Source organism: Hypanus sabinus, chromosome 30 (genome assembly GCF_030144855.1).
Source record: "Hypanus sabinus isolate sHypSab1 chromosome 30, sHypSab1.hap1, whole genome shotgun sequence".
Classification (NCBI taxonomy): Eukaryota; Metazoa; Chordata; class Chondrichthyes; order Myliobatiformes; family Dasyatidae; genus Hypanus; species Hypanus sabinus.
In genome coordinates this window covers 30,436,550-30,487,578 of record NC_082735.1, presented here as the reverse complement: position 1 = coordinate 30,487,578, position 51,029 = coordinate 30,436,550, and the positions used below count along the sequence as shown (strand labels likewise).

At 44.2% G+C, this 51,029-nt stretch overlaps 1 long non-coding RNA gene and 1 pseudogene across 1 annotated transcript; both read left to right on the top strand.

Moving 5' to 3' along the window:
• Positions 1–7,256: 7,256 nt before the first annotated feature.
• Positions 7,257–11,691, top strand: LOC132383335 (uncharacterized protein K02A2.6-like; annotated as a pseudogene).
• A 735-nt stretch (positions 11,692–12,426) lies between these two features.
• Positions 12,427–36,413, top strand: LOC132383358 (uncharacterized). Its single transcript, XR_009508640.1, has 3 exons — positions 12,427–12,632; positions 12,726–12,809; positions 35,472–36,413. It is a non-coding gene; the product is annotated as an uncharacterized LOC132383358 (long non-coding RNA).
• Positions 36,414–51,029: the final 14,616 nt, after the last annotated feature.

Here is a 51,029-nt window from a genome sequence, read left to right as displayed (position 1 = left end):
TGCCTAAGGGTGACCTGCAGGCTAGGGGAGGGAAGGAGCGACTTACACCTTCCTAGTAAGAGACATATCTCCACTCTGTCACCTCACTAATGCAACTATGAGACTAGAATTATATTGGAAAAAGCAATCAAACCCATTTCAATCCTGATTAAAACAATTGAGTCATGTTCACAGTTAAATTTTAAACCTTCCATTTCAGAACTAATTCTAAAAAGTCAGATTACTTTGCTCTTTATGGAATTCAAATCCACATCACAGACAAGTTGGATCTAGGCCATGTGTCTTACCAAAGTGACTTGGCTTCTATGGATCAGAGTGAGAACTGGGTGAAACCAGTTTAAAAAGTTAAGTTTGACCCCCTTTGACTCACCACTTGCAGACAAAGTCCGAACAGTCCAGATGCAAATTTGAGGTGTCTGTGTAGCAGTTTAGGTTTTATAATCTGTTTACATTAAGGATTAACAAATGCTTAAAACCAAGTCTGAACCAAGACCTAACTGCTAAAAGTGACATTCCCAAACAGAGTTAAGAGTCAAAAGAACACAGTTTGCTATCAAGTTTCTGTTTTGGCAATAAGGAGAAAATGGAATAAAAGTTAGCAGCTCTTTGCTTAATTCTTGTTGAAACTAGTAATATAAGAATGGTTGAGCTGGGACATCCACCACCTGCTCTCATGGCTTCACGTGACCCTGATCGGGGGGGAGGGGCTAAGCAGGTTCTACACCTTGCCCAAGGGTGACCTGCAGTCTAGCGTGGGGAAGGAACGCCTTACACCTCCTTTGGTAGAGACGTATCTCCACAAATAACTTGAAATCTGAAAATCCAGTATGCATACCATAGTAGGTCACCTTTTGGTCACATTTTCCATCCCTTCCCTGGCCTGCATACATCCCATTCTCCGACCTGCTTTCACCCTCTCACCTATCACCTACTAAACTCAGCCTCCCCAACTCTGCCTCCCTCTTCCCACCTAACTCTGTCTAGCATTTTTTCTTACATTTTCAACCAGCCTGTGTCTGAGCAGCACCTTCCCCATCCAGTTCCATCTGCCCATCATTCTCCCCACATCTGGTGCGCCTGTTGCCTGTGAGCCTCTGTCTCACTCCTTCCTCTCACTCCTTGATTGTGGTTATCTTTCATCTACCCTCATAGTCCAAAGCAGGATCAAGGCTTCAAATGTCAAAAGTCTCTTCCTCCACGGATGCTGTTTGACCCTCCAGTACGTTACTCTTTGCTCCATCAGCTGCCACTTCCTATGCCTGCAATATTAACTGAAGATCTGACCAAGCATCTCAGATCTGAAACATTTCCAGTTTTCTCTCCTCACAGATTCTGCTTGACTGGCTGAGTTCTTCCAGATTTTTCTTCATCTAGTTTGTGCATCTCTATCTTGGAAAGGTGCATTTAATTTACTAGAATGTTTGCTTATTGCTCCCTTTACAACCTGATCTCTCCACTTAGTTTCCTCATCGGCAGCACCATCTGATGAATCCTCTGTTTTCATATTTCACAGAATGCTTTCTTGTTCACCTCCCATTCATCCAGCTGGGCTTTGGTCTTTGCATCTACTTTTACAAGCAGCCTTTTGTCTCCCGCTTGAAGTTCATGCAATAACCTCAATGCACGCGGAGCAGATTCTGGTTCCTTGTACTCACAAAAGCTGAATACTTGCAACTTTCCTGAAGCTCCTTGAACTCTCTTCCAGGGTAGAACTAAGCCACACTGGGCAAGTAACTGCCTGATTAACCTATCACATCTCTAAAATGCAATTGTTACAGTGGAGGGCACTGTGAAAAGATATGGACAAGCGGAGAAAACAAGGTTATGACTGGAGATGTAAAATCTTGAGAGAACATATTTTGTCCTTAAAATAAGACTTTCAGTTCACCACAGTCTCAGCCATCATGTGACACTAGCAGTATGGTGGAAGTTCCAGGTGTCAGGGGTCATGAAGTGTGTGAAGTTACTATCACTAGGGAAAAGGTTCTTGGGAAACTGAAAAATCTGATGGTAGATAAGTCACCTGGATCAGATGGTGTACACCCCAGAGTTCAGAGAGAAGTATCTAAAATGAATGTGTAGACGTTAGTAATGATCTTTCAAGGATCACTAGACTCTGGAATGGTTCCAGAAAACTGGAAAATTGAAAGTATCACTTCACTTTTCTAGAAGGGAAAAAGGCTGAAGAAACGTAATTGTAGGCCAGTTAGTCCGACCTCAGTGGTTGGGAAGATGTTGGAGTCGATTGATAAAGATGTTTGATATTTGGGGGCACATGATAAAATAGGCTGTAGTCAGTATTGGTTCCACAAGGGAAAATCTTGCCCGATAAATCTGCTGGAATTCTTCGAAAAAATAACAAGCAGGAAATGAAAACCAGTGGATGTTGTGATTTTCAGAAGGTCTTTGTAGAGGTGCCACACAAAAGACTGCTTGACAAGGAAAGATTGTAGCATGGATAAAGCAGTGGCTGATGGTAGGAGGCAAAGAGTGGGAATAAAGGGAGCCTTTTCTGGTCAGCTGCTAATGACTAGTGGCGATTTACAACTGTCTGCGTTGGGGTCTGATTCTTTTTATGTTATATGCCAATGATTTGGATGATGGAATTGATAGCTTTATTGCAAAGTTTGCCAACTATATGAAGATAGGAGGAGGGGCAGGTAGTTTTGAGGATGTAGAGAGGCTACAGAAAGACTTAGTCGGATTAGGAGAATGGGTAAAGAAGTGGCAGATGGAATACAGGGTCAGGAAGTGTATGGTCATGCACTTTGGTAGAAGAAATGAAAGCGATGACTTTTCTAAATGGAGAGAAAATACAAAATTCTAAGGTGCAAAAAGGTTTGGGAGTTCTTGTGTAGGATTCCCTAAAGGTTAGCTTGCAGATTGAGTCTATGGGGGGGGAAGGCAAATGTGATGTCAACATTCATTTCAAGAGGACTAGAATATAAAAGCAAGGATGTAATGTTGAGACTTTATAAAAAGCACTGCTGTGGCCTCACTTGGGGTATTGTGAGCAGGTTTGGGCCCCTTATCTTAGAAGAGATGTGCTGAAACTAGAGAGGGCTCAAAGGGGGTTCACAAACATCACTTCAGGTTTAAACAGTTTGTCGTATGAAGAGTGTTTGAAGGCTCTCGGCCTGTACTCACTGGAATTCAAAAGAATGAGGGGTGACCTAATAAAAATCTATCAAATGCTGAAAGCCTTGATAGAGTGGATGTGGAGAAGGTGTTTCCTATGGTGGGAGTGTCGAAGACCAGAGGACACAGACTTAGAATACAGGGTCATTCTTTTAGAATGGAGATGAGGAGGAATTTCTTTAGCTAGAGAGTAGTAAATCTGTGGAATTCATTGTCACAGGCAGGTGTGGAGGCCAAGTTTTTAGGTATATTTATTGCAGAGGTTGATAGATTCTTGATTAGTCAGGGCATGAAGGGATACGGGGAGAAGGCAGGAGATTAGGGCTGAGAGGGAAAATGGATCAACCATAATGAAATGGTGAGCAGGCCAAATGGCCTAATTCTGCCCCTATATCTTATGTTCTTATGGTCTTATGATACTCCTGTGACGCCCAAATAGAAGCTAAGTGCCTTTTTAAAGCAGGGTCCTGTACAGACATAACTTAGGTTGAGCAACACACTCAAAATGCTGAAGAAACTCAACAGGGAAGCACCATCTATGGAGAGGAATGAACAATCCATGTTTCAGGCCGAGACACTTCCAGAATCCCTTGTGTGTATATTTTTGCCGCACCAGCTCAATGAGTGTAATTTTTCTCTTGCCTTGGATTCCCTAGAAAATGTCTCCAAGTGATGTAATGACCATACCAAAGGAAGAAGATGAATCATGCCCCAGGATACTGTTTACAGCTCCCCATTTCATTTCATTTGTTTAACAAATGCATTCAGTGCAGAGAATGAACATATAACCACCAAGTTTTCTTCTTGCAAATGCTGCTTTTGTGATACTATGTGCTTGTGATTCTGCTGCAAGCAAGTCTTTTTATAGCATCTGTTCATATTTGTGCATATCACAAAAAATGATATTGACTTTATTGCACATTGACTCAAGCAAAGTTTACAGTTCAAAGTAAATTTATTATCAAAGTACATTTAAGTCACCATAATAAGTAAGTCCTTATGTGTTGGCGCGTGGCGAAGTCGATAAGGCATCGGTCTAGTGATCTGAAGGTCACTGGGTCGAGCCTCAGCAGAGGCAGTGTGTTGTGTCCTTGAGCAAGGCACTTAACAACACATTGCTCTGCAATGTCACCGGTACCAAGCTGCTTGGGTCCTAGTGCCCTTCCCTTGGGCAACATCGGTGGCGTGGAGAGGGGAAGGCTTGCAGCTTGGGCAACTGACAGTCTTCTGTACAACCCTGCCCAGGACTACGCCCTGGAAACCTTCCACGGCACAAATCCATGGTCTCATGGGACTAACGGATGCCTATTAATAAGTCCATAATAGAACAATAATTAATGAACGACACCACTAGCTAGGGCATTCAACCAGTGTGCAAAAGACAACAAACTGTGCAATTATAAAAAGAAAGTAATAGTAATAAATAATAAATAAACAATATATGTCCTGACATTGAAAGTGAATCTATAAGTTGTGGGAACATTTCAGTGATGGGGTAAGTGAAGTTATCCCTCGATAGGTTGAGGGGTAGCAACTGTTCCTGGTGGTGTGAGTCCTGAGGCTCCCTATCCTCTTCCTGATGACAGCAGCAGCAAGAAGAGAACAGCAGTTCTATAGAAACGTCCAGGGGTATTTTCTTGAACTGGATGGTGGGGCGGAGATACGTCTCTACCAAAGGAGGTATATGGCACTGCTTCCTTCCGCTAGGCTGCAGGTCACACCTGCTTAGCTATCCCGAGCAGGGTCACGTGGAGCCATGGGAGTTGGTGGTGGATGGTTGTATGAGCAGCCGGTGCAGATCACAAGTCCCAGTTGTGCGACCACTGAAGCCAGGCAGACAATCTATAGAACGTATTGATAATGACTGGGGTCACCTGCACTCATTTTGTAAAGACACTGCCCAGAAGACGGCAAAGGCAAACCACTTATGTAGAAAAATTTGCCAAGAATTTTGCCAAGATCATGGTCAAAGAGCATGATTGCATACGTCTTACAACATGGCACATAATGCTGATGACTTACATGGATAGGAAATGTAGAGAAGGATATGGATCAAATGGGCCTATCTTAGGTGGACATCTTGATCAAATGGATGTTTGGGCCAAAGGGCCGATATCCATTCTGTAAAGCTCTTTGACTTGACGCTGAAATGGGTCTTTGCCACCTCACAGGTATCGGTCAAAGAAGTTTCCTCCAGAGTTGATTATGTTGTGGCGACCCACTTTCTGTGCAGGCGAACCGGCTCACAAATAGCCCGCGCACGGGGAGAGACTTTGGTAATGCACCTCTGACGTCATTTCCGCCCGGAGAGGGCCGGAACTCGGGATTAAAAGCCAGCGCCGCGAAGTTTGAATAAACTAGAATCGAAGCGACTTACCAACTGCGTGTCATTGTTTCTAGCTCTGTATGTAGTACATCGCTACAACGTCATCCTTGGTTGCAGCAGCTTAATCCCATAAAAGAAAGTCCTTTCCCAGCCGAGCAGTGCCAAAAAAAGTTAAATCACCTGTGTTGGAGGTCAAAAGAAATCACGCTTTTTGGGAAGGTGTGCTTTCTCAGCACTTCTTCCTACTTATTATCTATGACTTTGTTTACTCCCATTCATTTGTCTTGCATATATTTATCCCCCGGCTCTCAATAACCTCTCTGCAATTTACTTCAAGCATACATTGTGCCAGCGAGTTTCTTTTCTTTCAACCAGGTAAAGTTTAAAGGAATTTTCTCTTGGGCTGTCAACATTTTTTTGATAATTTTCTCTTTGAAAATGTGGATTGATAGGATTATTAATGGGGATTAAAAGGTGAATTTTTTAAAATCATCATTTGATTTCCCTAACAGAGAACTCAACATCCAAGATGAATGCTGTGGTAAACCGACTGTGCACCGGGCCAGCCACTAATCTGATAATCAAGAATATTGACCAAACGCTTTAAACCCAGAAACCACAATAAAGTGGAAGCAGGAGCTTAGTGTTTCTTACAAGTTCACCCAAAAGCGCCGCTAGCCAGAAAACTATTAACAATCGCATAATCACATAAAGAAATCCTTTTATTAGCTGGGAAGAAAAATTTAAGATTGGATTTAGATTGCTGCATTTTTCACTTTTAGCTTAAAGTTTTTGAAATTCCACGCATAAAATGATGGAGGAACTCTGCAGGTCAGATAGCATCAATGGAGAGGAATAAACAGCCGATTTTTCGGGCTGAGACCCTTCATCAGGATCCTTCACGAGTCCTGATAAAGAATCAGTGCTTTGAGCTAATACTCTTTGTTGTAATGTGAGTATTATTAAAAGTAAGTTAATACTACCGGGGTTGGCAGGGTCTTTACTTCTGCTGTTTTCACTCCCAGTATGCATTGCATATAGTTCCTCCACCCATGCCGCACGAGGTACCTGGAAGCATCTGTATTGTAAATATTGTTTGCCGTCCCAGATAAAGATGCTCTTTTGGCCATCAAATTGTCGAGTGGTCTTTTTGTAAAGTGGAAGTTACCACATACTTTTGGCGACGAGGTAAACTGGCTTTGTGGACTGGTTGGCCCCGTTTTCAATCAGGAGCTGTGAGCGGGTGGGGAGCCTCGTGTTCGGATGGCTGCGCTCGGAACGGTCGGTGTGTTCGACGAGCAAATCGAGGAGTGGCCGGAGTACGAGGAAAGGTTGGGCCACTTTTTCTGTGCTAATGGAATTACTGAGGAGGCTAAGAAGTGCTCTGTTCTCCTGAGTGTGTGTGGGGCAGAGAAGTACAAGCTGATACGGAACTTAGCTACACCGCAGAAACCGGGAGAAATTTCATACGACACTCTGGTCAAGCTCGCGGGGAACCACCGCAATCCGAAGCCTTCGGTGATAGTTCAACGGTTCAAGTTTCACAGCCATGTCCGGAAGCCAGGTCAGACTGTGGGAGATTGTATGGCCGAGCTTCGGCAGCTGTCAGAGCATTGCGAGTTAGGAGCTGTGTTGGATGACGTGCTCCGTGATAGATTAGTATGCGGCAATAATTACGCCGTACAACACCACTTGTTGGGGGAAACCCCACCGTTGACTTTCAAGTCAACCCTAGAGATTGCTCAAGGCATGGAGTTGGTTGCTAATAATGCCAAGGATTTACAGAAAGGATATGGGGAGGGGGGTCGCAGTCGATGGCAGTGCACAAGTCAGGAGGGAGACTGGTAAACAGGCAAAGCAGGTGGAATGCTTTCGGTGCGGAGGAATGCACTATGCAAATGTTTGCAAATTCGAAGATACTGTCTGCCATGCTTGTAGCAAGAAGGGACATTTAGTTAAGAAGTGCAGGAGCATAAAGGGTGAGGTTAAGCCTGGGCAGGGGAAAGCTCAACAGACTCAGGCAGCCACACACCACCTAGGGGAAGCAGACGGAGAGGCAGTGTGTGCCTACAACATGTTTGTGGTGGAAACGGATGAGGGACCACCTCAACCATATTATGCCAGTCACTGTCAGGGGAAAGGACATTAAGTTCGAGATTGATTCAGGGGCTACTGCATCGGTCATTAGTGAAGAGACCTACAGGAGGACACGGGGATCCAACCTGCCTCCCATCAGACATCTAAACTCCAACTCAGGACCTATACGGGGCAGCCCATACCTCATTTAGGGGTGTTTTATGGGGATATTTCAGCCGGGGGCCAGAAGGCTGAAGCCAGGCTAATGATAGCTAAGGGCAGCGGGCCCAGTCTTTTGGGCTGTGATTGGCTTTGCAAAATCTGGCTCAACTGGCATGAAATTACGTATGCACACAACGGAGGACATTCTGCAGTGGTACAGTGACATTTTCAGGGACAAGCTGGGCACACTGAAGGGTGTGACTGTGAAACTCTATGTCGACCCTGAGGCCACACCATGTTTTTTTAAGCCCAGGTCAGTGCCCTATGCCATGAAAGGCAAAATCGAGGCGGAGCTGGTACGTTTACAGGGGCTGAACATCATTCAGCCAGTCCAGTTTTCAAGGTGGGCGGCTCCTATTGTTCCAGTTTTGAAGGCAGACAAAACGGTGAGGATATGTGGGGACTACAAGCTTACGGTGAATCAGGTCTCTAAGCTGGAGGAGTACCCATTGCCACGGGTGGATGACCTGTTTGCGACCCTGTCAGGGGGTAAGCTGTACACAAAGCTGGGCATGAGCCACGCCTACCAACAGCTACTGCTGGCTGAGGATTCAAAGGAGTACGTCACCATCAATACGCACAATGGATTATTCAGATACAATCGCCTGGTGTTTGGAGTGGCGTCTCGCCCCGCCATTTTCCAAAGGACAATGGACTCTTTGCTGCAGGGGATTCCGCACGTAGCAGTGTATCTTGATGATATTTTGATCACGGAAGCCACAGGGGGAGCATCTGGCTAACTTAGAACAGGTGCTGAAGAGGCTCTCAGATGCAGGTCTGCGGTTGAAATGCGGAAAATGTGTGTTCCTGGCTCCGAGTGTGACCTGCCTGGGACAAGATTACAGCTGAGGGGCTTTGCCCAGTGGAGAACAAAGTGAGATCTATCAAGGAGGCCCCAAGCCCCAGGAGCGTCACTGAACTCAGATCATTTTCGGGCATGGTGAATTATTATGGCAAGTTTCTTCCGGACCTCTCAAAGGTTTTGGCCCCACTGTATAAGCTGCTTCACAATGACACTAAGTGGCGGTGGGGTGAAGAGCAGGAAGAAGCTTCCAAGGAAGTGAAAGAACTCCTGCACTCAGCGAAGCTGCTCGTTCACTATGACCCAGACAAGGAGATCACCATTTCATGCGATGCTTCGCCCTATGGAGTCGGGGCAGTTCTCTCACATGTAATGGAGGACCATTCAGAGAAGCCTATTGGTTTTGCTTCACGTACCCTGACGGCTGCTGAGAAGGGATATTCATAGCTAGTCAAAGAAGGTCTGGCCATTGTTTTTGCGGTCAAACGTTTTCATCAGTACCTCAATGGCTGTGCATTCACAACTTATACGGACCATAAACCACTGGTGAGCCTTTTTAGGGAGACCAGATGCATCCCACAGCTAGCCTCAGCCAGGATACAGCGTTGGGCTCTCATATTGTCAGCCTACCAGTATACTATCGTGTACAGAGTGGGTGGGGATAATGCAAACGCCGATGTGCTGAGTCGACTCCCTTTACCTGAGACGACTCCCTTTACCTGAGACGCCTGTAACTACATATGTGCCTCCAGAGACTGTGTTTTCATTGGAGAGGCTGTCAGAGACACCTGTAAAGGTGAACCAGATCAAGCAATGGACAGAAAGGGTCCCAGTCCTGTCTCAAGTCAAGACTTTTCTTTTACAAAGTTGGCCCAGAGTTGTGGAAGGAGAGGAACTGAGGCCTTAAGCCAAACGCAAGACAGAACTGAGTCTGCAGGATGGCTGCATTTTCTGAGGGGTGAGGGTCATCGTGCCTCCCCTGGCCATTCACAGATTGTGGATGAAGTTCATGAGACTCATCCAGGGGTGTCTCGCATGAAAAGCCTTGCAAGATCCTACGTCTGGTGGCCAAGAATGGATCAGGATCTGGAGAACAAGATTAAATCATGCCCGCAGTGTCAGACCAATCAGAACATGCCACCACCAGCTCCTTTGCACCCATGGGAGTGGCCAGTTTACCCCTGGTCTAAGCTACATTTGGATTTTGCTGGCCCCTTTATGGGGCAGATGTTTCTTGTATGGTAGATGTGCATTCCAAATGGATCGAAGCTCACATCATGAGCAACATCACAGCACCTTCAACCACAGACAAACTCAGGCAAGTGTTTGCAGTCCACGGGTTGCCTGACACTCTGGTCACTGATAATGGCCCGACGTTCACCAGTGAGCTGCTCGGTGAGTTCATGTGGCAGAATGGCATTCATCACATTCGGACGGCCCCTTTCCACCCAGCCTCAAATGGTTTGGCTGAGCGGGCTGTTCAGACAGTGAAGGAAGGCCTGAAGCGGATGACAGGGGACTCTGTTAGTACCCGGCTTTCACGTTTCCTGTTTAAATACCTCCTCACTCCACAGACTATGAATGCACGCTCTCCAGCAGAGATGCTGATGGGGTGCAGGCCTAAGTCAAGATTGGACCTGCTGCGCTCGGACATGAAGGCAAAAGTGGAGAGAAAGCAGGAAAAGCAGAAGGAGGGACATGATCAACATGCCAGAGACAGACAGTTAGAACCAGATGACAATGTCTATGTGAGAAACAATCAGCAATGGCTACCTGGTGTTATTCTTAAGCAGAGTGGTCAAGTCTCCTATGTTGTTAAGCTGACCGATGGGCGTGTTTTCCGCAGACATCAGGACCACGTGCACCTGCGTCATGATTCCGGCTCAGAGGTAAACAGTTCCATGGAGTTTCCAATTGTGAGACGGACTACTGGGGAAGCATGTCCACCACTGACTTTGCCAGAGAGAGAGAGAGACGTTGGCAGAGGGGGCAGAGTCCCCTGAAGAGGATGGACATTCTCACGTGGATACACAGACCCTTCTCATGTCCCCAAAACCAGATCCACCCAAAACATCCTCACCAGCGGTGCCTGCTGGGTCACCGGCGGTAGTGCGTAGATCACAGCGCCCTCGCAAACCTCCTGACAGACTGAATCTTTGATTGGATAGTTTCTTTTGTTGTTAGATTGAATGTTGAATTTGCCATGTTTTTTTTTAGGTGTTTTTGTATTGGTAACCTGTTGCTAATGATACCACTGTTTTTATTTCCCAGTTCTTCCATATTTGGGGAATGTTGGATTTTAAAGGGGGGAAAGTATTGTAATGTGAGTATTATTAAAAGTAAGTTAATACTACTGGGGTTGGTGGGGTCTTTACTTCCGGTCTTTTTACTCCCAGTATGCATCATATATAGTTCCTCCACCCATGCCGCACGAGGTACCTGGAATCCTCTGTGTTGTAAGTATCATTTGCCGTCCCAGATAAAGATGCTCTTTTGGCCATCAAGTTGTCTAGTGGTCTTTTTGTAAAGTAGAAGTTACCATACTCTTCATCAGGACCCTTCATAAGTCCTGATGAAGGTTATTAGCTCAAAACTTTGACTCATTATTCCCGTCCGTAGATGCTGCCTAACCTGCTGAATTCTGCTAGTATTTTGTGCATGTTATTCTGGATTTGCAGCATCTGTAGTGTCATTTGTGTTTTTAAAGATTTTGAATCCCGTTACAATAATTTAGTACAATGGAATATGATATCGAGAATAAAAATATGATTGTGACTGACACACAGATCTGGCAGGGAAAAAAATAAACAGCTCTCAGTGTTGCTTCTCAGTACAGCTGCAGGCACCAGGAGCTTTTAATTGTTCATTTGTTCCGTCTGAGCACAGTAGACATTAAATACCTAAGATTTCCTTAGTCAGTGTTACAGAAGGCACTTCTGTACAGTGTGGAAAGTGACACATTTCCAGAGAGTTTTCCTTTCCCGCCAATAAATAACCAAGCTAAGACTGGCAAAAGATAAAAGTGTTAGGTCCAAATGCCAGTCTAGACTGGTATTCAAATATAATTCCAGTTAGGCATCTTACTCTAAACTGTTGTGGCTGTCTGCCCCTACAGCCAATCATTTGATCTCAGAAGCCTGAGTAATGTTGCAATCAGCCGTATATGTAATTGAGCTGTTGATTCTGATTCCAAGCTTTTATCCACAATTTATCTAGATTCTGTTAGTTTCGAGAAGAATTTTGTGATATGATCTAATTTAATCATCAACTAACAACACTCTCACATGCCAGAGAGGTTACTGATCTATTTGATGGCAGAGTACTAAGGGGAATTTTGTAGCCCTAATGGAGCTGGACTATTTTTCATTCAGTACATCAAACCTGTATATCTGCCGAACTTTGCATTTTGGCTAATACCCTCATTTGTCATTGTGGGTAACAAAAACAAGGCATCATTTATAACCCAAAGGTCGTCTGCAAATCTTCGCTCTTGGCAGGATGTTTTGTAAGACATTAAAATGATTGAAATGTTATTTTCTTGGCACCTTGTTGTATTTCAACAGAATGCATTTATGGTGAGGAAGACCAAAATATAAGGGACAGAAGCGGGAAGCCAGAACCAAATTCAAGGCCTGGGGAAGAATTGTAGGATGAATTTTCTGTCTACTCTTGGAATTTTGGTGAAAACAATATAGCCAACATGCAGTAAGCTGGCAGCAAATAGTGGATATCTCTGCATTCCAAAAACATTAATTGCAGTGGTTCATTGAACTGACAAATACAGCAAAAACCTAAAGCATATCCACCTTGGACCTAAGCTAATCCAGCAATTCAACCGGGTGTCGTGCTGTGTTGCCAAAGATTTAGCCTGTCAGAAGACTAAAGTCTAGGTTTGTGCTCTACACATTTGTTGAACGACATTCATTGTTGGCAATAAACGGTCTTTTTTCAGAAACCTCTGCAGTCGTAGGATTCAGGAATGGATGCACAATGAGGCCACCACCAACTTTCTCGATATTTGTGATGTGGACAATATTGCATCTCAATCACTGAGCTAAGCTGTTTATGGTGAGCCTTTTTACTTGATCGTGGGATAAGCCAAATATTTCCAAAGGTTATGGCAAGCTGCCTTTTTGAACATCTGTGATTTTTCTTTTGAAGGTATTCCCACAGTGCTGCTGCTTAGGGAGTTCCAGGATTTTGAACCAGCAGTGATAAAAGAAAGGTGCTATAGCTCAAGGACAGGTTGGTAGAAAATGTATTTCCCAAAGCAGCAGATAAAAAAACAACTCATTCCATTCAATTAAAATTTGTATATAAATTCATTATAAGAATGTGGAAAGAATACTGTTTCACTCCTAAGCTCACCTTCCTTATAATAACCTTAAATTCAGAGACAAGATTCAAAGATCCATTGGTAGGTGAGACTAGAAATAGGGCACATAGCCTCAAAATTCAGGAGAGTAAATTTGGGACAGAGATGAGGAGCAACTGTTTGTTCCAAAGAGAGGCGAATCTATGGAATTTCCTGTCCAATGAACCAGTGAAGGCTACATTGGATAGGTTTTTTTTGCATTGTAGGGGGGGGGGGGTTAAGGCTTCTGGGGAAAAGGCAGGTAGGTGGAGATGAGTCCATGGTCAGATCAGCCATGAACTTATTGAATGGCAGAGCAGGCTCGATGGGCCAGATGGCCTAGTCCTTATGTTTTTATCTCTGACAAGAGGCACTTTGCAAGTTGAAATGGAGGGGAGGCGAGAGGAAAGTGTGAGAATGCGGGCAGTGACAAATAAAGCACACCAGAGTGGATGATCAGTTTGAACATGAATTGATACAAAATTGTTCTGAATTTTATATAAAAACTGATTAACTTTGGAGTGAAATATTCTCTAAAACTTTCCAGAATGTATCACGAAATTATATATAGTCAAACATTTTCTAATTTCCTTGGAAATGCAATTCCATTTGCTCATAGGCAGTGGTGGGATGCAATATTTGGAAATTGTATGTACAATTCTAAGTTTGCTTTCATAATTAAGGATGAAGTCATTTGGATTGATTTAGCAATTTTTAACAATCTCAGAGCACACCAAGCTTCATCAAAGTATAATTGAAGATTAGTCACAGTTGCTGCAAATGAACTATAGTAGCTGATTACACACTGCAAGTGTATGTGATAAATAGTCACTGATTTTTGTTTAAATTTTTAATTGGAATTGGCTTACTATTTTCTCCTGTACTGAGGTAGAGTGTAAATCCTTTCTTCCATATTGTTGCTGTATGTGTAGATCAATTCATTACACAGTGCATTAAGGTAGAACAAGGTAAAACAACAATAGAAGACAAAATAAAGTGTAACATCTACAGAGAAAGTTTCTAGTTTGAAGCATTTGAGTGCAAATTTTGAACAGTACTGTGCAAAAGTCTTAGGTACATACATAAGGCTTTTGTCTAAGACTTTCGCACAGTATTGTATTGGTCAACATAGAGCGGAGACTGAGTTTGTAAATCTGGTGGGAGTACAGAGTGCTGGGAATGGTGAGGATGGAGCACCGCTGGTGGAGTGCGGGACAGGTGGTAGAGAAGGAGTGCCAGGAGCCTGGGGGTGGTGCAGGTACAGACACACCCATCCCTGAGACACCAGGCGAGGTTATCTGATTACGAAAAAATTAGTTTATTGATCATTATAAAATATCTCCCTGGTACTTCCTAAGCACTTCCCTCTCCCTTCTGTTTTTCCCAACCGTGATTCCCCTCCCCCTGTCCCTTTCCCTCTCCCACTCCACAATCGAAGCCCATATCAGAATTAGGCTGATCGTCACTCACATACATCATGAAATAGTTTTTGTTCTGTGGCAGCATTACAGGGCAATGCACAAAATTATTACAGTACTGTGCAGAACTCTTATGCACCCTAGAAGTATATATGGGCTTAAGACTTCTGTAGAGTACTGTAAGTAAAGAAAATTTTAGAATTAATTCCCCAAAACTTAGGAGTAGGTGCACTAACAGTTAAGACCTATAAGAGATAGGAACAGAATCAGACCATTCAGCTCATTGAGTCTCATTTGTCTTTCAATCATAACTGATTAATAAAATCCCATTCTTCAACCTTCTCCCCTCAATCCTGAATTCCTTTACCAATCAAAAATCTATTAATTTCTGCCTTAATTACACAAAATAACTTGGCCTCCACCACCCTGTATGGCAATTTAAGGTATAGAGCTTGTCAAAGTGAAGTAAAATGTAGACAGAAACAGGAGCAAGCCCCCTTCTCTAACCGCTTCACACCTTATACAAGTTTGCTGGTGACACTACTGTTCTGGGCTGTTTCAAAAGTGGTGATAAATCAGCATTTAGGAGGGAAATTGAAAACTTGTCTGAGTGGTGTAATAACAGCAACCTCTCACTCAATGTCAGCAAGACAAGGATCAAGAGCAGGAAACTAGAGGTCCATGAGCCGGTAATAATTGGAGGATCAGAGGTGGACAAGGTCAGTAACTTTAAATTCATGGGTGCTACCATCTCAGAGGACCTGTCCTGGACACACCTGTCTGTGGAGATTCAGCATGACATCATTTGTCTATCCTGTTGGGTACTGTCTTGAATTGATTCTATTGTTTCTCTTAGATTTATTGTCACCACAATAAATGAATCTCAGGGTTGTATATGGTGACATATATGTGCTTTAATGATAACTCTACTTTGAGCTCTGAACTTTGAAATTGTATCTGCAAGTTTGAAGAGATAGCGGAATTGCAAGACATTAACTGCTTAGACTGGTAATGCAAAGTGCATGTAGGTTGTGGTAATGTTACTAACAAGAGAAAACCTGCAGTTTCTGGGAATCCGAGCAACTCACACAAAATGCTGGAGGAACTCAGCAAGCCAGGCAGCATCTATGGAAAAGAACAGCCAACATTTCGGGCTGAGACCCTTCATCAGGTCCTGTTTCCTGTTTTCCATATTTGCTGCCTGCCCTGCTGAGTCCCTCCAGCATTTTGTTTGTCTTGCATGGTAACGTTACTAATGTTTTGGTTTTGGTTATGACTGTCCCATTTACCAAAGCACAGTGAAAAGCTTATCTTGCATGCTGTTTATGCAGATCTAATCACTACACAGTGTGTTGAACTAGAATGAGGCAAGATAATGGCAATGCAGAATAAAGTGTAAAAGCTTTCAAAATAGCATAGGCGTACAATGAGGTACAGAATCATAATGAAATAGGTTTTGAGGTCAGGAGTCAATCTCCATTCTGTCATAATATGGAATCATTCAGTAAAATTATATCAGTGGGGTTGAAGCTGTCCTTGAACACAGTGTACATGCTTTTAAATTATATCAGTGGGGTTGAAGCTGTCCTTGAACACAGTGTACATGCTTTTAAATTATATCAGTGGGGTTGAAGCTGTCCTTGAACACAGTGTACATGCTTTTAAATTATATCAGTGGGGTTGAAGCTGTCCTTGAATGCAGTGGTACCTGCTTTTAAGCTTTTCTATCTGCTGCCCCAAGGGAGAGGAGAGAGAATATCTGGGGTTTTTGATCATGTCAACTGTTTTACTGAGGCACTGAAAAATATGCTGATTGCAGGAAAACTCTTGGTCAGAATAAAAAGTGATTCTTGTCACCATGAAGATGCAGGATGTTATGCTCCATTCAGAAGAAAGATGGAGCTTGATTTGAAATAATGTACCTATGACAGTGTAAAACACGTTCTTACTGCAATCAGGTTATATTTTCAAGAAGCTAAACCAACATCAATAGGCCACGGAAAATGTAAGAACAGCCTGATCCAAGAAAGTTCATCATCATGGTATGTTCTGTGTCATATGACCGTGATCGTACTTGGCAAATTTTTCTACAGAAGTGGTTCGCCATTGTCTTCTTCTGGGCAGTGTCTTTACAGGATCCCAGCCATTATCAGTACTTTGCAGAGAGTGTGTCTGCCTGTTGTCGGTGTTCGCATAACCAGGACTTGTGATCTGCACCGGCTGCTCATACGACCATCCACTACCTGCTCCCGTGGCTTCACATGACCCTGATCAGGGCTGAGCGGGTGCTACACCTTGCCCAAGGATAACCAGCGGGCTAGCGGAGGGAAGAAGCACCTTAAACCTCCTCTGGTAGAGATGTATTACCACCAGGAAGATTAGCACAAATGATTCATCTTAATTTTTTTTAACTCAGTGGTTGGGTTCACATTCCTGATTTCACTTCAAAAATCAGAATTGGAATCGTTTATTATCACCGCCAAGTGTCATGGAATTTAAGTTAGCAGCTGCACATGATACAGAAGAAAAATATAAATAAATAAATTACAGCATACATACCGTATGTTGAATAGATTAGAAATCATGCAAAAACAGAAATGATATATATTAAAAATAGAGTAGTGTTCTTGGGTTCAATGTCCATTTTGGAATCGGATGGTGGGGAGAAGGAGCTGTTCTTGAATCGCTGAGTGTGTGCCTTCAGGCTTCTGTACCTCATACCTGGTGGTAACAGTGAGAAAAGGGCATGCCCTGGGTGCTGGAGGTCCTTAATAATGGACGCTGCCTTTCTGAGACACTGCTCCTTGAAGGTGTCCTGGGTACGTTGTACCCAAATTGGAGCTGACTAAATTTACAACCTTCTGCAGCTTCTTTTGGTCCTGTTCAGTAGCACCCAGACAGTGATGCAGCCTGTCAGAATGCTCTGCATGGTACATCTATAGAGTTGAGTGTTTTTGCTGACATACCAAATCTCTTCAAACTTCTAATGAAGTATAGTTGCTGTGTTGCCTTCTTTATAGCTGCATCAGTATGTTGGGGCCAGGTTAGGGCCTCAGAGATCTTGACACCCAGGAACCTGAAACTGCTCACTCTCTCCACTTCTGATCCCTCTATGAGGATCGGTATGTGTTCCTTCATCTTACCCTTCCTGAAGCCCACAATCAGCTCTTTGGTCTTACTGACATTGAGTGCCAGGTTGTTGCTGCAACACCACTCAACTAGTCGGCATATCTCACTCCTGGACACCCTCTCGTCTCCACCTGAGATTCTACCAACAATGCTGGTATCATCAGCAAATTTATAGATGGTATCGAAACATTAAGACACTTCTGCGGAATTTGATTTCCACAAGTTTCCCAGTTTCTCACTTTTAGTTTAGAAATTAAACATGTTTTTATTTATTCTATTGTTATGTTAGGATATAAGCACATATTCAGTTTGAGTGACAGACACAACAGCATTTTGTGTGCTATGAATTCAGTGATATGTACTTCTTGCACACTGAAGGAGAATAGGTTGCAAGAAGTTATTTCATTGAAATATGTTTACCATTAATACATGTCTCAAATAGAACTGGCAGAGGGAGTGTTCACCATTGAGAATAACAACATAGAAGTTTATTCTTGCCATCAATCATCCAATTAAATATATTCTTTGTGGACATTTGTAGAAGGCTGGGACGATACAAAGACCAGGCAGAATTATTTTCGAAAGCATCAAATCAGGTGTTCTTTGGGAACTTCCTGCAATGCAGCGATCAGTGCTTCAGAGTTTCACTATGAAGATGCGGAAAGTTTAGAAATAAGGTAAATTATGTCACACGGTGCAAAGTTTCATAAGCTAAGCAAGAGGAAATAAAAAAGTTAAAGTTGAGGTCAATGAAATATGGACATGTGCATGCATACTCAGATGAAACAAGCAACTTATTTGCAGCAGCATTGCAGGCATGCACCATTTACAAGAGAAACAAAAACTAAACATTCATTCTACAAAATTATACAAGAAAAAGCACAATTAGAACAAAATAAAATTCCTTTATGGTTATGGTATTGCTATAATGTATCTGGATATAGTCGATAAAGCATGATATACTAATTGCAAATATACCTAATTGAGTGAAGAGGCCACTCTAAAATTGTGCACCAATATCTACTTTGCTACTAATTTCATCATAACCCACGTGGTCAGCAGCATCTACTTGAGAGGATGCTGCAAATAAAAAGTTTTCAATGCCGACACCTACTTCCCTTAATTACCCTTAATTAAGCACAAACTTCTTGAGGTACTGTTTTATGAAATTTTCCCTTCCCCTCCCCTCTGTTTCAATGCTCCATTCTAGCCTCTTACCTCTTCCCACCTGCCACTGGATCCTCTCCTCCATTCCTTTCTCTTTGGTCCACTCTTCTCTCCTATCAGATTCCTTCCTGCCCAATCCTTCACCTTTTCTACCCACCTGCGTTCATCTATCACCTATCACCTTCCCATAAGACCATAAGATGTAGGAAAAGAATTAGGCCATTTGGCCCATCGAGTCTCCTCCACCATTTCATCATGACTGATCCAATTTTCCTCTTGCCCCCAATCTCCTGTCCTGTACCCCTTCATGCCCTGACCAATCAGGAATCTATTAACCTCTGCCTTAAATATACATAAAGACTTGGCCTCCACATCTGCCTGTGGCAAACAGTTCCACAGATTCACCACTCTCTGGCTAAAGAAGTTCCTCCTCACCTCCATTCTATTCTGAGGCTGTGTCTTCTGGCAAACTCCCCCACCATAGGAAACATCCTCTCCACATCCACTCTATCAGGGCCTATCAACATCCTAAAGGTTTCAATTAGGTCATGCTTCATTCTTCTACCTATCCCCCCACCTTTTTATTCTGGCATCTTCCCCCTTCCTTTCCAGTCCAGAAGAAGGGTCTCGGCCTGATACACCAACTGTTTATTTATTTCCATGGATGCTGCCTGACCTCCTGAGCTCCTCCAGCATTTTGTGCGTGTTGCTTTGGATTTCCAGCATCTGCAGAATTTCTCATTTATGAAGGTTGCAGTTGCAGGTTGCAGTCTGGATAAAACTGGGGCCTAAGTAATGACAACACTCCAGGTTTACAGAGCTGTTACATTTCTTTGCGTCCTAACCCCATTAGAGACACTCTGATGCAACCTTTTAAGACTTAACTACGGCTGCAATGCCACCTATACACCATCAAGGCAATGAAATCTCTGGCACAATCAACCAAGTGACTAGCAACTATGCAAAGCATGGAAATCATACCATCACAGAGGCAAATGGTCTGGGTTGTGTTCACTGCAAGTTTGGACAAAAATCAACTGTCTGAGAGAGAAGTAACAAATTGATGATCATGGCCTATAAGGACTACATTGGGCTGCACTGGACTTAATGACTTCAGAGGAAATAGGCCAAGAGGCAAACTTGGCACACTGTAGGATGAGTAATAGAACTTGATTGTGCTGTTCTTTTGCTGGCATTTGGAGGAATTCTAGATACCAATTTACATGAATCATGCCCTCCACTGACCGATAGAAACTGACTCAGCAATTGCACTCAATTACAAATGTCTGTCTCTTTTAATTCTAGTTTAATATTCTATGCTTCCGCCCACCACCTACCTTTCCCCTCACCTGGCTTCATCTTACTGCCTTCTAACTTCCCCTTCTGCCAGCCTGCTTATTCTGAATTCTTCCCCCTTCCTTTCCAGTCCTGATGAAGGATGTCGGCCTGAGACGTTGAATTTCTAGTCCTTTCCATACATGCTCCCGACATGCTGAGCTCCTCCAGCATTTTGTAAATGTTGCTCTGGATTCCCAGCTTCTACAGAATCCCTTGTGTTTATAGGATCATATGCTAACGTGTCAGCAGCAAAAAGCTCAGTGTTGGCTCCTTTCCTTATATATGACATCTTGACCAAGCTATGCTACTTTAAACAGGCTGTTTACTACCAGAAGAAATAACTTGGTGTGAAGGAGTCCCGTTGGGTCTGTTGAGGTTTTTGTTAACTGTTATTAATTAAACACTTAAAGTTTTTTAATAGTAAAATGTCTGATCACAAACTTTGGGTCATAGAGTCATAGAGAAGTACACCAAAGAAATGGCCCCTTTTGCCTCTCTAGGCAGTGCCAAAACCATTTAGACTGGCTACTCCCATCAACCTGCACTGGGACCACAGCTCTCCATATCCCTACTATTCATATAGCTATAAATTTCTCTTAAATATTGAAGTCGAGCTTGCATGCACCATTTGCACAGGCTGCACATTCCACACTCTCACAATCCTCTGAGTGAAGATGTTTCCCCTCATGTTCCCTTTAAACTTCTCGACTTTCACACTTAACCCATGACCTCAGGTTGCAGTCCTGCCCAATCTCAGTGGAAAAAGTCTGCTTGCATTTAAGGGATTAAGGGAGCTAGGGGTTTACTCTTTGGAGAGAAGGAGGATGAGAGGAGACATGATAGAGGCGTACAAGATATTAAGAGGAATAGATAGAGTAGACAGCCAGCGCCTCTTCCCCGGGGCACCACTGCTCAATACAAGAGAACGTGGCTTTAAGGTAAGGGGTGGGAAGTTCAAGGGGGATATTAGAGGAAGGTTTTTTACTCAGAGTGGCTGGTGCGTGGAATGCACTGCCTGAGTCAGTGGTGGAGGCAGATACACTAGTGAAATTTAAGATACTACTAGACAGGTATATGGTGGAATTTAAGGTGGGGGGGTTATATGGGAGGCAGGGTTTAAGGGTCTGTACAATATGGTGGGCCGAAGGGCCTGTACTGTGCTGTACTATTCTATGTTCTATGTTCTATTTATCCCATCTATACCCCCTCATGATTTTGTTTACCTATATCAAACGCAACACCAAAAGATGAATCCAATCATCTATATGTTTCATCACTCAACAATCATCATTAACAAATTAAACAACACTCATCATTAACAAAGACACTCAATAGGAATTTGTCTCTCTTCATTAACAATATTTGTATGTCAAACAATTTATAGTGAGACTTCATTAATTGTTATTTGGTACAAGTTTTGAGAAACATTGTGATAGATAAGTCCCCAAGGCCAGGCTAGGTTACCAAGGGAAGTGTGGGAAGAGATTGCTGCACCCTGGGCGATAATCTTTGCATTCTCACTGGCCACAGCGGTAGCACCAGATGGTTGGAGGGTGGCAAATGTTATTTCTTTGTTCAAGAAAGGGAGTAGGGATAACCCTGGGAATAATAGACTGGCAACTCCTACTTCAGTGGTGGGTAAATTATTGGAGAGAATTCTTATAGACAGGATTAATGAGTATTTGAAGAAGCGTAGCCTAGTTGGGGATCATCAGCATGGCTTTGTGAGGGGCTGGTCATGCCTTATCTGCCTGATTGAATTCCTTGAAGATGTGACAAAGCACCATTGATGAAGGTAGAGCAGTGGAAGTGGTGTGTATATTTCAAAAATCCAAAGTTCAAAAGAGAGAGAGTGAGCAATTTCAAATTCCGGGATGTCATTATCTCTGAGGATTTACCCTGATCCCAACGTACATGTTACAGGTATAAAGAAACCAAGACAGTGGCAATATTTCATTAGGAGCTTGAGGAGATTTTGTTTGTCACCTAAAACTCTCAAAAATTTCTACAGATTACTGTGAAGAGCACACTGACCGGCTGAATCACTGTCTGGTATGGCGGTGGGGGTGCTGCTACACAGGGTCGAAGTAAGCTGCAGAGAGTTGTAAAATTAGCTAGCCCCATCGTGGGTACTAGTGTCCATAGTATCCGAGACATCTTCAGGAGCAGTGCCTCAGAAAAGTGGCTTCCATCATCAAGGACCCCCACCACCCTGGAAATGCCCTCTTCTCATTGTTACCATCAGGTAGGAGGTACAGAAGCCTGAACGATTCAGCAACAGCTTCTTTCTCTCTGCCATCCTATTTCTAAATGGACATTGAACCCATGAACAGTACCTCACTACTTTTTTTAATTTCACTTTTTGCACTACCTATATTAATTTAGCTATTTAATATACTTAATCTATACTGAACATGTATTGCACTGTACTGCTGCCACAAAGTTAACAAATTTCACGACATATGCCAGATATTAAACCTGATTCTGATTCTGATCTCAAAATTTCTTATCGAAGTTTATACATGTACCCATATATAACCCAGAGATTCACTTTCTAGTGGGTGTACTCAATAAATCCATGATAACATTATAACCACAATAGAATCAATGTAAGGCTGCCCCAGTGGGGCATTCAGCCAGTGGTAGAAGACAACAAACTGTGCAGATGAAAAAAGAAAGAAATAATAATAATAATAAATAAATAAGCAATAACTATCAAAAATATGAGATGAAGAGTCCTTGAGAGTGAGTCCATAGGTTGAGGGAACATTTCAATGATGGGGCAAGTGAAGTTATCCCTTTTGGTTCAAGAGACATATTGTTGAGGGGTAGTAACTGTTCCTGAACCTGTCAGTGTGAGTTCTGAGACTCCTGTACCTTCTTCCAGAAGGCAGCAGTGAGAAGAAAGCATGGCCTGGGTGGTGAGTGACCCTGATGATTGATGGGTCAACACTCCATGTGGACATGCACAATGGTAATAATATAGATTTTAGTAAGGCATTTGATAAGGTTCCCTATGGCAGGCTCATTAAGAAATTCAGAAGACATGGATTCCAGGGAAACTTGTCTGTGTGGATAAAGAACTGGCTTACCTATAGAAGTCAGAGGGTAGTAGTTGATGGAGTTTAGTCTGCCTGGAGGTCAGTGACCAGTGGTGTTCTGCAGGGATCTGTTCAGGGGCCTCTGCTCCTTGTGATTTTTATAAATGTCTTGGATAAAGAAGTAGAAAGGAGAGTTCAAAAGTTTGCAGGTGACATGAAGGTTGGTGGTGGTGTGGATAGTGTAGAGGGTTGCTGTAGGTTGCAATGGGACATTGACAGGATGAAGAGCTGGGCTGAGAATCGGCAGATTGAGTTCAGCCTGAAAAAGTGTGAAGTGATTTATTTTCAGAATATGGGGTTAATGGCAGATTTCTTAGCCAAAAGAGGAATCTTGGGGTCTATATCCATAGATTGCCACCCTCAAAGTTGCCACTAAAGTTGATAGAGTTGTTAGGAAGGTTAATGGTTGGGTAGTTCAAGAGCCATGAAATAATATTACAGATCTATAAAATCCTGATTAGACGACACTTAGAATATTGTGTTCAGTTCTGGTCACCTCATTATAGGAAGGGTGTGGAAGCTTTAGAAGGGGTGCAGTGGAGATTTACCAGGATGCTGCCTGGTTTAGAGGGTATGTCTTATGAAGACAGGAGGAGCAAGCTAGGGCTTTTCTCTTTGGAGTGACAGAGCAGAGACATGACTTGATAGAGGTTTACAAGGTGATCAGAGTCATAGAGAAAGTGGACAGTCTGTGATTTTTTAACCAGGACAGAAATGGCTAATACAAGGAGGCATAATTTTGAACAAAAGTATTGGGGGGGGGGGGGGATGTCAGAGGCAAGTTCCTTATGCAGAGAATGATGGGTACATGGAACACCCTGGCAGGGTGTAGTGGAGGCAGGTATATCAGGGCCATTTTAAAAACTCCTAGATAGACACATGGATGAAGGGAAAATGGAGAGTTATGTGTGAGGGAATGGTAGATTGATTCTAGAGTAGGTTAAAAGGTTGGCACAACATTGTGGGCTGTAAGTCTGTCTGTGTTGTAAGATCTTATGTTCTACGTATATAGAAATGAATGTTTTACGAAAGTACAGCATAGTATGTAATGTACTAAGCCAAGATGCGTTGTCAAAATTTTCTGATAGGCATTAAAAGAATTATTGTTTTCAAAAGGGTAGGTCAATAACTATCCAAATTGGCTATCTTTTTCCATACACTGAAACATTTCCAGATTATTCTTGTTCTTTAAAAAAGACTAATGAATGGAAGGCATTTCTTTTATTTTCTTGAAACAAACATATATAAAAAGTTGTGGGGAGGGGAAGGGGTCTAGCTGGAAGGTGATAGAGAAGCCTGGTGGACAAGGGCTGCAGAAGAAGGAATCTGATAAGAGAAGAGAGTGGACCATATTATAACAGGAGGGATGAGAGGACTCATGGTGAGTAATAGGCAGGTGAGAAGATGCAAAATGTCAGAGTGGGGAATAAAGGAAGGTGTGGGTGGGTAGGGGGATGTATTAACAGGATGAAGAGCTGGGCTGAGAATCGGCAGATTGAGTTCAGCCTGAAAAAGTGTGAGGTGATTTATTTTCAGAATATGGGGTTAATGGCAGATTTCTTAGCCAAAAGAGGAATCTTGGGGTCTATATCCATAGATTGCCATCAGGTTGGAGGATACCCAGGTTGAATATAAGGTTATGTTCCTTAACCTGAGGGTGGCCTCATCTTGACAAAGCAGGAGGCTATGGACCAGCATATCAGAACTGGAATGGGAATTGGAATTCCAGTGTTTGGCCACCGGGAAGTCCTGAATATGGCGGATAAAGCAGCCCCCCACTTTATGATGGGTTCCTTCTCAGTTTTGAGGAAGGGTCTCAGCCCAAAACGTCGGCTGTCTATTCATTTCCTTAGATGCTGGCCGACCTGCTGAGTTCCTCCTGCATTTTGTGTGTGTTGCTTTGGATTTTCTGCATGGTTCACCTGTCTTTTTCTTCTTAGGCAGTCTCTGGGCATCAAGGATGTCTCACTTCCTGCCTGGTTCTGCAGTGACTGTTGTGGCCAAGGTGTGACCCACAGACTCTTTCACAGATTGGGCAGGAAATTGCTTTATAGGTAGTGTGCAGTTATTTTGTGAAGTGATATCCTCCCCGCACAGAGCTTCTGCGTGCTACTGGTGCCTGGACTCAAGGTTTTCAACAGAATTCTGAATGCTCTTCCTTGACATTGAGTGGTCTGAACCAAACATTCCCTGGAGTCAGGGAGGATGTCGGGTTTTCCGAAGGAAACTTTGAGAACCCTATCCTCTGTCTGCTTGGCAATCTCTTCCCACAGTAAATCTCGGAACAGAAAGCCTGTTTCGAGAGTCTGGTGTTAGGTATGAAAGTGACGTGGCCTGCCTGGTGTAGTTGACTAAATGTAGTTAGAGCTTTATCCTTCAAAGGTAGCATTGTGGATATCTCTCCAGTGTCTTGAAGTGTCCACTGTTCATAGTCCAGGACTCAGGAGCACATAGAAGGTCAGGGGTCACCACTCTGTGGTGAAGCGCAAATCGTGTACCTAGAGAACATTGGCAGCAAACATGGCTAGTTGGTTCAGAAAGCACTATTGGCCATAATGGCAACCAACTCTGAGCTTTTGTTCAAACGGGGAGAAAACTAACTTGTACTTCACTCAATCCCATCCATCTAAATGCAGACTGAACTTACTCTGCATGTTGCTGCCAACTGAACTGCAATTATTAGTCATTTAAACAGCACATCTTGCTGCAGTCCTGCAGTTAACAGGAACAAGAGCAAGCAAGCATGCACCTATGAACCTAACTCGATGCAAATGAGGAGCACAAACTGTCCTCTTTTGCACCAGCTCTATCACTGAATTAGATCATGTCTGATTTCACTGGAACCTTGAGGTGTGTAGTACTCTCGGGGCTGACACAGGGATGGATCACATGACCCAGTTCTCTGTAGTTACCAAATCCACCCTCTGTTTCATCTGGGAGGTGTCTGAAGGGCCACAATGCACAGGAGATTCTGCAGATGCTGGAAATCCAGAGCAACACACACCAAATGCTGCAGGAACTCATCAGGGCAGTCAGCATCTATGGAGGGGATAAACAATTGACATTTCGGGCTGAGACTCTGCCTGATGCGTTCAGTTCCTCCAGCATGTTGGTCTGAAGGGTCATGATGCACAAATCTCCAGGTAATGGATGGGGAAGAACTACCCATCATAACTCTTTATTTACTTATTGATCGAGATACAGTGTGGAATAGGCCTTTCAGCCACTCCACCCTACAATCCCCTAACTTAATGCTAACCTAATCACGGGACAATTTACAACGAGCAAGTAACCAACCGACCAGTACGTCTTCGGATCGTGGAGCACTTGGAGCAATTCTGAGAAGAACATACAAATGCCTCACAGACAGCGGCAGAAATTGAACCGGGGTGGCTGGTCCTGTAAAGGGTTGTGCTAACCGCTATGCTACTGCACCCCACACCAAGGTGGACCTCTTACCTTGGTGTCCACCTTGGTGTGTGGCTATCTTGCCATGAGCGATTCCAAGTCGAGTCACTACATGCTTAGTTTCTACCTGTCCCTGAAGGGTGGGGCTAGCCTTGCTGCAGCATAATGTTCTGTTCCGTTGGACCTTGTTGCGCTACCTGGGCTTCAAGGACAAGTTCTTGATCATCAGAACTCACCCTCAAAACACACTCCAACAAACACCGAGGCCTCACTTAGTTGGCAGTGAAAGAGACCCTCCCTCTCCCGTCTTTTCTACGCAGTCAATGTCTCACCCTCGGTTCATGCTGCCTTCACCGTGGCTATGTTGAGAATGAGACGACCTCCCACATCCGAGTACTGGGCAGATGTGAGAGTCCTTGTCAAGATTTGCCCCAGGAAGCAGCATAACAGAGGATTCCCTGACTTACGGGTGGCTCCCAGGGACACATCTCTCGACACGTATCAAGCACCAACACAGTAAATGACGTAGTTTGTTTTGTCCGACACTTTTCTGTAAATTGCATATGCCAGGCTGGAAAGGTATGTGCTCTGGGATGCACCGAAGCTTGGTTCAATCAACGTGAACGCTCTGTGGGGAAGAAATGCAATCTAACTCCTGCTAACACTGAACACTGGAAGGCCTGGTCCCTGTGTCGAAGCCTCTCAAATACTTGAAGTGTATCGTCCCAGAAAGTCACATGAGAGGCATTGATGTCATGCACATAGAATGTCCGAACAGTAAAAATACATAGAACTGATAACACTCTAAATGAAACATAGAGCCAACACTATTAATGTAATGTAAGCCAAGCACTATTTGGGTATTTCTTGTATGCTGCTTGGGTTAAGTTGTTCTCCAATCTTGGCATCTTCATCACCAAAGGTTTGCAAGTAAAGTGCCAAGATCGGAGAACAATTCAACCCAACCCTCAATCACCCAGGCTACACATTTTCTGAAATACTTTTTGTATATTCTTTATCTGAATTAAGCTTGTTTTTGAAATTTGAAGAACTCCTAATTTCCAAAACCAAGTGGTGCTGGAAGATCATCGAAAGACAATATGGTCTGCCTGAATCTTGTCGGTCTTCTAATGCAAGACGATGTCTGAAAGGGCAAATTCCAAGCTGCAGGACTAAGTGTTGAATGATATATGGAACGATGGAGCCATCAACGCTGATGCTTTTGTGGTGAAGGACTGTCACTGGACTCTGAGGGGCTGGGTCCTGCGTAACAGCCTCACAAGTACATGAGGTGTCAATGGTCCAAAGAGGCCACATGAGTGGTACAGGTGTTTTGTATATAGTATGTATTAACATGCTGACACTACAACTGTATAGACCTGACAATATTGAACAGGATAACTCCGTGAGTGTAAAGAAAGCCAAGCATGATTTTGTTTTAGAAATGAAGTTCGGTTTTGATATTTAAAAAATACTCTTTACCCCATATAAATTCAGTAAGCCATCTCCATCTTACATAACAAGAATATATCTACATGTGCTATGTAAAAATCTTGGACACATACATATAGCGAGGGTGCCTACGCAAAAGTGTATTTGTCAACGTGCAGCAGAGAGGGAGCTTGTAAGTCTAGCGGGAGCAAAGAAGTTGGGAATGGTGAGGGTGGAGTGTCACGGGAAGGGTGTGGGACAGGTGCAGAGAAGGAGTGCCGGGGTGAGGAGGGATGGCGCAGGTGCAGATCCAGCCCTGAGACACCAGGTAAGGTCATTTGATTACGAACAGTTGGTTTATGGATCATTACAGAATGTCTCTCTGGTGGGGATCACCACTCTCCCGTCCCCTCTTCCCAACCGTGATTCTCCTCTCCCTGCTCCCCTTCCCACTCCCATTTCACAATAGAGACCCATATCAAAATCAGGTTTATCACCACTCACATATGTAATTAATTTTGTTTTTTTTTGCAGCGGCAGTACAGTGCAATACATAAAATTACTGCAGTACTGTGCAAAAGTCTATATAAAGATTCTGCTTCCTTTGAGAAAAATTGTTCTAATCATTCACAAAGCTCATGGAGAAAATTCTTCAATGGGTGACTCTGTAGTCTGAATTTTTCTGCAAGTAAGGTCTTCTCTGTAAGATCCCTCAGAAGCTTAAATGCTCTTCCAGACTCAAGGGTACAAAAGTTCCTTGACCAAACTCTGTCCGGGTAGTAACTATCTGCAGTCTGCTACGCCACTGGCATTTAAGGCAGCGAGGAAGGTCCTCCATCTCTGGCCGTGCTCAGGGCTTCCTTCATCGTGTCAGTAGCTTGGTTTTCACTAGTCAGTCAAGTTCTGGGTGGAGAATCAGGAATACCTTCGTTCTCTGATGTCAAAGGATTCTTCATTGCTTTTACAGTTACAGTTTTGTTTTGCTAGTCAGGGTTGTTAGCCCTGAGCCGAACCCCCAGACCTGGAAGACTGGTGGACCATGCTTGTACATCTTATTTTTTAGGTATCTTATTTTTATTCTTTCTTACTTCTCTTCTAATATTTGCATGTCTGTTCACTTGTGCTGCTACGGTGACACTGTAACTTCCTTTGGGACCAGTAAAGTGTCTATCCACCCATCTATCTTAGTCTGGCCTCTACCCTTTGACCTGTTTGGCATGGGTGGCCTTACCAAGAACCGAAGCATAAAGCCCTGACTCCAGCCAATGTACGATGATTGATGCCAGCAAGCCTCCAGACCCTATGAAAAGATCGTGGTTCTCTTGGAGGAAGGGTGAGTTGGAACTCCTCCATCTTGCAACGTCCAAGTCAATGAATTCTGCTCTCCTTATGAAGGCTAGACAGTACCTGATGGAGGATGAACAGAGCTAATATTGTGGTTTGATCATTTCCTTTTAAAAAAAGAGCTGTGATGTGATTGACTTAAATCTTTTTTTGCTCATCCATGATAGTGCCTGCCTTACAGGCTGTTTTCTGCATGTTTTTCAGATCCCAGTATCTGCCTTGTTTTAATTTTGTATCAGATTTCCTGGCTCCCGAAGTCACTCCAGTCACTGGGGTGGGGGAGGGCGGAGCGCATGAGAGGATTGCAAGAACTGTTAATCAAATTAAACAGGCAAATAAGTACTTACTGCAACAGATGATCAAAGAGCTTCCTTGAATAGTTTTCCTAATGCTGCATCCCAGCATTGGGTGACCAGGCCAGTTGATCAGGGATCCAATAAATTGGGAATTATAGAGTTCAGTGGCTGGAGTTTTAGCTGCAGATGCCAACTCTAGTGGGCAGATGGCGAGAGGTATCAGTTTTACAGCCAGTACAGGATACATTGGGCTTAGTTGTCAATGAGTAGATTGAAGGCACTTACTTTACCAGGGATTACACTGCAAAAAATTAGCTGAAGCATGGAATTACAGCTTAAATTACTGGTCGATATATTGCACACACCGTAGTAACATTGTACTCCTCTCTCACGGAAAGAGATTACCAGAAGGACAGAGGAAAAGGTTCAGGGATGTGCTGAGGCTTTGTTGAGGAAGTGCAACGTCCCAACATCGGCTCCTTGGAACCTTTCCCCCACAACTTCCCAAAGTGAAGCAACAACTGTCTGAATTGCATTGCCTATGCACAAGGCCCTGTATAGATAGTGAAGAAGATGATTAACTCGCAAACTATCTTCTGTGCCATCTATTAGAGAATACAGTTCCCTCCTTAGTCAACTCGGAACCACACAACCAGGAGTAGGTGTCATCACTGATCCCGACTACCTAAGAAGAACATGACAGTTGCAGATCTGAAATGAGCATTTGCATTCTGGACTGAACCTTCTGTACATTATGTGCTGTACTGCAGCTTAGAAGACAAGAATTACTTGTCTAAAGCCGTGCCTGCTGGACTATTATCAGCTGTTCTGTCATGTCATCTTGGCATACTGGGAAAAATGGGTTGGGAGGACAGACAGGTCTGATCCAGGATAACCCCTGGGTAGTAATGGCTTTGTTCCACCAATATTTAACAGTAAAAAACACATTAAATTTCAGGTAATGGAACAGAGGGAGTTAGACAATCAGTCTCCTCCCGGAGTTATCAAGTTTGCCATTAGTTCTGACTTGGTTAATATCCAGATATTCCAAACGAAATCTCAATATCTCAAACTCCAGATAATTTCTACTTCAGGATAAGTAACACTTCAGCAATGTTATGAACTTAAGTGTAGGGTATTGTCAAATTAACCATAATTTGTTTCTCTCAGACAATGTGATCTACTTTTTTCAGAATCAGAATCAGGTTTAATATCACTGGCACATGTCATGAAATTTGTTGTCTCTGCAGCAGCAGTACATTGTAATACATAATAATGGAGAAAAACACTGTGATTTACAGTAAATATATATATAATAGTTACATTAAATAAGTAGTGCAAAACTAAAAATAAAGTAAAAAGTAGTGAGGTGGTGTTCATGGGTTCAAAGTCCACTCAGAAATTGGATGGCAGAGGGAAAGAAGCTGTTCCTGAATTTTTGAGTGTATGCCTTCAGGCTCCCGTCCCTCCTCCCTAATAGGAGCAATGAGAAGATCATCCTGGGTGATGGAGGTCCTTAATGATGAACGCCTCCTTTTTGAGGCATCACTCCTTAAAGATGTCCTAGATACCACAGAGGCTCATGCCCATGATGGAGCTGACTACAGATCTCTGCAGCTTATTTCGATCCTGTGCAGTAGTCCCACCTACCACACCCCGCCTTACCAGATAGCGCTTGGTACATCTGTAGAAATTTGTGAATGTCTTTGGTGACATACCAAATCTCCTCATACTTCTAATGAAACACAGCCGCTGCTGGGCCTTTGTAGCTGCATCAATGTGTTGGGCCCAGAATAGATCCTCAGAGATATTGACAGCCAAGAACTTGAAACTCCTCACTCTTTCCACTTCTGATTCCTCTATGAGGACTGATTTGTGACTCGCTGTCTTACCCTTACTGAAGTCCACAATCAGTTCTTCAATCTTACTGAGATTGTAGTTGTAATAAAGTATATCCTGCATGATGAGGAACACAAGCGATTCTGCAAATGCTGGAAACGCAGAGTAACACACACACACACACACACACACACACACAGAATGCTGTAGGAATTCATTATGTTCATTGTGGAGACCTGATGAAGGGTCTCGGACCAAAACATTTATTCCTCTCCTCAGGTGCTGCCTGACCTTGCTGAGTTCCTCCAGCATTGTGTGCGTGTTACTCTGCACGAGTAGAAGAGGAACGTCTGCCCTCCAAGTCCGGCCCGGGTTTGTACAATGTGATCCACAAGGATCCGTGAACATCAACTGGCTGTAAAGCTGGATGACCAATTCTCCCTACTCTCTACCCACAAAGGTCGAGAGGGGCACAAACCTGACCAGGCATCAGCGAAAGTCATGGCACAAGTGAACAAGTGGCATTCAAGGGAATTCCCAGGAGCGTGGTTTTCCGCAAACGCACACGTGGACCTCAGTCCTATTTGTGAGCCAATGCAGGCAATTCTAGATCCCAATTGCACAAATTTCACCATGTGAGCTACCCTCGCCACATCACAATTGAGTTTCCAAAATGACGTCCAATCAGCAGTTTGAAAAGTATATACAGTATAGGCCAAGCATGCAGAGGACACACCACAATCGATGATGTTTCCTTTGCATGGTGATAAAACGATCACAGGAATGTTGCCAGGATCAGAGAACAATTCAACCCAACCACCAACCACCTGAGCTACACATTCTCCAAATTATTTACAAGAATCGGATTAAAATGTGAACTAGATGTGGCTTTAGTATGTGAAAGAACTTCCAAAAATTGATGTTTTCTTTCATCCAAAACAATTTATAGAGTATATTCTAAAGTATTCCTCTCTAGGATTTTTCTTAATCCATGTGGATAGCAATAATATTAATAAAAGCATGTGGCTGTGACAGGCGCAAATTGTTCGTAGCTCTGTAGATGGTGGTTGAGATCTTATTACATCTGTGGCTTGCTGTGTACTGAACCACAACACAAAGAAGTAAAAAAAATGCACCGAAAATAGCATTATGCTTGGCTGGGTGGTATTAGGGTGTGCTCCACATTGTTAGCACATGCACACTGATATTAATAATGAATGTATTTTAGTCATACCCAATGGAGCAGAATGCATGGGGAAAATAACTTAGGGACTTATCATAGAACCAAAATACTGAGGCGCTCCAGGGACGCGGTCAACAGCTTGCCCCAGCGTACCCAGCGGCCAGCGCTGCTTACTGTTCTTGTTTAAAACACGTTCACGAGATTATGGTGAGATGTTCAAGTTCATTTATTGTTATATTTTGGCCTGAGTTATACAGTTGTTCACTTGTGTGTTTGTGGGTCACCCTGAATGAAGTGTGTAATAATCATCTCCCCTGTCTGTATGTGACCGAGTTGGCTCTCACAGAGCGATGGTACTCTGTCTGTTATTCTGCTTCTCACAGTAAGACTGGCAGTTGAGATACACGAGTTCTTCGTCTGTTATCACGGACTGAATGCCCGCCACATTGGTCTCAGGAGTGGGATTGGCAACTTACAGTGAATTTGAAGAACCACAATGTCAAATGGAGTGGCGTGAGACTGGGGGAGTAATTCCCTTGGTATACCCCTTGGCCGGGCTCCTGAAGACGGGAAGATGACCCAGAGGGAGAACCCAGCAACCAAGCATCGTGCCTTCTCAAGGAATCCCATTGGGGCAAGTGTTCCCACGGGGGACACAGCAGAGCGCATCACCCATCTCACTTGCGGCTCGCTCTCAGGAACCCCAAATGCCGCCGCTATAGGAGTACGGGCAACACGGCGGGCACCACCAATGCTGTCAGAGAAAGAGGGGGACCAATGGACCCCAGAAGTTAACATCACAAGGTCCAGACTGAAGTGGTACCGGCCACCTGGACCCTTGCTGCCGGGCAAAATGGGTGGAGATCCACCAAGATGGCAGTGAACTTCGCCCTGGCACTAGGGGGTGGGGGAGGGGGAAGATACCCTGTGGGCCCTCCTCGACCTAATGCTAGCTGAGGAGCTTGATCGCACGGCCCTCGTAATGGTGCTAGAGTGGTGTTTTGGGCAGAGGCCATTGGAGGAAGCAATGAGGGAAGAACTGGGGCATTTGTGGCAGATCCCTGCCACTGGGCATGGTGTGGCTACTTCCTCCCCCCCCCCCAGTGCCTCCCGCTACAGAGGAAGAGCTTGCCCCTCCTCGCCTTTGTGAATGTACCAAACACCGGAGGGCCTTCAGCAGCTTGGGGGCTGAGGCGAGAGGACAGAAGCAATTTTAGGCCACCAAGGGCATTCCAGCATGCCACAAGCCCGGGCATGTGTCACCAAGGCTGAGAGAGAAACTGACGAGGAGGGGCAATGAGACAGGCCCGACCGACCATGCCACGTGCCAGTGTGGTGATGCAGGCCAGGTGGCCTGGAACTGCCCCTCACCAGCGCCACGTCACAGCCCAGCACAGCTACTGGGAAACACAGGGAGGGCAGCACCCGGGACTTCCAGCAGAATCCCTCTATTGTTGCCTTTCCAGGTGGGCCGATTGGGTGAAGAACACGGCTCATATGTGGGCTGCATGGTGGAGGGCATCAGATGGGCATTGGTGGACACAGTGTCAATCATCACTTTCATCCATCCCGGTGTTCTCCCCAACACGGACCAGCCATTCCCGCCTGAGTGGACAACAACAGTGGTCCAGTTGTTACGGTCACCAGCGACTGTGTGTCAATGAGAGGGAAGAGGTGGCTGCGCGTCACGGTGTGAGAAAACACGGTGGATCACGAGGTGCGGGAATCCTGGCTCGTTGGGCCGGACGCTGCCCCACTGGGGGGGCCCATATAGATGCTGGAGGCAACACTCCACCTTGGCGGTGAAGCTGCAGCAGAGCAGCTCCGGAGAACGGGTGCAGCGGTGACTACCGCCGGTCTCCCAGCACACCCCGCAGCGGCCCAGTGGAACCAGGGGCAACAGCACTTCAGGTGGCATTGACCAGCGGCTGTACGGCGGGCAGGAGAGTGGCCCCCATGCTGGTGGTCCCTCGGGGGGTCCACGCCACGCTGCTGTGGTTGGCGCACGGGCTGGTGGGGGCCAGCCATTTCAGCTAGCTGCACGAGCACTTCTATTGGCCGGGAGCAGGCAGAATGTGGAGCTGATCGTGAACTTCCACGACGCTTGCATGTCCCAGAAGGGGCCCGACCGCCAGTCTGGGGCTCAAATGCAGCAGTACCTGGTGGAGCCCCAGTATGGTTCTACTGCCTCTCCAAGAAGAAGGGACTATCCCCCCCCCCCAAGCTTCAAAGCTGCTGGAAGGGGCTAGTAGAGGTGCCCGACTGCATGTCCAATGTGGCATATCCAGCGTGTTTTGGCCCTCAACCACACCTACCCAGCAAGACTGAAGGAAGGAAGGGACAAGCCAGGTGCCCTGCCACTTGCCCCACCAAAGTGTATCTCCCCTCGGGGGGGCTACAGACATCCCCCAGCGTCTCAGGCTGCGGCATCGGTCACCACCGAGACTTTTGGACTTCGTAGTGGACTCTAGGGTTTATAGGGATGGTGACCCCCTCAGGAGGGGGCAATGCGGTCAACAGCTCGCCCCAGCATTTCTAGCGACCAGTGCTACTTATTGTTCATTGTTCTTGTTTAAAATGTCTTCGTGCAATTATGGTGAGATGTTCATCTATAGTTACATTTTGGCTTGTGTTATACTGTTGCTCACTTTGTGGGTCACCCTGACTGTAACTAGGGTGTGTAATAATCACACCTGCCCCTTCCCCCCCCCCATATGTGCCCCAGTTGGTTCTCACAGAGTGATAGTGCCCTGTCTGTTATTGTGCTTGTCACAACAAAACCGGCAACTGAGAAAAATGAGCCATTCGTGTCTGTCACCATGGACTGCATGCTCGCCACAGTACATTTATTGTCAAAACATGTGTACAGTATACAAACCTACGATTTGTCTTCCCACAGGCAGCCACCAAACAAAGAAACATCATGGAACCTGTTCAAAGAAAACATCAAGCTCCCAACCTGCAAAAAAAAGAATAAACTGCGCAAATGGCAAAAAATTAGCAGGAAACACAGAACATAAAACGTCCAACCACAGCGTCCTTGAAGCAGGCCGGCACTGTTCAGTTTAGTTCAGTTCAGTTGAACTTAGCACCATGTAGTTTGGTGACTGCAGGCTGGCGAGCAGGTCCACCCAGATCAAAATTGCACAAAAGAAAGAGTAACCAGAAACCAGAAACACAGATAATATGAACTGCAAAAGGCGATCTACAAATCATGTCGATCAAACCTGGCCCAAGATCCAGGGCTCTGGCACCATCTCCGGGAGCATCAGGCGAGAGGAAGAGAGAGACCAGTCTCTCTCCCTGTCGCTCGCTGCTCTTGGAGGGGGGTGCAGCAAGCGACAGGGAGAGAGACCAATCGAATTCCGGCACTGAACACCCGCTCACCTTCCGCCCTCACCCTCGCTGATTTCAGTCTTGCTCGACGCTTTAATCGATGAGACCGGCGAGAAGTGGAATCTATCATGAGCTTGCGTCTTGTCTCCAGTCTTCTTGGCCTCCAGGATGCACACTGTATTACAGATCTCACCAGACTCCCTCAGAGACCACAAAGCTCAATCGGCCCGAAAGCACACCACTACAAACACCTCCATTTAAAGACAGTAGCTGCAAATTACAAATTGCACTGCTTTATCCATATGTTTAAGCAAAGAACTTCTGTGCTGATTCAATATATGAAGCCACTCTCTCTAGTGGTGAAAAACCACAACAGTCTAGTAAGTCCACACTCTGTAAACATGATCCACTCTTAATTGACAATGGTGATATTCACTGTTCCCTCTGAGCTGTGTGGTGCATGGCCATGCAGAAGCTAAAGTGCCTCCGTGCACGTACCCTTTGTTGCTGCGTAGCTGGACTAAAGCCAGACAAGAAAAAGTTTATGAAACATGAAAGATTGTCTTTGTTGTACTGTATTTCATTATTCCTTCAATTAATAAATAAAGTCAAAAGCATCTGATTTTTCAACTTTCATTCTAAATATTCAAAGTATGCATATTGCAAAAAGAACATTTAAAGTGCTGGCAGCTTTCAGGCTGTGTAAAAATTTCCTGGTTGGTCCACGTAGCTGGAAGACAAAAATTAGAGGGAACATTGGTGATATTATTGCAGACCAAGCTTTAGTAGTGTTAGCAGGCAATACCGGCTATAAACTTTTTTTTTATTGCCCATTACACCACTGGTGTTTAGGGCAGCAATGAAGTTCCTTCATCTCAGTCGGTGTTCAGGGCTTCTTTCATCGTGTCAGTAGCTTGGCTTCAGCCACTGTCAGTCATGCAAATCCCAGGTGAAGACTCAGGAAGACTGTCTTTCTGCCTACTTGGTTTGGAAGAATCACATTTGCATGTCATATTCACTCACGTTCCGAGAGCTCTGCAATACCGGTCAGCATTCGCCGCAACGCCTTCTCCAGAAAATGCAAACTCACAAAGCGCAAGAAGAGATTTGACCCCTGACCACTTACCTCTGACCTGACTTCGTGCGGCAAAACCACCAGGACACGTTTATTCAGCAGCCTACACTTTGTGTCAGTAGAACACTCAGAAATAATTTAAATTTTACAGGACGCATTCCTGTTAAAGTTAAAGCTCTTAAGTAAGTAATTTTGTCAAGATTGTATATATTATACAACGTAGAGATTTGTCTCCTTACAGGCAGCTACAAAATGAAGAAACCTCAGAAGAACCCATTAAAAAGTAAAGAAGACCGTCAAAGATGCAATGCACGGAAAGCAGGAAAAGAAAACAAATCATGCAAACAGGAAAAGTACTCAAATAGCTTCAGAACTGGAGTTTTACAAAAGACATGAAGCAAGGTATCACTGCAGCTGGAGCAGGCCACAGCCTCAGTTCAGTGCAGAGCAGAGTAAACACCGTAGTGCCTCCAGCCCCAACACCCTGAGTTTTTCAATCTGGCCCGGCGCTTAAATCACCCAAACTTCAGGCCATTCCTCACTCTCGGACCACTCTGGGGCCTGAACCCTGCCGCCACGAGTCAACCCATACCGACCTCTCCAATTCAACCCAGCACTTAAATCAATCAGTCATCAGGACAATCCGCACTCTTGGGGAAGCCACGACTTTGCCTTCAGTCTGCTCGGACCCCGCCTCCACCTTCACTTGCCTTGACCAAGCCTTCCTGGGCCTTTCTAGGTAAGCCTAGTAATTTCTAAGGCTGGGACATGTTTGGCACAACTTTGTGGGCTGAAGGGCCTGTATTGTGCTGTAGGTTGTCTATGTTTCTATATTTTGCCTACTCCACTACTCGCCTCTCCATTGAGAGTATTGATCATTGTTAATAAGCCTTCCGTCTTGTTTTCTTCTGCCACCAAGCAGTCGCTGGGCATCTCCAGTACCATCTCAAATTGGAAGTATATGAATTCCTCTTTGGCCTTGCTGATCCCAAAGGAAAAAATCCCAAAATAAAAACAAAAGTCACCAGGATGATCGCATGGCCTAAAGATAATGCAGATGAAAAATTTAATCACTTCCATGAAGAAAATTTACAGCCATGTTAGGGATGGTGACCTCTACCCTTGACTTGGCCCAAGCACTGACCAATTCATTAGCTCTGCGTGCTTCCTGCCACAGCTGATAGCACCCATGCTGCCTGGCCAGCTGGCATTCTTCAGCCTCCTTAACCTGCTCTTCTAATCATCCATATATTAGCATCGACTGATTTAGAATTGATGGCATTCATATGGTTGGACATCAAGTAGCACAGGCACATAAACAGCCCTAAAGGTATTGACTTGACTTCAAAGGTTTCCCACACACTGATTGCTCTTAAACATGGTGTAAAATTAGACATTTCCTCTTTCAGGGGAGCATGCAGAGCAGGGCAGGAGGCCAGAAAGCAGAAATCGGAGATGGTGGAAAGGCTGTTATTGGCAGGCCATACTTGCTCAAGGATCCAATTTCCAACAAAACTTTCAGTGAAGAACTAAAGGCTTTGGGTGCCTCTGGTTCCAACAGGACATACACCACCATGGCATATCTCACCACAGAAGTGGTCTAGTGTCAATGCTGACCCTTGCAATAACCCTTACCTGTGTGCCTCCATCCCAGCTGGAAATGGACTTCCTTAAAACAGATCCTTGTTGCTCGTCCTCTGGGCGATCTCCAAGTAGCGTATACCATACAGTGCTTATAGTGAGCTCTTCTGTGGATTGGAGAGGCAAAACACAAACTGGGTGACCATCCGGCAGATCACTGCCATTCACTGAACAAGAATGATGCTGAGTTTCCAAATGCTTGTCACTTTAATTTTCCATCCCACACTTCCTCTGAGCTCTCTTAGTGGGTTCTTACCTTGCTCCATCAAACAAGCCATCCTAAACCAAAGGAATAGCATCATATCTTCCAACCAGGCATACTGAAACACTCAAAACTTAATAATGAATTTATCTAATTCAGATAGACTTCTGATCTTTTGGAACAAGCCTTATGTTGATTCCTTTGAATAGGTAGTCTCTACCTTCATTGTCACTTGACAATCAGCACACACCTATGAGTTTGGCATTCTACTTGGAGGTTTAAAGTTTTATTGATTCCAGAGCTTCATTATGAAACTTTGTTCTGTTAACTATGTTTTTCTCCCTCAATAGGTGCTGTCTGCCCTGTTGAGTATTTCCACCATTCAGCTTCATTTCTGATTTCTGGATTCTGCAGAGTTTTTATTATTTTTTGAAATTGAGATCCAGTGGAGAATAGGCCCTTCTAGCCCCTTGAGACAGGGCGCCCGGCTACTCCCCAGTTTAATCTAAGCCTAATCATGGGACACACTCCAGTTACCAGCAATTACAACCCCATTCACCAGTTACCGGCCATCCCACACATTACCTCCATGAATTACCATCTCAGTATCTACTTGGTCATGACACTAAAATAAAATCCAAAGTAAAATAAACATTTCAAACCAGATAACTAATTGCAGTTCTAAGCAACACACACACAGAACATGCTGGAGGAACTTAGCGGGTCAGGCAGCGATTATGGGAAGAATAAACGGGTGATGTTTCGGGCCGAGACCCTTCTTTGAGAAGGAAGGGGGGAGATGCCAGCATACAAAGCTGGGGGGAGGGGAAGGAGGCTAGCTGGAAGGTGATAGGTGGGTGGGGAAGGTGAAGGAATCTGATAGGGGAAGAGTCCCAGGGAGAAGAGAATCTTTCCTTGCCCCCCCACACAGTGAGCAAGGAGGTAGATGCAAAACGTTCACTGAAGGGTGCTGAGATTCGGTAGTGGAGATTGCAGATCAGCTTTGTGAACTTCCATGGCACACATTCTAAACTTTCAACATTACGTTCAAATTAAGGTAAAGAGGACACTTTCTGATCTTGACTCTCTCCAACTCCATCCAAACTCTCCTCCCCTGCTGTTCCAGAGCTGTTTGTATCCAGAATTGTTTTGATTTATTGTTGGTGGTGTGCCCTCAGTTTCTCATTCTCTGGTATCCCTGTCTGCCTTTCCACATCCCTCCCGTTGAGAATCCATATTGCCGGTTTGGCTGTTTGATGAGCTTCTGTGAATTGCATTATGGTTTCTCTCTCCATATTTTGTTGTAATGCTATCTTTCCCTGTACTCAGCTTTTTTCCGAAGGAATTTTGAAATATTGCTACAGCAATATTTCATTTTACACTCAATCATTACACCTTGTTTTGTGCCTCTTTTAACACAATTATTTTAGTTGGTGCTGAGTTCTGACATTGGAGAGGGTTCAAAGGAGGTTCAGAAAAGTGATTCCAGGACTGAAAGGCTTGTCATATAAGGAATGATTGATGGCCCCTCCCGGGCCTGGTCTTGCTGGAACTCAGAAGAATGAGGGATGACCTCATTGAAATCTATTAAAATGGACACTGCCTCAGAATACAGGGTCATCCATTTAGAATGGAGGAATTTCTTTAGCCAGAGAGTGGAAAATCTGTGGAATTTGTTGCCACAGACAGCTGAGGAGCCAAAGTCATTGGGTATATTTAAGGCAAGGGTTGATAGATACTTGAGTATTCAGGGCATGAAGAGATATGGGGAGAAGGCAGAAGATTGGGGCTGAGAGGGAAAGTTGGATCAGTTATGATGAAATGGCGGAGCAAACTCGATGGGTCACATCGTCTAATTCTGCTCCTATATCTTATGGTCTTAAGTCCTGTGGTCTAAATCCAAGAGGCCAGACTCTGTAATGAATTAGTGTTAGAAGGTATTAGGAAACACAGAAACAGGACCAATGAAAATAGGCTAGTTATTTAACAAGAGCAAGAGAACAATCTAAGAGCTACTACTGCGACATCTGGCATTTAATATCCTGTCCTTGATTCTTTTATCGACTGTTCTTCATTATGTGCCATGTTGTATGACCAAGATGATCATGGTCTTTCCACGACCATGATTGCTCTAGGCAACTTTTGCTACAGAAGTAGTTCTTCTGGCTGGTGTCTGTACAATTCAGGTGGGCCCCTGCCATTGTCATTACTCTTCAGAGACTGTCTGCCTGGTGTCAGTGGTCGCATAACCAGGACTTGTGATCTGCACCAGCTGCTCGTACCACCATCCACCACCTGATCCCGTGGCTTCACATGACCCTGATCAGGGTTTTAAGCAGGTGCTACACCTTGCCCAAAGGTGACCTGCAGGCCCAGTGGAGGGAAGGAGCATCTTACACCTCATACTGTAGCGACATATTCACCCCGCCAAATAAAGAGATAATTAATGCTATATATCCCTTATCCTTGGCAGCAAGGTGAGAAATTGCAATAAAGCAGCTGCACTGAAATAATGGTCACTCTACTCAGACAGACAGTATGGAGTCTCCCAGAATGACAGGTGAACACAGGATATAAAATAGACTGCTTCTATATTGAGTAATTCTAATTTCCGTGTGAGAATAGGAAAGAATTAACTCTGAGGCCCACTAACACTCCACATCATGTAGACACGTCACACCTTCTGTGTGTTCATGGACATATTATCATGGTGGAATCATGCAGGGGAGGAAATCTCCTCCTGGAGATAATTAAAATGCTAACTTTTTTGACTAATGCATGAAAGGCTATGCCAACCAATGGAAGGAAACCAGTGACCATCACAGAGGAGACTTGTTATTTAAACACTGTGCAGGTCGTTATCAGCCATTGGGAAAGTTGTCTTCGTGACTCATTTAGTGACTCTGCCTCTTTCTACACCACTGGAAGCATGCTGGACTTTATTTGGATGTATTCTTGCTGATCGCAGACACGGCAGACAGTCGCCTTCCACTTGTTGAGCTTGTTAGATGGGAAGGGGGCAACGCCTGCTGGAAGCAGTAGGCAAGGGAGTTGGCTTCCCTCCTCTTTTTTCATAATTTGTGTGCAGAGATGCCAAAAGAAATGTGATGGTGGTTTCTTATCAACGTCCAATCTAGACATTGCTATTTTTAATTTACATAGTGTGTCTAAATAGTGGCTTGCCAAATCCTCCGAAGTCAATGCTGATATCCTAGAGGGTAATTTCCACAACAGTGTTTGACATTCTACCCCAATCGCTCACGCTCTCACTTAACTCTTGTCTCACCTCATCATGTCCAGCCCTAGGTTTCTTTCACCCCCAGAAGACATTCTCTTCATACAATCTCTTCTCCCTCCTGCCATCTGGGAAAAGGCTCTGACGCATTCGGGCTCTCACGACCAGACTGTGTAATAGTTTCTTCCCCCCAAGGTATCAGACTCCTCAATACCCAAAGCCTGGACTGACACCTTGCCCTATTGTCCTGTTTATTATTTATTGTAATGCCTGCACTGTTTTGTGCACTTTACGCAGTCTTGTGTAGGTCTGTAGTGAAGTGTAGCTTTCTCCGTGTTGTTTTTTTACATAGTTCAGTCTAGTTTTTGTACTGTGTCATGTAACACCATGGTCCTGAAAAGGTTGTCTCATTTTTACTATGTACTGTATCTGCAGTTATGGTCGAAATGACAATAAAAGTGACTTGACTTGACTTTGAGCATTTCAACTACCTGAACTCACAATTTCTCCTTTATTTTGCCTGTGTAACATCTTTAATTTGTTCACAATTGGATACATGTCATTGGAGATTGAACAAGGAGCGAGCAAGAGTAAAGAGAGAGTGTGGTGCTCTGGGGGTAGTGATACCGTCAGCCATTTGATTGGTGGATAAAAGAACCTACCACTTAATCCATCAGGTGAAGTCAGATTCAGAAATACTGTTTTTCCATAATTTTGCATTGAAAATTAGCTTACACATTCATCAAATCTGCCTTACTCCCCAAATTAAAATGCTCAGCACACTTTTAAACCCAATATTTATTGAAGCTGAGTAAATGGTGCAGTTTGAATAGTCACTTACATTTGACATCGGAACACGCTCGATAGGCCAAATGGCCTAATCCTGCTCTTTTGTCTTATGGGGATTAATTTCTATTTGTGAAATGATTTTACTTCGTTACCCACCTGAAAAGTCTGCATTGTGATACATTTCTCACAGTCAGTAAGGGAGCTAGTCATCTCTTGTCGAGTTTGCACTGATCTGCATGCATTGGGAAAATCTGACAGCATCACAAAAATATTTTGTGTTCAAAATAACAAGGAGTGGCACGATGCTTCTTGAAATCCAGGCAGCCGGACTGGGAGGAAAAGGGGTTAATTTTTTCATGACTCCAGTCAGAATTCTGCAATTAAAATTAAGAAAAACCCTAGACAGCTTCGGTGGAATGCAGTCCTCCCCCTTGTGTACCATGCTAGCAAGATCATGTACAGATATGCACTTCAAAAACATCACTTACCTCTGCTGTGTTGGCTGCAGTCCCAACAGCAGGCGCCAAGGAGAAATTAAACCGTTCACGGGACATCTACTGACCACATTCACAGGGAAGATACGGCCCCCTGTGTATATGGAATGATGAGTTACTGAAATGGTATTACACACAATTATTTTGTTTATTTTCTCTTTAAAAATTGTCAGTTCTAATTGGAAATAAAGTTCAAAAAATGCACGCTCCTGGATTATAGACTATAATATCCATAATTTTAAGACAGAATGTACCTTTGTATGTAAAAGTGCCAAGCAAAAGCTGTTGAAGAATTTTTTTAAAATGTGCATCCTAGCATGAAAGATCGCAGTGACATTTTATGAGTTGTATGGTTACATCAGAACATCATCACTCACTGACTGGAAAAACTGAATGAAAATACTACTCAACGGTTCAGTCATTTTGGGAAACAATTTTAATTTTGTGCAGTCATCAGCACGCTAGACAGAATGCTTAACCACGGGATATATTTCTTAACAGAACCTCATCCAAAAAGGATTACCAAAACTCTTCTGCCTGAATATGAATGAAAATAATATGAATGTATAAAAAGGTCAGTGGCAACAATAGTGCATCATTAACGCAACCACATTTACAGATTTTATCCAGCTGTCATTTTATCCAGCTGTCCAGATTTTATCCAACAAGGGATCATTTTTTTTTTAAAGAGATTTTTTTCCCAGTTAGTATGTGGACTGTATTTTCTCAGTGTCTCCTCATGAATATGCAGCGTTCTTGGATTGTTTACCTTTTGTTTGCCCTTGGACTAGCTCTGGGTTTCCACTTTGTGTTGCAGGTATCTCAATTGGGATCATGAGGATTGTTAAGCTCTCTTTGTCTTTATCACTTTTATTCAATTTGGGATCATTTAATTAGCCCAAGGTATTTTCAATGCCTTGGATTATAGTTTTTGTCTTTGGGGATTATTGCTTCCTCTGGACACCTATGTTGTCTGATTGGCCCTCAACTCCTACATGCTCCAGGGTGTATATCGGGGGGCATGTCAAGCCCTCTTTGCTTGGTCAATGTGGCTCCTTGTCTCGTGAGACCCAGACCAAGTTTTTCTGTGTATCATGAGTGATTTCTGCTTGATAGGTTTCTGTGTAGTTTACCTGACGTCTAGTTAATTTCTGTAATGTATCTTGAGTTTTGTTTTGAATCAGAAAAGGAAAGAGTGAGCAATTTCAAATTCCTGCATGTCAATATTTATGAGAATCTAACCTAGACCCAACATATTGATGCAGCTACTAAGAAGGCACGACGGTGACTATATTTCATTAGGAGTTTGAGAAGCTTTGGTATGTCTCCAAAAACACTCAAGAATTTCTATAGATGTACCATGAACATGGTTGTTGGCGCGTGGCCTAGTGGGCAAGGCATCAGACTAGTAACCTGAAGGTCACTGGTTCGAGCCTCAGCTGAGGCAGCGTGTTTGTGTCCTTGAGCAAGGCACTTAACAACACATTGCTCTGCGACGACACCGGTGCCAAGCTGCATGGGTCCTAGTGCCCTTCCCTTGGACAACATCGGTGGCGTGGAGAGGGGAAGGCTTGCAGCTTGGGCAACTGACAGTCTCCCGTACAACCCTGCCCAGGAAACTCCAGGCGTAGATCCATGGTCTCTCGAGACCGATGGATGCCACCACCACCATGAACAGCATTCAAACTGCCTGCATCACCAGCTAGTTTGGTGGGGGAGGTGTGGTTGGCTACTGCACAGGATCAAAGTAAGCTGCAGAGAGCTGTAATCTTAGTCAGCTCCATCATGGGTACCAGCCTTTGTAATACCCAGGACATCTTCAAGGACTGATGCCTCAAGAAGGCGGCATCCATTATAAAGGACTCCCATCACACAAGTCATGCTTTGGTTTCATTGCTACTGTCAGGGAGGAGCTACAGGAGCCTGAAGGCACACATTTGAATCGGGAGCAAGTTACAGCTTGTGATTCAGCTGGGAGCTCAGAGAATTCGACCGTGTAGGTAGGATTTAAGCCTACCTGGTCAATACCTGTGGAGGAGGGGGAACTGCGCAGGCGCGAGTGATGTCAGCGTCGAGCGCGCACTTTAAAAGGCAGGACTTCTTTTCAGAGCGGGCAGCGGAGTCCGTGGAAGCAGAGTCCTGGGCTTTGGCTAAGTGGGCTTCAGCGTAAGGGGACTTCGGTAAGCTTGTGTGATTGCTCGCTGAGGGGAAGAAGGTAAGGTCGCTAGGTGCTTTTTAGACTTATTCTATTAATCCAGTTCAGGTATGGGGGAGACAGTCAGAGCAGTGGTGTGCTCCGTATGCAGTATGTGGGAAGTCAGGGTCAACACAGTTGTCCCTGATGACCACACCTGCAATAGGTGCGTCCAGCTGCAGCTCCTATCAGCCCAAGTTAGGGAGTTGGAGCTGGAGCTGGATGAACTACGGATCATTCGGGAGGCGGAGGCAGAGATAGATAGGAGTTATCAGGAGGTAGTCACACCAAAAAATCAAGAAGTAGGCAGATGGGTGACGGTCCAGAGAGGCAGGGGGAGCAGGCAGAGAGAGCAGAGCACCCCTGTGGCCATTCCCATTAACAATAAGTATACCGTACTGGATACTGTTGATGGGGATGACCTACCAGGAATGAGTTGTAGTGGTCCTGCCTCTGGCACAGAGGTTGAACCCTCAACTAGAAAGGGGAGGAGGGAAGAGAAGAGAGCGATAGTTTTAGGGGATTCTATAGTCAGGGGGGCAGATAGGAGATTTTGTGGGGCAGATCCGGAGTCTCGGATGGTATGTTGCCTCCCTGGTGCCAGGGTCCGGGACATCTCAGATCGGGTGCAGGCTATTCTTGAGAACGAGGGCATGAACCCAGATGTAGTGGTCCATGTAGGGACCAACGATGTAGGTAAGGTGAGTGAGGGGGTCCTGCTTAGAGAGTTCAGGGAGTTAGGAGTGAAGCTGAAAGGCAGGACCTCCAGGGTGGCAATCTCGGGATTGCTACCTGTGCCACGTGCGAGTGAGGCGAAGAATAGAATGATTATGCACATTAATATGAGGCTGAGAGCATGGTGCAGAAAGGAAGGGTTCAGGTTTTTGGATAATTGGTCTTTGTTCCAGGGACGTTGGGACCTGTTTCGAAGGGACGGTCTACATCTGAACCGGAGGGGTACTAACATTCTTGCAGGAGTGTTTGCCAGTGCTGCTCGGGGGGGGTTTAAACTAGATGTGCAGGGGGCAGGGATCCAGATCCAGAGGGTTGGTTAGAAGGAGCATGGGGTTAAATGTGTAGAGGGTTTGGGTGATCTTGAGAAGATCATCAAAATTCAGGGTGCAATTAGCCCGATGGAAGTTCAAGGAGCTGGGTTAGGTACAGTAGACAGTGTTTTAAGCAAAGAGAGGAGGAATGGGCTAAGAATTCTATACTTGAATGCGCGTAGTGTCAGAAATAAGACAGATGAGCTTGAAGCTCAGATGAAAATGGGGAACTACAATATTGTTGGGATAACGGAGACATGGCTGCAAGGGGATCAGGCCTGGGAATTGAGTGTACCAGGGTATACGTGCTATCGTAGAGACAGAAATATGGGAAGAGGGGGTGGGGTGGCCCTGTTGGTGAGGAATGAGATTCAGTCCTTAGCAAGAGGTGACTTGGGAACAGGGGAAGTAGAGTCTGTGTGGATTGAGCTGAGGAACAGTAAGGGTAAAAAGACCCTAATGGGTGTTGTGTACAGGCCCCCAAACAGTAGCGTGGATATTGGGTACAAGTTGATTAGGGAGTGAACATTGGCATGTGCTAAAGGTAATGCAGTCGTTATGGGAGATTTCAACATGCAGGTAAACTGGGAGAATCAGGTAGGTGCTGGACCCCAGGATAGGGAGTTTGTGGAGTGTCCAAGGGATGTATTTTTGGAACAGCTTGTGCTTGAGCCAACCAGGAATGAGGCTATTTTGGACTTGGTGATGTGTAATGAACAGGTATTGATAAGTGATCTTAAAGTAAAGGAGCCATTAGGAAGTAGTGATCATAACATGATAAGTTTTTATCTACAATTTGAGAGGGATAAGGGCAGATCAGAGGTGTCAGTGTTGCAATTAAATAAAGGAGACTACGGAGCCATGAGGGAAGAGCTGGCCAAAGTTAAATGGGCGGATGCCCTGGCAGGAAAGACAGTGGATCAGCAGTGGCAGATATTCTTGGGGATAATACAAAAGATGCAAAAGCAGTTCATTCCAATGAGAAGGAAGGATTCAAAGAGGGGGAACAAAGGAAGTTTTGACAAAGGAAGTCAGTGATTGTATAGCATTAAAGAAAAAGAAGTACGACAGGGCTAAGATGAGTGGGAATACAGATGATTGGGAAAGTTTTAAGGAACAGCAGATCATAACTAAAAAAGCAATACGGAGAGAAAAAATCAGGTATGAGCTCAGTTTAGCCAGGAATATAAAAGGGGATAGCAAAAGCTTTTTTAGCTATGTGAAGAGAAAGAAGATAGTTAAGAACAATGTTGGCCCCTTAAAGAATGAATTGGGAGAAATTGTTATGGGAAACAGGGAAATGGCAGCAGAATTTAATGTGTACTTTAGATCTGTCTTCACCAGGGAGGACACAAGCAATCTCCCAGATGTTTGGATGGGCCAGGGTCATAAGATATCAGAGGAATTGAGACAGATTGACATTAGGAAAGAAACTGTGATGAGTAGACTGGTAGGACTGAAGGCTAATAAATCCCCGGGTCCAGATGGTCTGCATCCGAGGGTTCTAAAAGAGGTGGCTCAGGAAATTGCGGATGCATTGGTAATCATTTTCCAATGTTCCTTAGATTCAGGATCAGTTCCTGAAGATTGGAGAGTGGCTAATGTTGTCCCACTTTTCAAGAAGGGAGGGAAGGAGCGGGGAAGATGCTTGAGTCCATTATTAAGGATGAAATAGTGGCACATCTAGATGGCAGAAATAGGATTAGGCCGAGCCAGCATGGATTTACCAAGGGAAAATCATGCTTGACTAATCTGTTGGAGTTTTTTGAGGGTGTAACAAGGATGTTAGACGAGGGTAAGCCAGTGGATGTTGTGTACCTAGATTTTCAGAAGGCATTCGATAAGGTGCCACATAGGAGATTGGTGAGTAAAATCAGAGCTCATGGCATTGGGGGCAGGGTTTCAACATGGATAGAAAACTGGTTGGCAGATAGAAAGCAAAGGGTAGCAGTGAATGGGTGTTTCTCGGACTGGCTGGAGGTGACTAGTGGGGTACCACAGGGCTCTGTATTGGGACCACAGCTCTTTACGATTTATGTCAATGATTTAGATGAGGGCATTGAAAACTATATCAACAAGTTTGCTGACGATACTAAACTGGGTGGCAGTGTGACATGCGAAGAGGACGTTAGGAGAATACAGTGAGACTTGGATAGGCTGAGTGAATGGGCAGATACTTGGCAGATGTCATTCAGTGTGAATAAATGTGAAGTTATCCACTTTGGAAGCAGGAACAAGAGGGCAGAGTATTGTCTGAACGGTGTAGAGTTAGGTAAGGGAGAAATGCAAAGAGACCTAGGAGTCCTAGTTCACCAGTCAATGAAGGTGAATGAGCAAGTGCAACAGGCAGTGAAGAGGGCAAATGGAATGTTGGCCTTTGTTACAAGGGGAATTGAATACAAGAGCAAGGATGTTCTTTTGCATTTGTACAGGGCCCTGGTGAGACCACACCTGGAATATTGTGTACAGTTTTGGTCTCCAGGTTTAAGGAAGGACATTCTGGCAATTGAGGAAGTGCAGCGTAGATTCACTAGGTTGATTCCTGGGATGGCAGGGCTGTCTTACGCAGAGAGATTGGAGAGATTGGGCTTGTACACGCTGGAATTGAGGAGATTGAGAGGGGATCTGATTGAAACGTTTAAGATAATCAAAGGATTTGATAGGATTGAGGCAGGAAATATGTTCCAGATGTTGGGAGAGTCCAGTACCAGAGGGCATGGATTGAGAATAAGAGGTCAGTTATTTAAAACAGAGTTGAGGAAGAGTTTCTTCTCCCAGAGAGTTGTGGAGGTGTGGAATGCACTGCCTCGGAAGACGGTGGAGGCCAATTCTCTGGATGCTTTCAAGAAGGAGCTGGATAGATATCTGATGGATAGGGGAATCAAGGGATATGGGGACAAGGCAGGGACTGGGTATTGATAGTGAATGATCAGCCATGATCTCAGAATGGCGGTGCAAACTCGAGGGGCCGAATGGTCTACTTCTGCACCTATTGTCTATTGTCTATTGTCTATATCCAAAGATTCAGGAAGAACTTATTCCCCCTGCCATCAGATTTCTGAATGGACTTTGAACCCATGAATACTATTTCATCACTTCATTTAAAATTTCTTATTTTTTTTGCATGACTTATTTAATTTAACTATTTTATATATATATATATTTACTGTAATTCACAATTTTTTCTTCTATTATTATGTATTAAGCTGTACTGCTACTGCAAAGACAACGAATTTCACGACATACGCCAGTGATATTAAACCTAATTCTGATTCTGAATGTCAAAGTCTCTATGATTCCTGCACTTGAGTTTACTAGTGACCCCCATAGGCTGTTGCTTTCCTCAATTACTTGCACTCAGATATCATCACCAGAATCAGATTCAGAACCAGTTTTAATACCACCAGTGTATTTTGTGAAAAATATGTTGTTATGTGGCAGCAGTACATTGCAATACATAATAACAAAAAACTACAATTTACAGTAACTATATATTAAAAAGTTAAGTTAAATAAGTAGTACAAAAAAGTCAAAAAAGTAATGGGGTAATGTTCATGGGTTCAATGTCCATTCAGAAATCAGATGGCAGTGGTGAAGAATCTGTTTCTGAATCATTGAGTGTGTGTCTTCAGGCTCCTGTACCTCTTCCCTGATGGTAGCAATAAGAACAGGGCATGTTCTGGGTGATGGTGCCCCTTAATAATAGATGCCTCCTTTTTGAGGCATCGCTCTCTGAAGACGTCCTGGACACTGGGGAATCTAGTGCCCATGACGGAGACATGTCTAGACACTAGACATGACATGGTATCAGTGTTACCAGATAGTAACATTTCTTCCAAGATGTGCTTTCTTTCGCTTACATCAGTTTCAGTAGCAGGTGAGCAGGTTTCCAAGCCCAGAAAATCCTCATTTGGTTAACTGATTGACGCTGTAATGTGACAGATAGCTCAATGATACCTCATCACATAGTCCATATGAATCAAAAATTAAACTGGTCCAGTGCCATCCCGTGTATGACATAATAATGAGCTTCCCTTTGTGGCACAACTCTTAACCACTCAGTGGCCACTTTATTAGGTACCTCCTGTACCTAATAAAGAAGCCGCTGAGTGTGCGTTGTGATCTTCTGCTGCTGTAGCCCATCCACTTCAAGGTTTGATGTGTTGTGGGTTCAGAGATGCTCCATTGCTGTGGCGTAACACATGGTTATTTGAGTTGCTGTTGCTACTCTGTCAACTTGAACCAGTCTAGCCATTCTTATCTAGTCTCTCTCATGATCAAGGCACTTTTGCCCACAGAACTGCCACTCCCTGGATTTTTTTTTTTTGTTCTTTGCACCATTCTTTATATCTCTAGAAACTGTTGTTTGTGAAAATCCCAGGAGATCAGGTGTTTCTGAGATACTCAAACCACCCCGTCTGGCACCAACAATTATTCCACTGTCA